Here is a 60,171-nt window from a genome sequence, read left to right as displayed (position 1 = left end):
CTGTTTTGAAACAAGATTTGAGGAGGGGATAATGATTTGTCAGGTGTGATGTACACTCAGTGAACAGTAGGATCAAGTTACCTCTGAATAATGCTTTGGAATGTTTCTCCCTTGATGGGCCTTTTTTTACTATTATTTTTTAGGGGCTAGATTCGTTTTAATATTGCAGATATATTGTAGCTTTCATCAATGTAATTGTCTGCATCACTTCCAATCCCCCATATATTCTTTGGCAAATTTATATATATATATATATATATATATACACTGTACATACTGTATACAAACAGTTGAAGTCGGAAGTTTACGTACACATAGGTTGGAGTCATTAAAAATCATTTTTCAACCACTCCACAAATTTCTTGTTAACAAACTATAGTTTTGGCAAGTCGGTTAGGACATTTACTTTGTGCATGTCACAAGTAATTTTTCCAACAATTGTTAACAGACAGATTATTTCTGTCACGTCCTGACCATAGTTCTTATGTGTTTTGCTTGTTTAGTGTTGGTCAGGACGTGAGCTGGGTGGGAATTCTATTTTGTGTGTCTAGTTTGTCTGTTTCTGTGTCCAGCCTAATATGGTTCTCAATCAGAGACAGCTGTCAATCGTTGTCCCTGATTGAGAATCATATATAGGTGGCTTGTTTTGTGTTAGGGATTGTGGTTTCCTGTCTCTGTGTTTGTGTTCTGCACCAGATAGGACTGTTTCGGTTTGCCACATTTTGTTATTTTGTTCATTGTAAGTGTTCACTGTTTTTGTTTAATTAAACATGTTGAGCACTGGCTACGCTGCGTGTTGGTCCGATCCCTGTTTCACCCTCTCTTATAGTGAAGAGAGGGAAGGCTGCCGTGACAATTTCACTTATCATTCACTGTATCACAAGTCCAGTGGGTCAGAAGTTTACATACACTAACTTGACTGTGCCTTTAAACAGCTTGGAAAATTCCAGAAAATGATGTCATGGCTTTAGAAGCTTCTGATAGGCTAATTGACATAAATTGAGTCAATTGGAGGTGTCCCTGTGGATGTATTTCAAGGCCTACCTTCAAACCCAGTGCCTCTTTGCTTGACATCATGGGAAAATCAAAAGAAATCAACCAAGACCTCTGAAAAAAAATTGTAGACCTCCACAAGTCTGGTTCATCCTTGGGAGCAATTTCCAAATGCCTGAAGGTACCACGTTCATCTGTACAAACAATAGTACACAAGTATAAACACCATGGGACCACACAGCAGTCATACTGCTCAAGAAGGAACGTACTTTGGTGCGAAAAGTGCAAATCAATCCCAAAACAACAGCAAAGGACCTTGTGAAGATGCCGGAGGGAACAGGTACAAAAGTATCTATATCCACAGTAAAACGAGTCCTATATCGACATAACCTGAAAGGCCTCTCAGCAAGAAAGAAGCCACTGCTCCAAAACCGCCATAAAAAAGCCAGACTACGGTTTGCAACTGCACATGGAGACGAAGATCGTACTTTTTGGAGAATTGTCCTCTGGTCTGATGAAACAAAATAGAACTGTTTGGCCATAATGACCATCGTTATAATTGGAAGAAAAAGGGGGACACTTGCAAGCCGAAGAACACCATCCCAAACATGAAGCACGGGGGTGGCAGCATCATGTTTTGGGGGTGCTCTGCTGCAGGAGGGGCTGGTGCACTTCACAAAATAGATGGTATCATGAGAAAGGACAATTATGTGGATATATTGAAGCAACATCTCAAGACATCAGTCAGGAAAGCTTGGTCTCAAATGGGTCTTCCAAATGGACAATGACCCCAAGCATACTTCCAAAGTTGTGGCAAAAGGGCTTAAGGACAACAAAGTCAAGGTATTGGAATGTCCATCACAAAGCCCTGACCTCAATCCCATAGAAAATGTGTGGGCAGAACTGAAAAAGCGTGTGCGAGCAACGAGGCCTACAAACCTGACTCAGTTACACCAGCTCTGTCAGGAGGAATGGGACAAAATTCACTCAACTTATTGTGGGAAGCTTGTGGAAGGCTACCCGAAACGTTTGACCCAAGTTAAACAATTTAAAGGCAATGCTACCAAATACTAATTGAGTGTATGTACACTTCTGACCCACTGGGAATGTGATGAAATAAATAAATAATTCTCTCTACCATTATTCTGACATTTCACATTCTTAAAATAAAGTGGTGATCCTAACTGACCTAAGACAGGGAATTTTTACTAGGATTAAATGTCAGTAATTGTGAAAAACTGAGTTTAAATGTATTTGGCTAAGGTGTATGTAAACTTCCGACTTCAACTGTACATACACGTACATACATACAGTGCCTTGCAAAAGTATTCATCCACCTTGGCGTTTTTCCTATTTTGTTCCATTACAACCTGTAACTTAAATGGATTTTTATTCGGATTTCATGTAATGGACATACACAAAATAGTCCAAATTGGTGAAGTGAAATGAAAAAAATAACTTGTTCCATTAAATTCAACAAAAAAAACACGGGAAAAGTGGTGCGTGCATATGCATTCACCCCCTTTGCTATGAAGACCCCAAATAAGAATCTGGTGCAACCAATTACCTTCAGAAGTCACATAATTAGTTAAATAAAATCCACCTATGTGCAATCTAAGTGGCACATGATCTCAGTATATTAACACCTGTTCTGAAAGGCCCCAGAGTCTGCAACACCACTAAGCACGGGGCACCACCAATCAAGCGGCACCGTGAAGACCAAGGAGCTCTCCAAACAGGTCAGGGTCAAAGTTGTGGAGAAGTACAGATCCGGGTTGGGTTATAAAAAAATATCATAAACTTTGAACATCCCACAGAGCACCATTGAATTCATTATTTAAAAAATGGAAAGAATATGGCACCACAACAAACCTGTCAAGAGAGGGCCGCCCACCAAAACTCACGGACCAGGCAAGTGGGAATTTATCAGCGAGGCAACAAAGAGACCAAAGATCTACAACTACTGTGATTATTATTATTTGACCATGCTGGTCATTTATGAACATTTGAACATCTTGGCCATGTTCTGTTATAATCTCCACCCGGCACAGCCAGAAGAGGACTGGCCACCCCTCATAGCCTGGATCCTCTCTAGGTTTCTTCCTAGGTTTAGGCCTTTCTATGGAGTTTTTCCTAGCCACCGTGCTTCTACACCTGCATTGCTTGCTGTTTGGGGTTTTAGGCTGGGTTTCTGTACAGCACTTTGAGATATCAGCTGATGTAAGAAGGGCTATATAAATACATTTGATTTGATAACCCTGTAGGAGCTGCAAAGCTCCACAGTGGAGATTGGAGTATCTGTCCATAGGACCACTTTAAGCCGTACACACCACAGAGCTGGGCTTTACAGAAGAGTGGCCAGAAAAAAAGCCATTGCTTCAAGAAAAAAATAAGCAAACACGTTTGGTGTTCACCAAAAGGCATGTGGGAGACTCCCCAAACATATGGTAGAAATTACTCTGGTCAGATGAGACTAAAATGGAGCTTTTTGGCCATCAAGGAAAACGCTATGTCTGGCACAAACCCAACACCTCGCATCACCCCGAGAACACCATCCCCACAGTGAAGCATGGTGGTGGCAGCATCATGCTGTGGGGATGTTTTTCATTGGCAGGGACTAGGAAACTGGTCAGAATTGAAGGAATGATGGATGGCTCTAAATACAGGGAAATTCTGGAGGGAAACTTGTTTTGTCTTCCAGAGATTTGAGACATTGTCCTTCCAGCAGGACAATAACCCTAAGTATACTGCTAAAGCAACACTTGAGTGGTTTAAGGGGAAACATTTAAATGTCTTGGAATGGCCTAATAAAGGCCCAGACCCCAATCCAATTGAGAATCTGTGGTATGACTTAAAGATTGCTGTACACCAGCAGAACCCATCCAACTTGAAGGAGCTGGAGCAGTTTTACCTTGAAGAATGGGCAAAAATCCCAGTGGCTAGATGTGACAACCTTATAGAGACATAACCCAAGAGACTTGCAGCTGTAATTGCTGCAAAAGGTGGCTCTACAAAGTATTGACTTCGGGGCGGTGAATAGTTATGCATGCTAAAGTTCATTTTTTTTGGTCTTATTTCTTGTTTGTTTCACAATAAAAAATATTTTGCAAATTCAAAGTGGTAGGCATGTTGTGCAAATCAAATGATACAAACCCCCAAAAATCTATTTTAATTACAGGTTGTAAGGCAACAAAATAGGAAAAATGCCACGGGGGTGAATACTTTCGCAGGCAAATGTACCTACATACAGTGGGGAGAACAAGTATTTGATACACTGCCGATTTTGCAGGTTTTCCTACTTACAAAGCATGTAAAGGTCTGTAATTTTTATCATAGGTACACTTCAACTGTGAGAGACGGAATCTAAAACAAAAATACAGAAAATCACATTGTATGATTTTTAAGTAATTAATTTGCATTTTATTGCATGACATAAGTATTTGATACATTAGAAAAGCAGAACTTAATATTTGGTACAGAAACCTTTGTTTGCAATTACAGAGATCACACGTTTCCTGTAGTTCTTGACCAGGTTTGCACACACTGCAGCAGGGATTTTGGCCCACTCCTCCATACAGACCTTCTCCAGATCCTTCAGGTTTCGTGGCTGTCGCTGGGCAATACGGACTTTCAGCTCCCTCCAAAGATTTTCTATTGGGTTCAGGTCTGGAGACTGGCTAGGCCACTCCAGGACCTTGAGATGCTTCTTACGGAGCCACTTCTTAGTTGCCCTGGCTGTGTGTTTCGGGTCATTGTCATGCTGGAAGACCCAGCCACGAACCATCTTCAATGTTCTTACTGAGGGAAGGAGGTTGTTGGCCAAGATCTCACGATACATGGCCCCATCCATCCTCCCCTCAATACGGTGCAGTCATCCTGTCCCCTTTGCAGAAAAGCATCCCCGAAGAATGATGTTTCCACCTCTGTGCTTCACGGTTGGGATGGTATTCTTGGGGTTGTACTCATCCTTCCTCTTCCTCCAAACACAGCGAGTGGAGTTTAGACCAAAAAGCTCTATTTTTGTCTCATCAGACCACATGACCTTCTCCCATTCCTCCTCTGGATCATCCAGATGGTCATTGGCAAACTTCAGACGGGCCTGGACATGCGCTGGCTTGAGCAGGGGGACCTTGCGTGCGCTGCAGGATTTTAAACCATGACGGCGTAGTGTGTTACTAATGGTTTACTTTGAGACTGTGGTCCCAGCTCTCTTCAGGTCCTTTTTTTTTTTTTTTTTTTTTTTATCCCATTTTCTCCCCAATTTTCGTGGTATCCAATCGCTAGTAATTACTACCTTGTCTCATCGCTACAACTCCCGTACGGGCTCGGGAGAGACGAAGGTCGAAAGCCATGCGTCCTCCGAAGCACAACCCAACCAGCCGTACTGCCTCTTAACACAGCGCGCCTCCAACCCGGAAGCCAGCCGCACCAATGTGTCGGAGGAAACACCGTGTACCTGGCCCCCTTGTTTGGCGCGCACTGCGCCCAGCCCGCCACAGGAGTCGCTGGAGCGCGATGAGACAAGGATATCCCTACCGGCCAAACCCTCCCTACCCCGGACGACGCTATGCCAATTGTGCGTCGCCCCACGGACCTCCCGGTCGCGGCCGGCTGCGACAGAGCCTGGGCGCGAACCCAGAGACTCTGGTAGCGCAGTTAGCACTGCGATGCAGTGCCCTAGACCACTGCGCCACCCGGGAGGCCTCTTCAGGTCATTGACCAGGTCCTGCCGTGTAGTTCTGGGCTGATCCCTCACCTTCCTCATGATCATTGATGCCCCACGAGGTGAGATCTTGCATGGAGCCCCAGACCGAGGGTGATTGACCGTCATCTTGAACTTCTTCCATTTTCTAATAATTGTGCCAACAGTTGTTGCCTTCTCACCAAGACGCTTGCAAATTGTCCTGTAACCCATCCCAGCCTTGTGCAGGTCTACAATTTTATCCCTGATGTCCTTACACAGCTCTTTGGTCTTGGCCATTGTGGAGAGGTTGGAGTCTGTTTGATTGAGTGTGTGGACAGGTGTCTTTTATACAGGTAACGAGTCCAAACAAGTGTAGTTAATACAGGTAATGAGTGGAGAACAGGAGGGCTTCTTAAAGAAAAACTAACAGGTCTGTGAGAGCCGGAATTCTTACTGGTTGGTAGGTGATCTTATGTCATGCAATAAAATGCAAATTAATTACTTTAAAACCATACAATGTGTTTTTCTGGATTATTATTTTTTTTGATTCCGTCTCTCACAGTTTAACTGTACCTATGATAAAAATTACAGACCTCTACATGCTTTGTAAGTAGGAAAACCTGCAAAATCGGCAGTGTTTCAAATACTTGTTCTCCCCACTGTATATATCTTTAAAAATATATATATTTTCCTTTATTACTTTCTAACCCTACCACCCCTAATTGAAGTAAACTAGTGAACAACAACGCTTAGGCCTTTACTTCCAGCTTATACATACTGTATACATTTTATGGTACAGTCTATTTTACAATAGTTCTATTTTGTTTGTTTTTACCTCTGTCCCTCTACCCTCAACCTCTCCCATCTATTTCTGATGTCCATCTGGTTTGGTTTCTATTTGCCATATCTTTCAAACTGTGTTCTTTCACAAAAGTTCTTAACCTATATTTAGTTTTAAATTTAACCTTTATTTAACTAGGCAAGTCAGTTAAGAACAAATTCTTATTTACAATGACGGCCTACCCCGGACGACGCTGGGACAATTGTGCGCCACCCTATTTTTACATTTTTTATTTAACCTTTATTTAAGTAGGCAAGTTAGTTAAGAACAAATTCTTATTTACAATGACAGCCTAGGAAAAGGGACTCCCAATCAAGGCCAGTTATGATACAGCCTGGAATCGAACCAGGGTCTGTAGTGACTCCTCTAGCACTGAGATGCAGTGCCATAGACCACTGCGCCACTTCATCACCTCTAGCGTACCTACACCGTGGAAATACAATGGTGCATTGTGCCTGTTCCCAGTGGAAACAGAACCCCTCAATGGTTTTTTAAAAAGGCTCAGCACAGGCTATTATTTTTAAGGAAGCTCCTTTGATGTCTGCTCAAAAATTGTCAAAATGTTTTTTAATAGTGTTGTGGCTAGTGTCCTGTTTTATAGTGTAATCTGCTGGGGGGGGGTAACCACTAGGGAGGATGCAAACAGGCTAAACAAAATCATCAAGAAGGCTGGATCTACCATCGGGACCAACCAGGACAAACTAGAGCCCATGCTGGAGAAGCAGATCCTCAAAAAGCTTAGAAGTATTGAGGCCAACACTAGCCACCTCCTCCACAGTAACTGGCTGGAACATTGCAGTGCGATGGCAGGCAGATTTATTTTACCCAAGGCCAAAACAGAGCATTTCTACATATCCTTATTACCATATGCCATGAGGCTTTTTAACACACTTAGTTTTTTTTTTTATATCTATTGAGGACGTTGTGCTTTTAATGTCTGTGTGACCTTGTGTTTTTATGGTCTATTTACTGGTAATGTATGTATTGGCTGGTACAATTAAATTTCCCCTCTGGGGGATTAATAAAGTACTATCTTATCAGCTGCTAAAGCCCTATTGTGTTCATCAAAGTGACTTCCACTGTAATGGACCTTCTCATGATATGTTGTACTATCGTAATCCCACACTCTACAACCGGAAATGCTAGACAGAGAGCATGAGGGACACATGGCCATGGAAAAAGGTAGCGGCATATGTTTTATTGGAAAAATGACTTATCTGCTAGTTGTAGGTTACTATTCAAGATACATTGAAATAGCAAAGACACCCATAACCACATCAGATGGAGTTATCAATGGATTACAGTACATTTTTGCAAGTGGGCGCTGAGGTCCTGGTTAAAGATAACGCTCCCCAGTTCTCCGCAAGCTCCATTTGCCGCAGAATATGACTTCACACGTGACCAGTAGCTAATATCACACACAAAGCAACAGTGAAGCCGAGAGGGCTGTGAAAACAGTCAAGGGACTGTTGAAAAAGAACAAGGATCCATACAGGGCTGCTAGCTTACAGGGTCACAGCACTGCATCATGGGACGTTGCCTGCCGAGCTCCCCATTGCCTGTCTCGCCAGCTCAGCTCAAACCCCAACGGACTAACTGGAAGGCCTTCGCTAAGAGGGACAAACAACTGAAACCAGCACAAACTGTAGACTTTAATCGGAGACTCCAGGCTGCGAGAAGGTCAACAGGCGTGGATTAAAACCTCAAAGACACGAGCAACAGTGCTGCGGAAAGCAGATGCACCACGCTTCCATGTGGTGGACACAGGCTCAGAGGAGGAACTAGACACACCTCTGAGCTCTTCCAGACGCAGCCACAGCCAACACACAGAGGGGGAAGGAGAGAATGCTCAGAGCCACATGATTAGAATATAGTGACCTATCCCCAGCAAAAAGAAAGACTATACAAGAGTTCTAACTGTAATGTCATGCTTTCATACAGTTTCTGGATGTGAAGTAACATTGTTAAAGAACACTTGGTTCTCAAATTGCATTGAAGTTATATTTCAATGTTATGAATGTTGACTTCTTGTTCATCAGAGGGGGGGAGATGTAGTAGGATATCCCTTTCGGGCATCCATAGTTATGTATAACATGCACAGACTAAACTAAGAAAAGATGCCAAAGCTAGAACCTTGTGGTGACATTTTTTTATACACAGGGAGCATCAATGTACAAGTTCATGTTCAGCAATGCTAATGTAAGGTATACTCGGGAGTGAAAGTAAGGTGGTATGGTCCGGTGTCCCGGCGAAATAAATAGTGGGGGTACACCGTACCAGTAAAATATAAGCCTATCAAACTAATTAAAACAAAATGTTGAGAACACTATAGTCAATTACGCCATTGTTAACATTACCGCATGTCAGCTGCATGAAAATTGATTTCAAAACGTGCGGTATACTCTCCCAATTGCATCGTGGTTCGACGAGAACACTGAAGTGTTACCAAGGCAGAGATATGGAGACATGTGGCCCAGACAGAGAAGCAGGCATACATCAATGGACACATCAATTCAGGCTGTAAGTGTAGTGTGCCTAATGACAACTCGCTGAATGTCATTGCACGGTAATGTTTTTCTAACAGATGCCGATTTCCATTCATCAAATTGCGGGTGTACAGAGCACTGTTTGGATGCTGGAATTATTTAGTGAGTGGACAAAGGTACACGGGTAGCCAACAGGAGAGTCTTTTGAAGTGATCCACTTTCACCCCTGGGTATACATAATGTATGTTATTCATTTATAGTTAACAAACAAATATTTTAGACAATCAAAGACATCGTCAATGACCATGAGCTATTATTCATTATTTTATTCAAGTCGAAGCTCCTTTATTGAAGAAACAAGGACAACCTAGGCAAGTACACTTTTTTTCTCAGGGTTCACAATTTCCTAGAGGAACATCAACAATATCCACATGAATGCTCATGCTTAACATGTTAATTGTATTCCTTTTGAAAATCTCTAATCAGAATAGCCTAATATTCACCTTTGATATCAATTTCATAAATGCTTACAGTTATACACGTTGCTATTGAATGGACAGAAAAACAAAAAGTTATAAAAATCATATCTTGAATCGAGAGAAACATTAAGATAGAAGATAGGATACAAACTTTAAAGTATGAATTGTGCCAAACTCTTTCAAGGATGTCTTCCTCTCTCCAGTCGCTGTTAATCAGTACTGGGAATACTCCTTTGTCTGGAGTTTGGCAACAATTCGCTCCAACTGCCTCTTGGCTTCACACTGTGGGAAGTTGCCCATTTCGTAGTACTGAGGAGCAACCTTCACCAGCCTGGGGAGACGAGATCAATTAAATCAAAGTCGCATAATACAATCAAAATATCCAATAAAAGCATTACTTAAAAGCCTATGTTTAAGTGTACATTTACATTACATTTAAGTCATTTAGCAGACGCTCTTATCCAGAGCGACTTACAAATGTACTTATTTTTTTTTATATATATATATTTAACTAGGCAAGTCAGTTAAGAACAAATTCTTATTTTTCAATGACGGCCTAGGAACAGTGGGTTAACTGCCTGTTCAGGGGCAGAACGACAGATTTGTACCTTGTCAGCTCGGGGATTTGAACTTGCAACCTTTCGGTTACTAGTCCAACGCTCTAACCACTAGGCTACCCTGCCGCCCCACGAGTAAGTCATAAGACATGAGTATTGAAACGTTGACGCTTATCAAAAACCCTTGTTATTCGCTAATCGTTTTATTTGTGTGGACATTTCTGAGTTGAGACTTCGTGACCACAAAAACGTACCATTCCGGTTTGATATCCGAGCAGGTGCGAATGTAGTTCTTGGTGGTGAGGACAAACTCATTGTAGAGCACCCACTCTGGCTTGTGGTCCAGGACAGTAGACGGGTGTAGCTGGACCACTTGGTTGTCCTTGACTGTGAGGTAATGGCCCGTGCGCTCCAAATGAGCCACCTAAGCAAACAAGAAAACATTATAACAACATTTCAGAAAACACCCACGCAACGCGAGATAAATCGTATTTGTTCACTTAACGATGAATATCAGGGTTAGGCTCAATTCCATTTCAATTCAGAGAGTTAATTGAAATGGAACCTGCCCTGCGCAGACTAACCTGCATGAAAAAGCCTGTGACGAGCGCTCGGCGGATGTTGATGTAGTAGTCTCTGCTGGTGAATTCGGTGCTGCGCCGGGGCAGGTTGAAGCGGTCCATGATCCGGGACAGCTGCGAGCGCACGTTGTCGGCCGACATCAGCGAACGGTAGTTCACAAAGTTGTCGTAGCACCACTGTGTAGACTCGTGGTCTGAGAAACGACAACACAGATCAACCAAAGTTACAGGCAAAGGCAAGTCAAATAAGCCTCATGTTTCACAGTGGCTTAAAGGGACATTGCACTTAAAAATCAGACTTCAAAAGGTGAGTCTTCTGTTGAGATAAGTCTGTGGCCATATCCGATTACCCATACTTGCGCCATGTTATTTCCAGATTTGCGGTGCTTATCTTTAGTCTTTTATTCATTAGGGTTGGTCCACACAACCCATGGCGTAGGACGTGGACTCGCGTTTGAGGTCTGAAACATCTGACAAATCTTGATTTTGAAGTCTAATCTGTCCCCTTAATGATTTTTTTTACCCTATCAAAATAAAATGTTTGTGGCGCCCATGCTTACTTTGTTTGAAGGCGTGGTAGACGTTGAGGAGCGTCAGGTGGTCTCCGTCGATGTGGGCGAACCGCATCTTGGACTCGTCCGCCGCCTTCTTAGCCTCGGTGGGGCGGACGAAACACTGCGGGACTAGACAAGGTTGGTATGGGCCCCAACACAGACGCCCATAGGGATAAGTCAAGCATTCACAGAACAGAGGAACAAGGCCTATTGTAGCTAGAAAACTTCACAGAGAGCATAGGGGGGCAGGACCAAGTGGTGTGTTTATGAGGGGGGGGGGGGGCTCTTCCGACTGCATGATGACTGGCTACTAGCTTGTCAAGGGGGTCAACACCTAACCACATCTGCAAAACAAAAGAGGTTTCACACACCTGCAGAGCGTTAAAAGAGCATTGAACTTGAGAACAGTGTACTGTATATATAACATTCAAGAGAATCCAAGTCCATTTCACATTCAAGTCAACGGCAACATAAAACAGCCGTGACATTATAAAAGGGAAATAGATGTCCTTATATGATGTCACTACTGACACACAGATTTGTGTGGAAGAAGAACATCAATACGTCCAAATTGGGAGTTTTTGCAACACCACCGGATCATTAATCATACATGTTTAAATGTGTATTTGACATTCAAGGTAGTCATTTTACATTCACAGACCAAATTCAACATGAATTTCAGGAAACGTTACAAGAATCAAAAAAGGTATGGCCTTTGTATTGAACTGGGATTTCTATGAATCTCCTAAATTGATATTGAATTGACCACAACCAAATCACAAATGTGTATGAGTAAAGCATGAGGGGAATGACAATTTGAAATACTGTGAAAAGTCCAAACACTGAACATTCTACATGATAAAAACAGAAATCTATCTTGCCATATTGAACGCAAATAGTTTCCCCCCCAGTAGTAAAACCAAAACCAACATTGGCCAAGAAAGCTTAAATATAGCCTAATGAACCACCCACATGCAGATAACAAATAATCCTGTAAAATTTGTAAACCTCACTTAAAAATAACGTTCAGGCCTTGATGAAAAATAATTTTGACGAGTAAGAGCATGACAACATCTTGACGATAAAAAAATAACATTGCATCTTGTACTGCCGGTGCAATCGGGCCAATAATACATCAAAAAGACACCATTAAAGCAGCCATAGACAAACCACTAAACAAATGCAAAGAGGCAATGTTTACGACCCATCTGAGAACACTACATTGAGGTGCCTGCCCTGCACAATTGCACCAAGGATAAACACTCCCAGATTTCAAGCAGTTGGAAGAAACCTGGTCAACTTTTCAATTTGATACGGAATACAATTGGTTCTCAGTTTACTTTTCCATCAACCATTAAATTGCTAATGGTCATTATCAATCAAGGATCTAACCAGTAAGCCATTCAAATCCTTTGTGTAGACCAAAGAAAATGTGTATTTTTCCCTGGGGCCTGCTAAGGCGGAATTCCTCACCATTGGCTTTTTGTCATCTGAAATTTTGATTTGAGAAATACTTACCAAATATTGTGACTCGTTAACTCGATCCCTCCATATAAATCGAATACTTTCTAGCATCTTTGTTAACTAGACCTGCAAGCCCCCTTAACTGGGGGCCACATCTTTACTTTTCAAAAAGAAGAATTAACTCTTCTACCATTAGGAATTAACAAATATCATTAACAAAGCACTGAGGAGACGATCAATCTAGAGATCTCCATCTTGCATTAAATTGGAACCCACAGTGTTAAGAGGGTGTCAACTGGTGCCAAGGGTGGGCACTGGGCGACTTTGGATGCCAGCCATCCCGGCCCTGGGCCATTACCTGACAGCATGGCGGTGATGGAGAGGATCTCGTTGGAGCAGTTGAACTCGCAGCTGGCGATCACCATCTTGGCCAGCTGGGGGTCCAACGGGAACTCTGCCATCATGGAGCCCAGCTCTGTCAGGTCGCCGTCGTCGTTGAGCGCCGCCAAGTAGTTGAGCAGCTCCAGCGCCCGCATCAGGGTCTCCGGGGCTTGAGAGCACAAGAGAGGAAGCAAGAGGAGCAAGTGATCAGTACCGCATTTGTCACTTACTTTTCAGGCTGTCAAACAATCAACAAATTATATTTTATGATAACCTGGTTGGTAAAGAGGTAAATCAAGAAAGAAGGCTGCCAAGTCAGTTTCAATTGAAACACTTTCAAACTAAAGTAGAACTTCCAACAGGCAAGTATTCCAGCAAACCCGTGGCTCCCCACCTGGTGGGTCCATGAAGTCAAAGTGCACCAGGTCATCGATACCCAGCTTCTTCAACTGCAACACGACAGAACCCAAGTTGGACCGGAGAATCTCAGGATACGTGTTGTCCTGTAGTGGAATGGAAAATAGTCAGATCTGTAGAACATTAAGCCATTCTACTGGTATCATATCATCCGTTGTGTAACAAGGTCGGCTTATTCTGCCAAATTATGTGTTTAGCTGAGCGTATTGGCCAAAACAGGCTTCTGTAAAATGCCCAGCACCACACGAGATACGTTAGACTATAAACATTTCCTTAATAAATCCATTGTCCTCAACATTACCCATAAGATAACAATTTATTCAATAGTCCATTCGACCATGTACTTTGCCCCAACATTTCTACAATCCAGGACAGTTCACCTGCATCTCAGTCTTGTAGGCTTTCTCAGTGTAGAGGCGGAAAGTCTTCCCTGGCCGTGTCCTGCCAGCGCGGCCCGCCCTTTGCTGCGCCGAGGCTTTGCTGATCGCCGTGACCAGGAGAGACTCCACCCTGATACGAGGGTTGTACACCTGTGGGTTACAGAGTAGAAAACATTCTCACTCGTCTTATTTTATTAAAATTGGTGGATACTCAAAATGACAACTAGGTTCCAGTTCAACAACGTTTACTTCACCGTATGACCACAGTACATAGTCGCCATCACACTGAAGCCAGGTCCATCTCCAGTGAGACTACTGCGCAGGCGTACTCAATGATAGGACCGAAATAACAGAAATATAGTGACACTTAAAACATGAGATTAACAATCTCCCACCTTTTCTTTAGAAAAATAAAACAAATAATTAAAAATAAATAATACTTAGGACATTTTTTATTATTTTAATTAGTTCCCCAATTACAAATGGATTGTTTGACAAAGTTTTTATTTTTATTATGCAAGCTGCCACTTTCCTTTACTGAGTGCCTTTAGGAGCACAAGATCGGATGCTCCCTTTTTAGTTAGACAGTCAGCAAGCTGTTCATTTGTGGCCGACCGGGAAAGCAGCTTTGAGGTGTGGAATCACAGTTCGCTCTTAGCTTCAGGCGAAGGTCAGATGTGAATGTCCCTTGACAGCTCTGTTTCCCTGCAAAAATGCAGATCTGATGTCTATGGAATGAAGTTTCCATTTTTTCTGGCAGATCACTGTCAGCAGCAATCTGAGTGACTCTGAGGCACATGTCGTGATTCTTTTGGGAGTTCTTTAGCAGCCAGCTCCTCAAAACCTCTAGACGTGCTTTAGGCACTATTCCAGTTAAGGATTCTTTAAGGGTACACACCCACCTTGTTGAGACACATTTTTGGCCAATGTCTTTGACTACCTCAAACACTCCATTTTTCCTCAAATTACTGAGCTCATCTAGTTTAGCTGTCAAATAACACGTCCTTTGTTTCAAGTACATCATAATTGAAAGTCATTCTGTTTTTCTCAATTTTCTATTGGTTCAATTCTGAGATTATCTACAAGTGACAGGTTAGCTGACTCTGTTGTACCAGAAAGTGCAGCGGGTTCAGAGTACTCCAATTTGTACCAGTTCTGGTGCTTTCTGTTGGCTTTTCCTGCTCGTCTAATGACTGTTGCTGTGTGTGGAATACCACTTTCTCTGTCCATGTATTTAAAAGTTTCCCCAGTTTAAGATTGGAACAACCATGTTGTCTTAACACGTGGCTGATGAATGTTCTCCTCATTTGAACACATTATTACCTGTGTCATGGTTGAAGGTCTCTGCTCCATTTCCTGTGTCAGTTTTCATATCATTGGATGTGACATCTGGTAGGTTTGTGTCTGTTAATGTGTCCTTTTTGACATTTACAGTAGGAGGCTGATTCTCAGCAACAGCCCCTCTATCTTGTTGATCATTTACTTTCCGCAATCTTGAGTGATGCACCCTGAGAATGATGCCTCCGTGTCTCACAAATACCACCACACCATCTTGGCCAATGACTACTCCCGGTCCTTTCTACTCTTGACAGGCAACTCGTTTGTGGTACACTGTTTCCAGTCTCGTATTTCTCATCTGTGGGCCGAAGCTGTTTACACAGAGCCCTACAAATTCTATCTGAACTCTGCTTCAGTGAATGCTTTTCTCTCTGCATGTGGTGCTGAAAGGTGCCATCCCACCCATGCACTCAAACTGGTCCTGTCTAGTGCTGGTGGCTTGTCAACCTGTACAGAGGGAAGATTAGAGTTTTGCCCCAACACTAGTTGTCATGGGCTGTAGCCATGAACATTGTGCATTGAGTTTTTTTGCCATCAAACGCCCAATCTAGGGCTGTTTTCCAGGCACATCCATTGTCTTGCTTCACTTTTCAGCATAATCTCTGTGAGTGTCTGATTATGTCTCTCCAGAAGTCCATTTCTCCATGGACTGTACGCAGCAGTTGTCTTTCACTTCCATGTTGAATTTCTCTGCCATTTCATTATTATTGAATTCTCCCCCATTGTCACTGTACAATTTCTGGGGCGGGACATGCACACTTATCCAGGAATGAATGAAGAGCTTGACGATTTCACTGGGTTTCTTTGTATTCACAATGCTTCCAGCACTGACGCGTGTGAAGTGGTCGATTATGTGAAGGCACCACACACACTTGGTCCTAGCTCAAGTAGATCTACAGCCACTGTTTCATTGTACTTGGAAGCCAGTGACAAACCAACAGCTGGTCTGGGCTTAGATTTGCAGCATGTCTCACAACTGTTAACTATCTAACATAGATAGGAAATACTCTCATCAACATTATTCCCAGAAATGCTGAGTCATTTTTGAAGGCTGTCAACTGTAGCATGTCCAAACTATTTGTGAAGCTTTAACAATACTTTGTGTTTTTCCTCTGTGGTCATGTTCTCTGTGTCCTTCAGAATCTAATTTTTACATGGACTCTGTGTGATGTCTTTGTCTAAAATGTTTACACAATAGTGGCGTGAGGTAGTAAGTTCAAGGGTCACTGGTTGTTTAAACATCACTGCCTGGTCATTTTTTTATGTCTAGTACAGCCCCTGCCTTCTTGAGGGAAGCTTTGCTTAATACTAAGGGGATATCTGCAGGGACCACCTCTGTTTCAATGTGACACTTAGTCTGACCAATGTTTGCTGGTATCTTGACTCTTGGTAGAATGGACGACTCTTCCCATCTCCAAATTTGAAAGCTCTGTTGCTTGGTGTGTCAATCATATGTTGTACTTCTTTCATATTTAGTTCACTGACATAGCGATTCAAGCCATTTTGCGCCACAAACGGTGCGTGTACATGCAGTATCAAATCCCAGCAGCTCCTAAGGATTCAACCTATAAAGACCTCAGAAGCAGATCCATTTGAAAACAGTGTAATGTTACACTGCTCTATCTCTGTGTTTACATTTTCCTCTGTTAGTTTAAGTTGTTCATTTTTATGAGGACAGTCTTTAACCCAATGGTAAGTGCTTTGACAAATAGCACATTTTGATCTCCTTCCATAGTTGTATAGTGGATTTGTGCCGGGCTATGGCGCCTTCGTCTGGTTGTCTTGAGAACGTTACTTGTTGGCGCCTTTTCTCTGCTGCTCAGTGTAATATGCCGCATCACTCACTTGCATTCCATCTGTTATTGGCCTGACAGACTTTAGTGCTGACTTCATTGACGCAAAAGTCAGCACCGTAGGAGCAGTAAAGCCAAATGTTTCTCCCTACCAGGAGTGGCAGGCAGTATCTAGCAACTTGAAAGCTAACACTGCATCTGGGAGAAGCATATCGTACTTGCGCATCCTATTGTACCTCTGTCTCTGATAACACTTTCAAAGTTTGAATATGCCTCGTTGCCACGGTCTTTTTCTTCGTTGAGAAACACAGAAGCCAGTGCTCTGATCAAAGTTATCATACCGTCATCCTTGTTCAAATCCTCAACGGATATTTCCAGTGCTGTATCTCTCGCTCTTCCCTCGAGAGATAATACCACTGCAAGTGCTTGCTTTTTCTCATCCAGATTAGTAACTAGTGTCCAGATTCCAAATTCATTGCTCCAACTTTCATATGACCTCTTCTCACCGAAGCGAGGTGGCACATTGCAACGTTAGTTATTAGCCATCCTCTGCTACCAATGTTAACAAAAGGTTTCAGTTTAACAACGTTTACTGATCAATCGCTTTCAATTTGAGGAACGATATTTCTTTAGCATTAATTGTCTTCAAAATACTTAAGTGCGATTTTTTTTCCTGAAAGGGTCGTAAGGGAGATAAAAGAACAGAAAACGTAAACAGACTATTGTGGTTGATATGTACTTTTAAAACAGTATTACCATTTCTAAATTTTTTAAAAACTGAAAGATTGTGCTTTCGTGATCCGTATATAGTTTAAATTGCACTCAGTAGTCTGAGCAGCGCTATCAATAGACAGACTAGGGAGAGCAGAGTGCCGACCACCCTACTGAAGTCAAGGTTAGCAGAGTAAAGGTTTGAGGAAAACGCTTGCCAGTCTTCCCTGCTACCACTTCAGACATGGTGATCTGCCTCTGCTGTGGGAACTGTTCTGACATTCTCATATGCTTTGCTGATTCGAAGTGACTGTTGATTGTCGATTTTCTCGTGTTCCAGCACAACGTTGCATGGAGTGAAAAACAATTTCCCTCCACTTTCATGTAAAACATTTGGAAATTGTTTCACATAGTCTTTAGCTGTTGTTTTTGTTGGCAAATGAGATTGATCTATGTTCATTGTACTGCCTGCCTGTCAGTCAACAACCAGCCATCATCTTCGCACGTGAAAATACTGACAGGCCAGAAAAAAAAAAAGAAAGAAAAAAAACGTTGGCTTGTAGTTGGATTGAACCATTTTCCACAGTAACAGTGCAGTAATTGGTCAAAATTACGAACCCGCTTTTGATTGGACCATTTTATGTGCTAAAACTGCGGGGATTGGTCCAAATTGCGAGTTCTCGCATAATATGCGCCAATTGCAAAATCAACCAATCGCAGAATCCTGGAGGGAATGGATAATACAGAAAACTTCCCCAATATGGTTTGGGCTATGATCTACAAACAGTTCGCTGATAAATTGGACAGGTAGGTTATATGCTAAAGCCAGAATTTTTATTTGATAATTGGCAGCCAAGCAAACCGGTCATCATGTCACCAGCATCATTCAAATGATAGCCTACCCTTGATATTTAGTGGAAATTTGCATAAGTTAAATTAATCATAACTTCATAATGCGCTCCAATTCATCCAAAAGGTGTTTGATGGGGTTGAGGTCAGGGCTCTGTGCAGGCCAGTCAAGTTCTTCCACACCGATCTCGACATACCATTTCTGTATGGACCTCGCTTTGTGCACGGGGGCATTGTCATGCTGAAACAGGAAAGGGCCATCCCCAAACTGTTTCCACAAACATGAAAGAACAGAATCGTCTAGAACGTCATTGTATGTTGTAGCGTTTATATTTCCCTTCACTGGAACTAAGGGGCCTAGCTCCTTAAAAATAGCCTCCAGCCGACCCTTCGCATTGCGCATGGTGATCTTAGGCTTGTGTGCGTGCGGCTGCTCAGCCACGGTAACCCATTTAATGAAGCTCCCGACAAACAGTTCTTGACAAACAGTTCTCATGCTGACGTTGCTTCCAGAGGCAGTTTGGAACATGATCGTAAGTGTTGCAACCGAGTGTAACAGTATTGGTTCTGTCCCTCTCCTTTACCCATCGCTCCACAAAAGGTCTCAGAGCGTCTGACGTCACCAATTGAAACGCTATTAGCGCTACAGCACTCGGCAGTCCCGTTGTTGTTCCTAGACTTTTCCACTTCATAATGTTTCCCTTGCTCTGCAAGGGCTGCGGCTTTTGTGGAGCGATGGGTAAAGGAGAGGGACGGAACCAATACTGTTACACTCGGTTGCAACACTTACGATCATGTTCCAAACTGCCTCTGGAAGCAACGTCAGCATGAGAACTGTTTGTCAAGAACTGTTTGTCGGGAGCTTCATTAAATGGGTTACCGTGGCCAAAAGCATGATGTTTTTAAATCAATATTTGCACATAAAAGTATTTCCACTGCAATTGTTGTGAAATCTATTTCAGACAAAAAAAAGATCCCACCTTGTCTTGCGTATTTTGTTTTGTTGACATTGGGAAACTTTACTGATAACATTCTGTTTCTAGGAGGTCTGTCATGAGTTGTTTAAAGCGTCAGGTAATTAATCCGCATGAAATGGGTGGATGGAAACTTGGTTACTACTATCATTTTTCTATCTGCATTGTGCTTAGATTGTGGACTACAGAAAGTTCAAGTGCCACTGTTATTGAAAAAAGTTAAAGTTTGTAGTAGTGGTGCCAGGTATTCCCTCTGGGTTTGAAATGACGAGGTAAGGTCAAACAATTATAGAGGGAGAGGAGTAGCAGCCTACCTTTTGCTTGGCAAAACCGGGATCGATCACAAACACCACTCCGTCGATGGTAAGGGATGTCTCAGCAATGTTTGTGGAAACCACAACCTAGGGAACAGGCATTGGGGTTAGCACAAGCAGACAACTGAAATACTTTCTATACAAACTAACATCATAAGCCATTGGAAATCTTTGGTGATAAACAAGCACCAATGTATGAAATCTGGGTTGTATTCAGTAGGGCACCCCATAGCAAAACATTTTGAAATTAAAAACTAAAATCTGTGTTCTGATTGAACAAGTTCAGGAAGTACCTTCCCATTTCACTCAGTTTCAAAACTTTTTCTTCCTACTGAACACAGCCCTGTTTTTATAGTCCGGGCATGTTCTGCTGGTCAGTACCTTTCTTCCTATTGCACCGCTGGGCTTCCTGGGGGGTGCGGCCTCAAAGATTCTTTGTTGCTGCTGGGGAGGCAGTGTGGAATATAGTGGAATGACTTTGATGTCTCCGACTTCAGGTCCCAAGTCGTCAATCTCCCGTTTGATCCGTTTACAGGCCTCGTCAATTTCCTGATAGTTCAGAGTCAAACAATATTCATGTTGAGCAGCAGACAGGTACCCTGAAAGTTAAACCTCCCCCAACCATTCAACTTATATTCAGGTGACAACCTTGGTGTTGTCAGCATCACGCTTCAAAACTGAACTGAACCGCCTTGACTGCATATGAGAAGGGCTGGAGGTATACCTCGAACAGTGAACCAACTCAAACCATCTTGACTGCATATGAGAAGGGCTGGAGGTATACCTCGAACAGCGAACCAACTCAAACCATCTTGACTGCATATGAGAAGGGGTGGAAGTATACCTCTTGTCCGGTGAGGAACAGCAGACAGTCCCCCTCCTCTTCCTCACACATGTGGATCTGCACGACCGTGCGGATGGCGGCTTCCAGGTAGTCCCGCTCCGGCTCGGGGGTGTAGAAGATCTCCACGGGGTGTGTGCGTCCGGGAATGGTCAGCAGTGGACAGCTGTCAAAGTACACTTGGAACTTCCCGGCATCTAACGTAGCACTCATCACAATCACCTGGCAAAAAACATATTCCTGTTAATGCTTTGTGGTTGTTATGATTTGTTGCAATGCCACTGTGTGTACAATAGTGAAACCGTGACTATGGGACCCAAAGAGGGACACATCTACATTTGAATAGGGATCTAAGATGGACGAGCAAATAACTAGGCTAAATGACATTGGGACTAACTAAGGTAAGTGAAAAGCAATCCAAAAACATAACCCTTAAAGAGCGAATGCCTTTTAAAAGCAAATAAAAAAACAGCCTGTGACATCGATATGAGTCAGAAACAGTTATTCTAGTGTTGTCTAAAACAGCTTGGATACTCCGTGCCTCACAATAGGTAAACGAAGGTTGGGTTTTGATTTGACAATGTCAATTTGCCCACTAACATGGGGTGAATAGCTGTGGTGATTGCTCTCTATCCAATAGTATAGACAGTGAGACAGACATACCCAGCAGCTCTGATGTTGTTTACATAAAACACGCTGTATATTTTTTTGTTGACAAATACAGCACAAACACCTTAGTTAGATGTAAATTTGCGCAACTAAAGTATCCTCTGCAAAAAAGACTAAATGAATGAACAGATTTCTTGAGTTACGGTATCTTAGAGTCAATCTAGGCTTCAGTGTCTCATGGGCGACAAACATTAGCCAAACGCAGAATCTGTCAGGAAACACACCAAGACAGAAATCTAATTTCTTCTAATGAGCAACAGAAAAACACACGTGCCAATCCTCATATTCAGTGGCTCTTTAAGGCCTTTTGTACAGGAATGAGCTACACCAGGGGTTATTTTTGGACTTGGAAATAGTTAGCAGTAAAGCAACATTTACAATTCATATGTGGTATTTTTCACTCCATGTAACTCATTCAGTTATGGTCAATACCATTTTAACTGCATCCAAAAACAAGCAAATTCAAATTTAACTAATGAATCAAATTAATCTCCAGAATTGACTAAATGCAAATGATAAAGATATCAACCTTGGTATATGCCCTGGCTCTCATGTCTTTCCTTGATTCCCCACCCTTTTCTCAAAACACAGAGAAGATTCAAATCAAGGACATGAGGACTCGAGGAAAGACTTGAGATGCCCCCCCCTGGAATCAGAGGCTGTACCTTGAGGTCTGACCTCTGTCGGACCACCTCCTTCAGGACTCCCATTAGGATGTCCGTGGCCAGCGTTCTCTCGTGGGCCTCATCCAGGATGATCACGCCATACCGCTCCAGCAGGGGGTCGTTCATGGCTTCCCGAAGCAACATACCGTCTGTCATATACCTTAAAAGGGGAAAGGACACACATGGTTTGAAACATAGCAGATGCTGACCTAGTGATGGCTTGAATTCTAAAATGTGTGTTTATTGATCTTATACCTCTTCAAAATGAATACATAAGTAAACAACCTTTGCTCCCTTTTAGTGGGCAGCTGTAACACTATACCAAATACTTGTTCACCACAGTAGTCTAAAATAACTTCATTCATATTAAAGCATGTCCAAAGAAATTTGACTGAAGCCGTGTGTGTTGAATTGAATGAACTGGCTATAACCCAAATGCTTGGATCATGTATTCTGGGGGTATTTCATTACAGTTCTGAAGGGCCAAAATGTTGCATTTTTGTTTTGTTATACCCATGTTGTGTTCAGTAGGCACAAAGCAGGAGAAAACTCTTAAACTGAGTAAAACGGCGATTGGTACCATCTGAAGTTATCCAATAACAAATGCTCATTTTCTAATTCCATTGAATAACGTCTTGTAGCGCTATGCTACAGCTGTGCCCTAATAATGATGATCCTGGTAGTAGGCGAGAATGAAAACCGGAAGTGTTTAGGCCTGGAATTGAATAACCCTGATGTAGCCTCTACTATCCAGACAAGAAGTTGCTTACTTCAGTATGGTCTTGGCGGAGCTGCAGTCCTCGAATCGTATGGAGTAGCCCACCTCTTGGCCCAGCATGACGTCCATCTCGTCGGCCACCCTCTGGGCCACGCTCATGGCTGCCACCCTCCTGGGCTGGGTACAGGCCACTGCCTTCTTGGGGCCGCCCAAGCTCTTCACCATGTCCACACACCATTGGGGGATCTGAGGAGGAGCAAGGGAGGGCATTTTATGGATGTGTCTGTCTGCTGAAACAACATAAACATATTCCAAGATGCATTGGTTTGGAGGGGGAGAATTGACTGGAATGCTAAAATACAAATCGCCCCTATACGCTACCTCTTCTGTGTTTGCAGATCTGAGGGAACAAAGTAGGTGTAAACACAGTGATGTAACCACTTGGCCTTCAATGGCATGTGGAGGGAGGAGGGGTATTGCTTACTGTACACCTATCTGATTCCATCAGAAAACAAACAGAGGGTACAGGAGATCAAACTAAAAGTCAACCCAAACTGCTTCTTCCGTTTCAAGCGTGAAGATTTGCCAATGGAAAAATGCAAACGAAGCACTTTTGCAAAGTAGAAACACAGAAGAATTTAAGGCAGGAGTTGACATTAAGGGTTTCCCCATTTCCCAGGACAAGTGACCTGAGCAGTCGCGCAAGCTGCCCCAATGGGCAGAAGATCGTTTGTTTAACCGATAACCAAAATGCAAAGAATTCTAGTAGTTGAGTTTCTGATTCCTCCCATTTGTAGGTGAAAATAACTTCACATTTTCAGGGGCAAATGATTGTAATCTTTCAGCCAACCAAAAAAATGCTCCTGACTTGCCCAATGGGCAAGAGCCTCTTAGCCCTTAATGTCAAACCCTGTTTAAGGACCTTCAAACAGAACTGCACCTGTGTGGTTTTCCCGGAGCCCGTCTCTCCGACGAGCACGAAGCTCTGGTGGCGTGCCAGAATGTCGTTGAAGCGCTCCTTGTACTCCCACACAGGCAGCTGCAGCCTCTTCTTCAGGATCTCATAGTAGCGCGGCGTGTGGGGCAGGTTTGTGAACGGGTTGATCTGCTGCTGCATGGCTGTCTGCTTGAGAGGCAGCATGCCTCCACCGGCCATCATGGTGTTGGGAGGCACGACAGAGGGCTTCACATCCCTATCTCGGTCCCGGTCGCGATCTCTGTCGCGGTCCCTGTCTTTAGAGCGCTCGTCACGGTCCCTGTCGCGATCTCTGTCTTTCCTATAAAAAATAAATAAGAATATACATAAGTCAACCCACGATAGTATATTACTTGAAACAGAGTACACTTTAATGTAGTGGCACATTTACAAAATGTGCATAATAGCAATAACAAATTCAGTTATATATTTTGGGTTATGTCAATAAGAATTATTACACAAGAATCAGTATTTATATTATTCATTGACCATTCTACAGCAGTACCTTTTACAGATTACCATTTAATGGAATCCAAATATGCAAGAGTTTCTCCCGGTCCCCAAAATACAATTGTATGTAGATTAAGTGCTAATGCAAGTTGGATGCAATATTAAAAAACGCAAGTGTTGGTTATTAGGCTATCTTGCAGCTGAGAGGCTAGTTCCTGAACTTGAGAAATAGGCTGGCCAATTAATTGGCAAATAAAACCCAACTTCATGATTAAAGGATTACATTTCTTATTGTCAGTTGCCCACAAGGCCCAACCGAAACTCAACCCCTCTGAATCAGAGAAGTGCAGGGGGCTGCCACATTGGGCACCTGTTGTTGTGGGTGATTAATTGCCTTGCTCAAGGGCAGGACGGCAGATTTTCACCTTGTCGGCTCGGGGATTCGAACTGGCAACCTTTCGGTTACCTGCCACCCAGCTCGTGTTCATAAACGGAGTTGAGCGGCGACGTGGGCGGACTGGAGCTCCAATATCACATAAAATGACAATATGTGGCATTTTTCTATTTAAGTAGGCAAGTCAGTTAAGAACAAATTCTTACTTACAATGACGACCTACTCAAGCCAAACCCTTACCCGGACGACGCTGGGCCATTTGTGCGCCGCCCTATAGGACCCCCAATCCCAGCCGGTTGTGATACAGACTGGAATCGAACCAGTGTCTGTAGTGGCGCCTCTACATTGAAATGGGGTGCCTTAGACCGCTGCGCCACTTGGGAGACCAATTAACGTTTATTTTTAGGGTGCCATAGTTTCTTAAAAAAACTGGATTTTATATAAGGTCGGAGCTCCAGTCCGCCAACTCCGTTGACGTAAAGACATCGTCGAATCGAGTTAACATTACTTGGCTAGCCAGTTTACTCTGTATAACGTCAGCGCTAGGCCGCAGAACAACAACACGTGTCTTATCAACATGACTGCACGAGCGTCACAAGCTGATTAACATAGGATGCTCGCGGATATGTAGCTAATCGTAAATCATCTCCACAAAGTAGCCAGTTAATAAATGATAACTAGCAAGAAGAAACATTAGCCGGTTGATAGCTAGCTAAACAAAACAAGCTAGCCGTTCCCTAGCAGCAACTTGCTACCCGAAAGAGAGTAGATTCATTAAACGAGAAGCTTACCCATCAGATCTCTTTTTATTTGAGTAGTCATCGCCTAAATCTAAACGGTGTCTTTTAGACATGATGAATAAACATAGATAAAAAAAATAAGTGTATATTTAGCTACTTTCCTTACAACCGGCTAGCTACGGTGATCTGCGCGAGGAAGCAAATTCGGGTAACCCGGAAGCAGTTTATTTTAGCTCGCTGGTTATGGTTCTGCTGAGGGTAAAACCACAGATAGATGAGACAAATATTTCGCTGGATGTATAAATGTGAGACATCCGGTAGGCGTTTCCTCTCACTACCTTATTTGGTAGTGAAAGGAAACCCAATGGCCGGCAGTGGGAGAAGGTTGACTGACATTCTGCTAATTTTCTCATAAATTAAGCATTTGATCTCCATACAGTTGTCTGTTTCCAAAACTATAATCTATAACAATCAGAGTTAGCTAATCTCATACAAATGTTACTTTAATAAGAGAATACAGCTCCTTGAAAAGAAGCTGTCAAAATTACAAGAAAAAAACAGGCAAATGCAAAGTAGGCATGCTGCAAGACTAAAAGCCACCAATACCAAGTACGTCATCATCTTATAGATTGGAATAACAAAAATGGAGGACATAATTGACAAAAACCTTAACAGTCTCTGGCAAAAACTGGCATTGCGTAAGGACTAAGAGTCCTCTTACTTAGATCTAGTGCCTTTGATTGCATCCTGGAAGGCAATGTCGAGCGTGCCTACAGCCGCTTATAAAAAATTATAAAGAAATGCACCATGTGTAGAATGCGTGCACAGCTTAGAAAAATGATCAAGTTAATTTAACAAACCAAAAACCATAGCACAACGAAAACAGAAGGGTTTCACTGGATAGTACTTTCCTTTTGGTGCCTGGAACCCCCCACGTCCCTTTTGTAGGACCCTGTCTTTCAAAGATAATTTGTAAAAATCCAAATAACTTCACGGATCTTCATTGTAAAGGTTTAAACATTGTTTCCCATGCTTGTTCAATGAACCTTAAACAATTAATGAACACGCACCTGTGGAACGGCCGTTAAGACACTAACAGCTTACAGACTGTAGGCAATTAAGGTCACAGTTATGAAAACTTAGGACACTAAAGAGGCCTTTCTACTGACTCTGAAAAACACCAAAAGAAATATGCCCAGGGTCCCTGCTCATCTGCGTGAACGTGCCTTAGCCATGCTGCAAGGAGACATGAGGACTGCAGATGTGGCCAGGGCAATAAATTGAAATGTCCGTACTGTGAGATGCCTAAGACCGTACTGTGTCCCTGTAGCGCTGACAGCTGATCGTCCTCGCAGTGGCAGACCACGTGTAACAACACCTGCGCAGGATCGGTACATCCGAAAAATCACATCTGCGGGACAGGTACAAGATGGCAACAACAACTGCCCGAGTTACACCAGGAATGCACAATCCCTCCATCAATGCTCAGACTGTCCGCAATAGGCTGAGAGAAGCTGGACTGAGGGCTTGTAGGCCTGTTGAAAGGCAGGTCCTCACCAGACATCACCGGCAACAACGTCGCCTATGGGAACAAACCCACCGTTGCTGGATCAGACAGGACTGGCAAAAAGTGTTTGTCACTGACAAGTCGCGGTTTTGTCTCACCAGGGGTGATTGTCGGATTCCCGTTTATCGTCGAAGGAATGAGCATTACATCGAGGCCTGTACTCTGGAGCGGGATCGATTTGGAGGTGGAGGGTCCATCATGGTCTGGGGCGGTGTGTCACAGCATCATCGGACTGAGCTTGTTGTCATTGCAGGCAATCTCAACGCTGTGCGTTACAGGGAAGACATCCTCCTCCCTCATGTGGTACCCTTCCTGCAGGCTCATCCTGACATGACCCTCCAGCATGTCAATGCCACCAGCCATACTGCTCATTCTTTGCGTGATTTCCTGCAGACAGGAATGTCAGTGTTCTGCCATGGCCAGCGAAGAGCCCGGATCTCAATCCCATTGAGCACGTCTGGGACCTGTTGGATCGGAGGGTGAGGGCTAGGGCTATTCCCCCCAGAAATATCCGGGAACTTGCAGGTGCCTTGGTGGAAGAGTGGGGTAACATCTCACAGCAAGAACTGGCAAATCTGGTGCAGTCCATGAGGAGGAGATGCACTACACAGTACTTAATGCAGCTGGTGGCCACACCAGATACTGACTGTTACTTTTGATTCCCCCTTTTTTCAGGGACACATTATTCCATTTCTGTTAGTCACATGGCTGTGGAACTTGTTCAGTTTATGTCTCAGTTGTTGAATCTTATGTTCATACAAATATTTACTCATGTTAAGTTTTCCTAAAATAAATGCAGCTGACAGTGAGAGGACATTTCTTTTTTATATACACTACCATTCAAAACTTTGGGGTCACTTAGAAATGTCCTTGTTTTTTAAAGAAAAATAAAATTTGTCCATTAAAATAACATAAAATTGATCAGAAATACAGTGTAGACATTGTTAATGTTGAAAAGAACTAATGTAGCTGAAAATGGCAGATGTTTTATGGAATATCTACATAGGCGTACAGAGGCCCATTATCAGCAACCATCACTCCTGTGTTCCAATAGCACGTTGTGTTAGCTAATCCAAGTTTATCATTTTAAAAGGCTAATTGATAATTTGAAAACCCTTTTGCAAATATTTTAGCACAGCTGAAAACCGTTGTCCTGATTAAAAAAGCAGTAAAGCTGGCCTTCTTTAGACTAGTTGAGTATCTGGAGCATCAGCATTTGTGGGTTCGATTACAGGCTCAAAATGGCCAGAAACAAAGCACTTTCTTCTTAAACTGGCCAGTCTATTCTTGTTCTGAGAAATTAAGGCTATTCCATGCAAGAAATTGCCAAACAAATGAAGATTTCGTACAACGCTGTGTACTACTCCCTTCACAGAACAGCTCAAACCAGAATAGAAAGAGGAATGGGAGGCCCCTGTGCATAACTGAGCAAGAGGACAAGTACATTAGAGTGTCTAGTTTGAGAAACAGACGCCGCACAAGTCCTCAACTGGCAGTACCATTAAATCGTACCCCCATTTCCACAAACTTCAAAGTGTTACCTTTCAAATGGTACCAAGAATATGCATATCCTTGCTTCGGGGCCTGAGCTACAGGCATAGATTTGGATATGTCATTTTAGGCGAAAATTGAAAAAAAGGATCCGTCCCTTTTTTTTAATTTGTGGAATTTGTTTTCAATTTGTGGAAATGTGAAAGGAATGCAGGAGAATATAACACAATAGATCTGGTAAAAGATAATACAAAGAAAGAAAAACCCATAATTTTTTTTTTTTTTGTATCATCATCTTTGAAATGCAAGAGAAAGGCCATAATGTATTATTCCAGCCCAGGTGCAATTTAGATTTTTGCCACTAGATGGCAAGTTAATGGATAGAGGGCAGGTCGGGGAGAAATGACCAATTTCTCCACAATAGGAGCAGAGGCCCAGATTCCTCCTTCTCCTACGCCTTGGGCAAACGTGCAGAGACCACCTCTATCGGCTCTGGCCATGGAGCAGGTGTAGCCTTGGGCTCCGGATTCCACGCAGGTCTTCGTCAGGACCGCAGGAGGTTGTTCAAACAAATCACCATGCTGATGAGCTGGAGGCTCATCGAGGGGCAGGTTGTCATCACGGCAGGCTTTCTCCATCTGTACCTCCTCCCGCAGTCTGCTGGGGAACACGGTCACCAGAGCTGACTCGTTTCATCCAGTGGAGGCCGTGATCTTCCGGAACTCCAAAGCGAACTCTGAGGCGGTCCTTGATCCCTGGTGTAGTCAGAGTAGGTGCTCACCCTCTCGGCCCTCCACAGGATGATTAAACACCGAGCGGAAGAGGAGGGTGAAGCGCTCGTAGGACTCGACCTCGGGTCCACCTGTTTCCCAGACCGCGGCACCCTAGTCCAGGGCCCGTCCGGTCAGTGCGGAGATGGCAACCCTGTCTCTAGCTAGCGAGGTACAGGTCTCAGTGCAGAAAGAATCCCTTGCATCTCACTGGTGCACCGTTAAAGGGACAGGGGTATTCCGCGCATCGGCTCAGATGGGACGGAGGCAGGTAGTGGTGTGGGGGCTGGTGCCGGAACCGGTGCTGGAGACTGGAGGGACTGCACATTCCCTTCCAAACGCAGAATGGTTGCCAGCACACTGTCCATGGCATTGTCGAGTCTGGAGAGACAGTCCTCTTGATGCTGGACTGTCTCTACGATGGTCGACAGCTCAGTCTTTCCTGCTGTCTCCATTTAGTAGGTTGGTTATTCTGTCACGCTGTAAAATGATAGGAGACAAGCGCAGGAATACGTAATAAGGGTTTTTATTTTCTCCACCCAAACAAAAGAGCAAGATGTAAACCTCTCAATAATACACGGTACGAGAACCGTAAAACAAGTGCACAATAACACGTAGCATGGAAGCCGATACAACAGCACAGGTGCTCACAAGACCAACAGACATGGTAACAATAACCGACAAGGACAATGGGGAACAGAGGGCACATATATACACATACTAATCGGGGGGAATGGGAATCAGGTGTACGTAATGAGACAAGACAGTCCGGGGTTGGTGATGCTGAATCCAGTTCAGTGACGCCTAGAAGGCCGGTGACGTAGACCTCCGGAGCTGGTGAACGGAATGAGCAGCAGTACTAGGGGGATCCGTGACAACACCATAGAGACAAATGCAGTCAAACCCCTATACCTCTCCCTCATGTTATCAAAGCTAGACGGAAAGGGGGCGGGTGTCAAGATGTTATGAGTAACAGGAGCTGTTAACTGGAGCTCCTCCCACATGCAGAATTTGGCCGTGTTCGAGAGCATCAAAACCGTGATGTATCATGGGTAAATTGTGACTGACTGACCTACAAATAATAATGAGTTGTTAGTTGTGATGCAAGGTGATTTGTAGATCAGTCAGTCGGCAGTTGCATGCACTGTCGGCTGCCTTCCTTTTGCTTTCCCCCTTCACAGAACTGACCAGACAGTATAGGTGAAACCAAAGCAATATGGCGGAAACTAGGTGGAGCTATTGCATAACATCCCCCTAGCTGTATCAAGGTTGTGATGACAAGTGAACGAGAGCAAAGGGGAGTGGGCATAGTTTTGGAATGGAATGAGGCCTGCTTCTACCCCCATGCCCCTCAGTTTGATGTCAAGTTAGGTGCCAGGGGGACAGTCGTTCCTTGTTACGAGGCTGTGCCTGATCTGCATATCCTGTTTACTTTCATTTATTGTGGTGTCATGACGTACCCTGGGGGGAGGATCATAGCCCCCTCCCCCTCTCTCGCCACAGTTTTATGACTTTACGACAGGTCATAAATACCTGGTAGAAACTGCCATGCAGTATTTAGGGAGAGCGAGAACAAAGACCTTATTTTGTTCAAAACTCCTATATCCCCAAAATGGGAGAACTAAACAATATTTCTACTTTTGAGAATGTGGGAATGGTCCGTGGACACTTAAGGGACAGTTATGACAAGTGTGTTTCATTTGGTGATCTCATGAAGGACAGGAAACACACGTAACTGTATCACTTAAAGTGTACATTTCCCAGCTGTCAGGTTTACATCTAAATATTGTGAAATGTATGTGATTAAACATGAAAAGATGTAATGTGATGTTAACCTTCTAAATGAGAGTATGGGTTTTCATATAAAGTTAACCAAATCAATGGCCACGCCCACATGAGCATAGACATTACATCGGCGTCATGGAACCGCCCTTTTCTACTCCAGAGTATAAGACCACCTGTGACCAAATTTACATTTCATGCCAAAGAGACCCAACGGTAAGCCGGATGTCTCGATTGGTTAAGAAGTCAGATAAAGCTGGGACATCGTCCCCACGTTGGAATGGCTACAATTCTATAGGCCACGGAGACCATACAGCTGTAGTTTTGGCTACACGGCTGAAAATGGTTAAACTCTGAGACTATTGATCAATACAGAATAAAAGCAAGGAGTCTGCAGCTAGAAATGACGTCAATCTAGAGTGAGAAAACAGACAACCGCTGAAGCATCTATTCTATGAGAACATTTCCGAATGGTACTCTGAAGTATCCCATTCTAACCACTAGGGTTCGTGCAGATATCCAAGGGTTTGCGACGTTCAGTAATGAGAATTGAGGTAATCATAATAATTCATTCATAGAACCCTAATTGATCAGATATTAAACAATTATAACGTTGTAATCTCAACATTTTCCGTGGTGCCCCGAATTCCTAATTAATTCATGTTTATATGATTAGTTTAATCACGTAATAATTAAACCTAGAGAACTGATTTGATATAAATAAGTCTTCACATTTAATGATAGTCACAGACACGACAGTGGTTTCGGAAAAATAAGAGGTGTGTGTGTGTGTGTGTGTGTGTGTGTGTGTGTGTGTGTGTGTGTGTGTGTGTGTGTGTGTGTGTGTGTGTGTGTGTGTGTGTGTGTGTGTGTGTGTGTGTGTGTGTGTGTGTGTGTGTGTGTGTGTGTGTGTGTGTGTGTGTGTGTCTGTGTGTGTGTGTCTGTGGTCACAAAGGCTTAACAGGGCATTCTTAGCATCTTTATAAGCACTACATAAATGCCTCAGAAATCTTGTTTTGGATAACAGCTGAGGGATGGGGCTGTAGAAATGCAGCCACTCTCAATTTCATAGACAGAGCTATGGATGCAATGGTCGACCATCCTGAGATCCAAATTATAGTTTCATCCTTTTTTTGAAGTTATACATTGCTTGATTACAATTAGGCCTACATTGTTTACAAACAATGGTGTAAAAAAAGCTTACGTAATAGGGTAAGACAGTTCAACTAAGGTCATGAGACATTTATAAGCTGTATTCTTCAAGAATCAATTGCTATATAACAAAGCATCATTAATGTCTTATTTCTCCATTAGGCCTACTGATTCATTACTGACCTCTGGGCACCAGTCAATGATTTAAAAGTCAGAGGAAGACAGATTAACAAAAGAGCTCAAACAGTATAGCATCCATTCAGAAATCGTGCCAGTGAACATCAATGCTTTATATTTGAATAATGGTTATTCTGCAGAAATTTGTGTTTGATGTCCACTGTCCCCGAAATGTTTTTGGGTATTTTCGGGTGAAGACGTTTGAATACCACTGTTGTACAAATTGTGAATTTTTTGAATCAAGTTTGTCACCAAGTTAATATACAGTCAGGTCAATCACAAAGTCCATACATACTGCATAAGATGAGAAAAACATATACCATTGTTGATGCATTGGATTTGGGTGAGTTTCAGTCCTCGCAGTGAGTTCCACGATAGAACCTATCAGACAACCTTCCTGGTTCTCTCTATTAAGAGTTTGCAGCTGTTGAAAATCGTGGGTGGAGCATTGATAACATTCAGCTGTCAAAAAATATTTTAAGTCCAATGTATTTGCAGCTACCACATAAGGCCGGTTTGGTTTGGGGCCAACTGATCTATTTCATGCTCCTTTCCAATCAATCATAATGTCTGAAAATAAGAGCAGAAAGATATTGACCTATTCGGGAGTGGTATTTTTCAAGCAGCATATAGCTGTTTCGGCTTCTAATATCAAAGTAGCCTAGCAATTTTGTTAATTTGTTAGAGACATTGATGCTATGCATTCTGATTTAAATCAGCTACCTTGCCCATGACTTAACAAATGCACATCTTCCCTTTCTTTAGAAAATCTTTCCTTCCGAAATGTATTTATTTATTTAGAAGGTATTTATTTAGAAAGTATAAAACGAAAGAAGGAAAGATCTGGATAGAAGTTTTCGCTGTTTTCTAGGAAAATTAGCTGTTGTTCTAGGAAAGGTGACGCACATTCCATGTCCTTAACTGCACTTTGGGCATACAGTAGCTGATGCGACAATTCTCTTGAAAATACGAGGCAGCTAGGGTTGAACCACTTTAACATACTTCTAAAATACTTTTTAATTAGGAGTTAAATTAGAACCTAATACTTTTCAAAAAGAGTACTATGCAGTCAACGAGTGTCTGTGCTGTGCGGCCCTGAGGTTTAGTCCCATGCACGGCTGATATAAATAGCGGGTCTTCCATTCCGTTATCTTTTATTGCCTATTTGTCACATGTGCAAGTGTTTAAGGCAACACTATAGAGTTTGATGTTTACGTTTTAGTATCTAATAGACTGCATGGGCGCATCAAATATTTACTAGAAAATACAGTAACACCTTGTGCGTAAGTAAGTCGCTGTGCGTAATGTATTGTAATTTGGCACAGGGGAGATCATGTTCACGCGCATTCCATGAGGGTCGTTAAATCCACAGTCATTCGTCTCTCTCTCTCTCTCTCTCTCAACCGCGCAATTGATTGTGCACCGCTACGTTATCAAAGAGAGTAGCATCAAGTAGATTATGTAGATTCGCACTCTGTGACGGAGGTATGACCCCAGCCTCTGCCAATGTAGCTGACATGTCATCCGAAATGTTACTCGGGCGTTATACAGACAACTGTCGTCGAGAGAAGTGGTGAAGAGCAACATCTCCATGCGCTGATTACGGACGGCGGAATATACAACAGAGAGTGCACTGGGGATTCCGTGGGCGACTAGACTGACCCCCTCTCACTCCCTCATTCCAGTCTCTCCCTCGCGCAGAGTTTTCCGTCCTGTGTCAGGATAACATCGCTAACAAAGAGCATTTCTGGCGGTAAGAAACCGCACAAATGGAAGCAGTTGAGAAAACTCTCACTTACCGAGATGACACCGGACCTTATAGAAAGCTGCTCCCTGGAAATGACGACAAAAACCAGTGCAACCCTAAGGCAAAAAGTGACGAATCCAATTATGTTGATTTGGATGACTTACTTGATATGAATTCAGAGGGCACAAAAACTGTTAAAGTGACTTTCACCGGTGACGGTAACCAGCTTGCAGTTTTCAAATGCAACAGTGATACGTCCGGAGAGAAGAGCTCCGGGGTTCGCGAGATTGATGAAAATGTGGATCAAATCTATGAGGAAACATCGAAGGACAGGTGGGCAGATAGGCCTGTCTCGGAAGAACCCCCCATGGACACGTATTTGACAGAATTGAACAGCAATGTGGACTTGGAGAATGACAATACGACAGAACCCCAGAGCGAAATTGTGCCTCGTGATTATAATGTCCCCGGCGAGTGTGAGGAGTTAAAATACACAGACATGTATTTGAACAGTAAAACCGAATCGGACGACGGTGAGAGCGTAGTATTTTCAGACCATTGTACGCCTGATACGGTGATAGACGAATCGCACTACATTACAACGCACGAAATCCAACTGACAGAGCTTGACCATGATGTCGATTATGATTTTGGACGGGGAACCTGTTGGGATATTGAGGACGATAATCTGGTTTATTCATTTGTGGATTATGCCTCTTTTGAAAGCGATGAAACAACGGAGGAAACGTTGATAGGCCTAGTGGATGGTAGGAGCCAGGCGAAAGTAAAAAGCAGCAAGGCGCAATGTAATGTGCACCAACGTGTATCTGGTTGTACAGTTGTCAGCACTGAAAGTGAGTTTTGTGACTCTGACAAATGCCCCAGCTCAGATGAAAGCATTTGTAAAAACCAAAACAGTAGTGGGAATTCGGCGGGGCAAATTCACCTGTCAATCAAGACGTCATCAAGAGCAATAAACGACTCTAACAATATCATTGAGAATGAAAACATTTGTTATAATACCAAGCACATGGGAGACAGGAGTCACTTCTTTTTTACAAGCACTGACGCCAGAGCGGAAGCCTTGTGCGATAGATCCCAATATTTTATCCCAGCCCCGGGACGTCAACACTTTGCAACTAAATTAAGAGGGAAAGATGTTAACGAATATTCCAGCGGTGCGTCAAGTTCGATAAGTGAACTGGACGACGCCGATAAAGAAGTGCGTAATTTAACCGCCAAATCATTTAGGAGTTTAGCATGTCCCTATTTCGATGCTATAAATTTGAGCACTTCAAGTGAGTCTTCAATGTCAGAAAATGGGCTTGGCTTAAACAAGTGGTCAGCTTTCGTTGACCTTAAATATGGTAATATGTCACATGGCAGAGAGCAAAATCTAATCGCCCATAAGAGTGCAACTGCAACTTTTGAAATTAGCAAGAACGCAGACTATAAGAGTATACATGGTATTGCCATAAGCAATAAGAAAGGACCCCAAACCAAGATGTGTTCTTTGAATACAAAAATATCTAGTCCACAACATGCATCTTCCTCTACCCAAAACGTAGAGCTTACAGGCCCATTTGAACCAGGCAGTGAGGTTGTCACTTTGACAAAGACATTGAATTTTCGCTGTAATGTTGAAGCGGGGTCACCTGAACCCGGGAAGTCTCCCAAACATTCAGAAAATGCGTCAGGAGCACGTTCCATGGATGAAGTTACCGGCACCTTGCCAGCCAAGCCAGGATATGAAGTGAGCTACCAACACAGTGACGCGGGTGATAGCATGGAAGGCACACATAAGAAGGCAAGTTTCGCATCAAGTCTCTTAAAAAATGTAATTTCCAAAAAAATGCAATTTGAACAGGAGCGCAAGATGGAGAGGGGGGAGATATGGGACACGCATCCCACGCATTCCCCATGCTTTCAATGCAAGGATCAATATGGGATAATAGAGAGGGATACAGAGAGAGGCGTGCATAGTCAATCCTCAGAATCGGGTTCGGGATACACAAGCAATTCTTCTGATGAACAAGGGGCTGTGGACAGTATACCTAATTCGTGTGACCCCAAGGAAGAGCGTACAAGAACATTAGCAAGCTTTCAGCCCATAAATGAGGCACGACTAGATTCTCAAAAGGATGCATGCGAGCCCACAAGAGGATCCCTGGGCCATAGCCAAAACAGCGCATTCAAATCATGGAGGGATGGTGAGCCAGAGCCCCAAGATGAACATGAAATTCGTACCGTTTTAGATGGGACACACTCCACAACAGATAACACGGGGGAAAGGGAGTTAGACACCAGAGCTGTAAGTAGCAAGCTAACTAAATTGTCACACTTGTTTGTTCCAAGTTCCCAGCGTCTCCCTAAAGATACGGAATTGAAAATACAAGTGTCCGACAGTACTTTCCTCGGTGCGCAAAAAGAGCAACAGTGGGACCGGGAGAGAAAGTTTAGACCTGACAACAATGCAGGAATCGTGAAAGGGTCAAAGGCACCCGAGATAAAAATACGCCTGAGGAGCGTAAAAGAAAACAAATGCAATCCGCTAAATATTGACAACTTGTTAACCCCTAATATAAGTTATCCAATAAAGTCAGCAGGTGACTCCACATGTCAGGTGCTGCCAGCGTCAGACAGAGTGCCACACTTTATGGTTAGGGATATAAGAGACAATAAGTGCAAGTTTCAGACGCCAATTCATCATGTAAGAGACGTGCGTAAATTGGTCAAGAGTTCATATCGTTTAGTCTCAGTGGATAACAGCGAGAGTAAAGGCGCAGTCGCCCCTGCAACTGCCTCATTACGCGAAGATAATAAAGCTTCTAAGAAACAACCCGGTAAAAAATCGCCTCCCTCTTCAATTGTAATAAAATGTCAGTCTGTAAATACAAATAGCAGAACTAAACAGGGTGTGCTTGTAACCGAGGCTCCAAAGCAGAGACAAATTGAGAACGATAGGTCATCCCCGAAACCATCTCCAGACTGTGCCAAAAATGAACCCACGTCGCTGCACAGGGCGACGGGCAGACCTCCAATTGGCTTCGCTAAACACCCCAACACAGATCAGTCCGAGGCTAAACAGAAGCAGGAAAAAATGGTCGAGGCAGGTGAACGCAAACCGGAGTCGAAAATACCAAAACAGGTGGCGTTAGAGAAACTAAAGGCGGCCGTTAAAACAATGGAACAGCTTTATGTTTTCGACAGAAATGAATGGAAGCGCAAGAGCCAGGCTCCCTGGCCTATTACAGACAGTCATGTTCTGTCACTCATTGCTAAAGAGGAGCATGGTGGCCCGGAGGAGCTAGGTTCAGCAGGTGGCAGAGAGAGGCTTATTACAGAGACAAACACAGACAAGTTGCCAGAAACATGCAACAATCAAGAAGAGAAAGGTTGTCTAAGAATAATCCATGTCCCATTCATAAAGGACACATTTAAAACCCAGTCACAACAAAGTAAAATGTTTAGTAACAAAAGTGTGTTTCATTTGGGGAACAGCATTAAGACAGCTGTCAGTAGCAGCAGCTCTGCTAGTAGGAATGGGCCACAACCCTGTTCTCCATCACATGCAACCTCTATGGTGAAAAGCATTAGCACTAAGACCCCGAAAGCTCCACTGTCATTGGAAATATGCCCCCCAAAACGAGCCCTGGTGGACAGGGGACGGTTCAAAAGCAGCCCCACCACAGAAACACCACCACAGCCCATCAAATCTGGCAACCCAGATTCTGAAAACTACTTAACAATACCTGTAGAAGGCAGGTGTGTCGGTCAAGTGAAACTGTCCATTCAAGAGCAGGTATTCCCAAGCAGCCCTGCTGCCAGTCAACCTGGCATCACCGACACCAAGAGATCCGAGCATACTTCTATCCAGTCCCTCAAACGGTCCCCTGTTGTCATGGAGACGCAGCCCACGGATACCCCCACCACCCCCACTACCACCACCATCTACCACCGCTCTCTACCAGTGGTCAAGCAAGGAGCCCCCCAGCCGCAGGTGTTCTGCTTCTCCCCGTCCATTGCCCCCCTGCCCACAACCCCTTCGGGGGGAGACCCCTTCCAGTCTACCCAGAGGAAGATGCTCTTTGATCCCACCACCGGACAGTACTACCTGGTGGACACTCCGAGTGAGCCAGTCACCCGGCGTCTCTTCGACCCTGAGATGGGCCAGTATGTGGACGTGCCCATGCCTATGCCACAGCTGCAGCCAGTGACCCCCATGTCTGTGTCCCCCCTGGCGCTGAACACGGGAGGGGTGTACGCACCCACCTACATGATCTACCCGGGGTTCCTCTCACCCATGCTTCCTGCACAGACGGTGATAACACCCCAAGTCGCATCCTACGTGGCATCCCAATTGGAGGACGACAGCGCGGATACGGCTCACGGGAAATACACCCTGGTGCGTGGGGGGGGACAGGAGGGTAACATGACGGGGGCAGAGAGCCCCTACTACAGTGCTACTGGAGGGTCAGTGCCAGCGTCAGTGCCCATCACCTTGGGCCACCACGTCACTACCCGGGGGAGTGCGGCCTTGTCAGAAGGGAAACCACCGGTCATCAGCATCACGTCGCAGCAACGCCCGAGAATCATTGCACCACCCTCCTTCGATGGGACGACCATGAGCTTTGTGGTGGAGCATCGGTAACCACTAAGGGAATATACACAGTGAGTCACCTTGAGTGTTTCCTTCTCACTCATGCTTGTACCACTTCTAAGCTGTACAGTCTGTGGCTGGAATACAACCTTAAATTACTTGTATAAATATATTATATTGACAACATGCAAAGACCCCAATCTGTATTGGAATACCACCAAGCATTCCATTAAAATGTTTACATAGTGTCTTTGTTTACAATCTACCATCCCTTTAAAATACACTTTTTGACAGCATATACAGCAGGTGAGTATTCTCTCTATATGGCCCTGATTCCGACTTAGGAAATTAAGCCTTTCTTACGCATGCCTTTCCTACGTACTTCTCAGTAGTTGGTATTCAGACTTACCTTATCGTAATGCGCTTTGCAGGTGTGGTTCCCTTGCACATGCTGAATAAATGTAATTCAACTGCTGAAAACCCTCCCACTTGCTGGCCAACAGATTTTCTTGTGGAGTTTTCATTCAATAGGGTTTTCAGGTCATTTATCTTAAACCGTCCCTTTAAATACGGTGTTCCTTTTAGTTCGAATTTTGTCGACACTCAATAGAATATCTAGAGATTACGGGTTCAGAATATTAAGGATCAATGAAAGAATACCATCTAAATAGGCTATATGTATTTAGTCTCAGTTTCAGCACTAATTGGTAGATACAATTTAAAAAAGACTGATCTTTAGATTATTTAGATTTAGGAAAGTATTTATGAATCATAAAAAACAAGCTTGGAGATTCTTTACTCACGAAATAAAGAAAACGAGGGTTTGATTAAAGATGCAATGCCATTTCCCAACTTCTCAGAGCATTTCTCAGAGCATTTCGCATTATTCTGTATGTAAATCCGAGACACTCCATTTGGTATGATATGTTACGTTTGGTATTGTTGCGTAATATAGATGGTTAGTTTAGGCAAAAACTAAAGTAGGGTTGTTGGTCGGGGTGGATGGGTGGGCGTTTAACTCGTATGTTTAGCAACCCAAAGGACAACTTTAGAATTTTAGCTAAATAGCATATTTTCAACTACTTACTACTTTTTAGCTACTTTGCAACTACTTAGCATGTTAGCTAACACTTCCCCTAACCTTAACCCTTTTATCTAACCCTTCACCTAACCCCTAACAGTAACCCTTTTAGCTAACTCTTCCCCTAACCCCAAACTTAACCCTATCATTCGTTGTGCAAATTCGTAACATATTGTACGTTTTGCAATTTGTAACATATAATACTAATTGTAATTTGCAACATATCATATGGAATGTGTGATGGACATCCACAAATTAATACACACCATACGAAACATTACATATCATACATATCATATGAAATGCTCTGAGACCAAGTTGCATTTCCTGGTTGTAAAATTCTAATAGTTCGGCTAATTTAAGTTTATGTGACATAGTGTAGAGAATCATTGTACCATCTAAACCACTGTAAAATATATTTTCCATAACAAAAAATATTGTATTTTCAGCTCTTTGAAACCGGTGTACAAAACCGAAAGTAAAAGACGCAAAAACAAAACTTATGAACTGGAAGCATAAGAAATAGCACACATAGAACATATGTACCACTTCTTAAACTTGCTTTCAATGAGAATGACAGATCAATAACACACATTTTTATGTGAATTTGGTCAAGTTGCCCAAAAAGTTACATATTGCAGCTTTAATTAAAAAAATTGCCAAATTCAGTTTTTCAACTCATGATAGTGTTGGAATATTAGTGTACATATAATTATAATAGGGAGAATAGTGTACAATATAGTAGGCTATTGCCTCCACTAACCATGGAACTGTGTAATGACACGGCCAAGTTGTAACGAGTGCGCTGAGAGTCAGAAGCAACTTCAGGGAGTGAGTGTTTTAATAAAATTAACGGAAAATAATACAAAACAAGAAACACTAACAGCACACAGACATGAAACAGAAACAATGACGCCTGGGGAAGGAACCAAAGGGAGTGACATATATAGGGAATGTAATCAGGGAAGTGATGGAGTCGAGGTAAGTCTGATGACGCGGAGGTTTGCGTAACGATGGTGACAGGTGTGCGCAATAACGAGCAGCCTGGTGACCAGAGGCCGGAGAGGGAGCACACGTAACACAAGTATTGCGCAATGCGTCGTGTTCAAACTGTGTTCAAACTGTTACGCTTCGAACACACCGACTGTGTCATTGCGTTTCGATACACCAGAAGTACATTCATTTCCAATGGAACGCTGCATTTGCCTTGCAGCATTGCGTTGCAGAGGCAGTTGCAGTGCGTTCTGTGTGGTGCATACGTTCGATAAATCGAACGTATGCATCAAATTGTATGAGTGGACTTGACAGAAAGTAGCAAAATATGAATGTAGATCTTTTTTTTGCACACATTCAGTAAACATTTGGGATTACATAAAAACAGTTTGATTGCATAATTTCTTTACATTTTTTATTTATTTATTTGCCAAGTATATTATTTATTCGATGACATCCTCAAATTAATTGTGAGAGCCTATAATATAATTTCCCCCCAATATGCAGTTTTGGAGCGAAATGCAATAATAAATAGTCAAGATAGGCAGAGTAGGCTCTTTCAACAATGAGACCAACGTGGAAGGTGGTATGACTATTTCTTTCACACACACCTCATTGGCTAGGTTAGCAAGCTAGGTTAGCTAGCTAGCTAACGCTAACTAGCCACATCTAGCACAAGCTCACTACTAAACTGACCTGGCAATCCTACTATCGTGGACACTTGTCTCCAAGCAGCATTTTTTGCGTTTATGTCCCTGTAGCTGTCAGCAGTTGTGTCAAAAAGACACGGTTTTGAGGATACTGCGAAAATGATTCTCTCCTCCATGTGTCCAACCGCATGCGACCATTTGCAAAAGGTACCTGCATCAGTATAGTTGCCTAGCTGCGCAAAATGTTATGCAGCAGTGATGCAATGACGCAGTCGGTGTGTTCGAAGCGTTAAGCGTTACCACCTTCCGGAGACACCTGAAACCCCACCTCTTTAAGGAATACCTAGGATAGGATAAAGCAATCCTTCTGCCCCCCCCCCCCCTTAAAAGATCTTGATGTACTATTGTAAAGTGGCTGTTCCACTGGATGTCATAAGGTGAATGCACCAATTTGTAAGTCGCTCTGGATAAGAGCGTCTGCTAAATGACTTAAATGTAAATGTAAATGTAAATGGAACTAACAGTAAATTGGCAGTTGAATATGTGTGGTTATTAGGCCTACTGATGGTTGATACTGACAGTGGCTAAATATTTAACATGATAGAAATAGGAAAGAGGGGAAGTCAAGGTAGCATATAATTTAGACATTCAAGAGTGCCCATCCCTGAAAGTTAAAAGGCTGTAAAATTTCAAATCTGCATAATGGCCCAGCATTTCATAAACTTTTCTGTGAGAAAGTTGATATGTTGATATGCTTCAGTTTGCTGCCATATGACTGGTGTCACATTTGTCTCCAGCGATTATAAGTTAAAATAGATCTAAAACAAGTGTAATTTATATTTACAATTCCTTTATTCAAAAGGATTACTCATTTACCAAGCTATATCAAGTTGTAAATTAAAGTGCATGGAGAATGCTGTTATTTCTATTGGGAAAAAATCTAGTAGAGGCTTTTTCCACCTGGAATCATCAGGTTCGCTCAACCTTATTCATGGTTTCCGTGCGCGTAAAGGTGGTGGAATTATGAGAGAATTAAGTCAAGGTGAAAATACGATGTATCTGTAGACACACCTCCGCCACACCTTCATTTCTTTGATCTCCACCCCCAATATATAGCGGGTGAATAGCATTCTCTTCTCATGCTTAAGTTCAAGGTCAGAATATGCATAGAGAGAAAAGTGCATAAAAACGGAATTACGGTACATTTATGCACACTTAACTCGGGTCGGAATCAGGCCCTATGAGATTTGTCCTTTTTTTATCCACCACCTGAGAAATAATGGTTATGATTTGGTTTGAGATTTGTGTTGTGAAATGAAGAAAATTCATAAGCATTTAATATGAGCCAATTTACAATTACCACCAAGCGGGTTAAAGAGATTGAGCAAAATCTTAAGCACTTACAAATTTGTAACATATTGTACGAATTGGAATTCGTAACATATACCATTTGCTGGCGACAATTTTCATAAATCCTTTCATAAAGAATTGAATAATGCTCCATTATTGCATTAGTATTAAAAGTGCCACGTCCCCCCTCACCACCTCCCATCTACTTGGAACTTTAAAATGAATGAGGAATCTTAGATTATGAATTAGTATATGAATGATGAGACCAGATTGACTTGGCACAAGGAGCATCCTGTTCCCTTGTGATGAATGACGATGTTATTAACCTTTTTTACACTTTTCTTATGATATAAGTCCCCTGAATATTATTTTTATTTTACGTTGCTGTCTCCAATCAGGCTGTCTCCAATCGAGTTTGTTTATTGAAATAAGACACAGACAGGTGAGGAAATGTCCATTGTTTTGTTTTTGTTTTATATTTTACCTTAAGATTGCTGGAGGCAAATGTGAAACCAGTCATATGGCAGCTAACTGAAGCATATCAACATTTCAACTTTTCTACAGTGAAGTTTATGAAATGCTGGGCTTATTACTTGCAATGATGACATTTGGTAAGATCATCAATGTCTGATGGCCTTGAGATAGAAGCTGTTTTTCAGTCTCTATGTCCCAGCTTTGATGCACCTGTACTGACCTTACCTTCTGGATGATAGCGGGGTGAACAGGCAGTGGCTCGGGTGGTTGTTGTCCTTGATGATCTTTTTGGCCTTCCTGTGACATCGGATGCTGTATGTGTCCTGGAGGGCAGGTAGTTTGCCCCCGGTGATGCGTTGTGCAGACCTCACTACCCTCTGGAGAGCCTTGCGATTGAGGGCGGTGCAGTTGCCGTGCCAGGCTGTGAGACAGCCTGACAGGATGCTTTCAATTGTGCATCTGTAAAAGTTTGTCAGGGTTTTGGGTGACAAGACAAATTTCTTCAGCCTCCTGAGGTTGAAGAGGCGCTGTTGCGCCTTCTTCACCACACTGTCTGTGTGGGTGGACCATTTCAGTACATCTGTGATGTGTATGCCCAGGAACTTAAAACTTTCCACCTTCTCCACTACTGTCCCTTCGATGTGAATAGGGGAGTGCTCCCTCTGCTGTTTCCTGAAGTCCACGATTAGGCTGTCTCGTCGTTGTTGGTGATCAAGCCCACTACTGTTGTGTCGTCTGCAAACTTGATGATTGAGTTGGAGGCGTGCATGGCCATGCAGTTGTGGGTGAACAGGGAGTACAGGAGAGGGCTGAGCACACACTCTTGTGGGGCCCCAATGTTGAGGGTCAGCGAAGTGGAAATGTTATTTTCTACCTGGGGCCGGCCCGTCAGAAAGTCAGGACCCAGTTGCACAGGGCGGGGTTGAGACCCAGGGCCTCCAGCTTGATGATGAGCTTGGATGGTACTATGGTGTTGAATGCTGAGCTGTAGTCAATTAACACCATTACACAGGTATTATTTTTGTCCAGATGGGATAGGGCAGTGTGCAGTGTGATGGCGATTGCGTCATCTGTGGACCTGTTGGGGCGGTATGCAAACTGAAGTGGGTCTAGGGTGGCGGTGATATGATCCTTGACTAGTGCCTTAGACTGCTGTATCACTCGGGATCCCTAATATTCTGAACCATTTCTCCATATATTGTAGTATAGTCTGTGGAGAAAATTCAAATTAAAGGCACACCAAATATAAAGGGATAGCTTTAGATAAATGTACTGAAAACCCTATAGGTTCAACAATTTGGTTGAAAATAACTTGCACTTACGAGCTTAGATGGTTCTCGAACTAATCAGGTCTCTGCATATAAATACTTAGGGATATGGTTGGATGATAAACTGTCTTTTAAAATGCATATTGATGAACTTTGTAAACGGCTAAAAATCAAGCTAGGCTTCCTCTATAGAAACAGGACATGTTTGTCCTCTACAAATAGAAGACAAATTGTGCAAGCTACTTTTATGTCTGTTATAGATTATGGGGATATTATTTACATGCATGCTACGGCATCAACACTTAAAATCGCTGGATGCTACTTATCATTGTGCACTTAGGTTTATTGCGGGTGCTAGCTACAGAACTCACAACTGTGTTTTATATCAAAATGTGGGTTGGACTTCGCTGTCCGTGAGACGAGAACAACATGCTCTCGTGTTTGTCTATAAAGCACTTCTGAGTAAGCTACCTTCTTATTTATCATCATTCATCAATATTAGAATTATAATTCCAAAAACCAGGTCTCAAGCATGGATTACACTTGAGGCCCATGCAATTTCCAAAGAGTTGGGTATGGCTGCCTTTTCCTGTTACGCTCCTTGCCTATGGAATAGCTTGCAGACTAAACTTAAACTTAAGACTCTTGTCCCACTTGCCCATTTTAAATATTTATTGGAGGATTTTTATTTTTGCATTGCTTGTAACTGTTTCGGGTAAATCAAGTTCTTGTGCTGTTAGGTTATTCCCCTATGTGTAAATGTAATCTGCTGCTGTCTTTTTTTGTGTGATCTGTGATCGTTTTGTTTGTCTTGTTTAGTTTAGTTTCTTAATCACTGTACCTAAACTGTATGTGTAAACATGTATACACAGGGCCCAGCTGTAAAAGAGACCTTGGTCTCAGTCTGTGTTCCTTGTTGAAATAAAGGTATAATAATAATACTGAATGAATACTCCACGAGAAAATCTGGTGGCCAGCAAGTGGGAGGGTTTTCAGCGGTTGAATTACATTTGTTCAGCAAGCGCAGGAGAACCACGCATGCAAAGCCTGTTACGCACATACATAGGGTAAGTCTGAATACCAACTACTAAGAAGTGCGTAGGAATGGTGTGCGTAGGGAAGGTGTACATTTCCTACAGCAAGTCTGATTCGGGCCCCAAATTAGTTATCTGGTATTATAGTTTATCAGTGCTTCTAATTAATCAGTCACAGACTGTACTTTACGGTAGTATTTCCAGTAGTTTCCTAGTGTTTACTAGAAGATTATGTGGTAACAATACTTTCTGGTACTTTAAATAATTATACACAATTGGTAGGCCTACTTGATGTTGCTTGTTTTAGTGAATTCTAAAGAAAGAAAAATTGTAATTCTGTGTGATGTTTTCAGTTTGCCCTATACTTTCAAAGTAAAGTATTCAGAAAGCATCTCAGAGTAGGAGTGCTGATGTACAATCAGTTTCTAATTTAGATCATAATGTTTAAAAATTAAATTGACTGGGAGGACCTGATCCTAGATCAGCACTCCTACTCTGAGACACATTGTGAATAAAGGCCAATGTCTGTACCGTTAGATACAGTGCCTTAGTTCCCGACTCGTTGATGGTAATGAGTGATAACAGAGATTCCTAAAGGAATAGTTCACCCAAATTACAAAATGACATATTGGTTTCCTTACCTTGTAAGCAGTCTATGGACAAGGTATGACCACCATTCTTTGGTTTTGTTTACCTGATCACTGTTTCAAATGCCAAATTTTTGGCATTTATGGCCCAAATTCAATGCAAGTCAATAATATCATATTAGCATTTTCGCTCTTCATGTCCAATCAAGTACAAAAAAATGTATTGTGTAACTCAATTAAGTTACATATAGTTTCAACTGTTTCAACAGAAACTGAACTGATAAATAATCATACAGGATAGCACATTGTATGTCCAGTGGTGGCCCGAAATTATTGACACCATTAATAAATATGAGCAAAATTGACTGTATAAAATCATTTAAATATTGTATACTCCAAATAATGTTACAATTATATTATTTTATACTAATACAATTTCTCAGAGAACAAGATTTTGTTTAACAAGTAATACTTTTTATCTCAAAAAGGTAGGGGTAAAAATGATTGACGCCCCTGTTTTCAATACCTTTCAATACCTCACCTTGCGAGGTTAATTACACTGAGCCTTTTTCTATTGGGATGTATCAAACTGTCGCATGCAACATATACCCATGTTTTCATTAATAAATCAGAGCCATATTACATTTTGCGGGAATACTAGGCGCACGCAAGGTCCAAGCACAACCAAGACAGTCGTGAAGAGGGCACGACAAAACCTATTACCCCTCAGGAGACTGAAAAGATTTGGCATGGGTCTTCAGATCCTCAAAAGATTCTACAGCTGCACCATCGAGAGCATCCTGACTGGTTGCATCACTGCCTGGTATGGCAACTGCTCGGCCTCCGACCGCAAGGCACTACAGAGGGTAGTGTGTACGGCCCAGTACATCACTAGGGCCAAGCTTCCTGCCATCCAGGACTTCTATACCAGGCGGTGTCAGAGGAAGGCCCTAAAAATTGTCAAAGACTCCAGCCACCCTAGTCATAGACTGTTCTCTCTGCTACCGCACGGCAAGCGGTATCGGAGCGCCAAGTCTAGGTCCAAGAGGCTTCTAAACAGCTTCTACCCCCAAGCCATAAGACTCCTGAACATCTAATCAAATGGCTACCCCAGACCATTTGCATTGCCCCACCCCCTCTTTTACGCTGCTGCTACTCTCTGTTATTATCTATGCATAGTCACTTTAATAACTCTACCTACATGTACATATTTCCTCAATTACCTCGACTAACCGGTGCCCCCGCACATTGACTCTGTACCGGTACCCCCTGTATATAGTCTCGCTATTGTTATTTTACTGCTGCTTTTTAATTACTTGTTCCTTTTATTTCTTATTCTTATTTGTATTTTTTAAACTGCATTGTTGGTTATGGGCTTGTAAGTAAGAATTTCACTGTAAGGTCTACTTCACCTGTTGTATTCAGCGCATGTGACTAATACAATTTGATACAATTCGATTTGATTTAGAGTATTTTTTGTGAGTACGGACCTTTGCTAAATGAGGCCCCATTTGTTGGATGACATGGAAATAAATATCTTTGGCCAGTGATGGTTGTGGCATCAAAATGCATGAGCAGAAAATAACCCATACCTACTGTAAAATATGGTGGTGGAACTTTGATGTTATGGGGCTATTTTGCTTCCACTAGTTCTGGGGCACTTGTTAAGGTCAATGGCATCATGCATTTTACCCAGCACCAAAACATTTTAGCCAAAACCTGGTTTCCTCTGCCAGGAGGCTGAAACTTGGCCGTAAGTGGATCTTCCAGCAATACAATAACCCTAAGCCACAGGAAGTACAGTAGGGGTGCTGAGGGTGATGCAGCACCCCCTAATTAAAAAAAAAAAGTGATGTATTTTTTTTTCTTTCTCACAGTAGTCCTGTATATAGCCGTCTGTAGCTCTGGCAAAAACACCTTTTCAGTGCGGTTATCCTGAAAAGGTATTGAAAACAGGGGTGTCAATCATTTTGACCCCTACCTTTTTGAGAAAAAAATTACTTGTTTAGCAAATCTCTTTCTCTGAGCAATTGTATTCGTATAAAATAATATAATTTCCCAAATATTTTCAGCATACATTATAGCTCAGTATCTGAATACCATTTATTTAATAGTAAGTATATGAATAGCCAGATGGCTAAATAGTCAATGAATGTTACCCGAACTATCTCCACTGACTCTATCTTGCACTGACCCTATGCACACTCACTAATTTGACACTCCCACACAATTCCCACACACATTCATATACACTACGCACACACACATAACACAACACAAACACACATACATACACATTACACACGCACTTTTACACTCATCATTTGCTGCTGCTAATCTGTTCTTTATTTTACTCTTATTATTATCTATCCTGAGGCCTCGTCGCTTTATCCTGCCTTCATGTACATATCTACCTCAAATACCTTATACCTCTGCACATTGATCTGGTACTGGTACTCCTTGTATATAGCTCCATTCTTAAGTATTTTACTGTATTCCTCGTGTTAGTATTTTAATTCAATTTGTATAATTCCTTTTAAACTGCGCATCATTGAGAAGGGCTCGTAAGAAAGCATATTTTTTTTTAACCTTTATTTAACTAGGCAAGTCAGTTAAGAACAAATTCTTATTTTCAATGACGGCCTAGGAACAGTGGGTTAACTGCCTTGGTCAGGGGCAGAACGACAGATTTGTACCTTTTCAGCTCGGGGATTCGATCTTGCAACTTGAAATTGAAATCTTGAAATTGCGATCTTGCAATTTAACGGTAAAGTCTACACCAGTTGTATTTGGCGCAAATAACATTTAATTCGAATTCTTTCTTTTTTAAAGTCATCTTTATCCATTGCGTCAATCATTTTGGAAAACACTGTATGTCCACATACAATCCGCTAATGAAAGTCACAGTTCACTCGAATGTTAATAAGCATTAGCAATAAGCTTATAGCTAAATAGCTAGCTAATGCTAAAAAGATGCTATGTTTTCATTAGAACGACACCTTTGGGTTGTTTTTCAACAACGGTGACCCAAGAGGAGGCTATGCATGCAGAATTGACAGGGGGCCAGCTTTTTCATTGCTTAGGGGGTACTTCTGAAGTAAGAAGTGGGCTGTACTCTGTGGGGAGCTCATCACAGAGTCCCAGTAAAGAAAAGCTGCAAAAGGCTGAGACGCCCTGCCACCATCTCCGGTCCCCACCTCCGCTGACTATGAGCTTCCAGATCATCAGATCCTCTCATGACTGCGGCTGTCCATCTTCTGAAGGCTTCAAGAAGCACTCAAACAGACTTGATCTAGCTACTGTTGTAGCCTATATTTATTTTTAAATTACTTGTTTATTTTGCTTAGCAAGCGTTTTGAGATTCTGTCTGTAATGAAAAGAGTGAGATTATTTTAATTTGTCAAACAGCAGCCAAGCATCAATCATCATGTCACCAGAATTGTATTTATTTTATTTCACCTTTATTTAACCAGGTAGGCCAGTTGAGAACAAGTTCTCATTTACAACTGCGACCTGGACAAGATAAAGCAAAGCAGTGCAACAAAAACAACAACACAGAGGTACACATAAACAAACGTTCAGTCAATAACACAATAGAAAAATCTATGTACAGTGTGTGCAAATGTAGAAGATTAGGGAGGTACGGCAATAAATAGGCCATAGAGGCGAAATAATTACAATTTAGCATTAACACTGGGGTGATAGATCTGTAGATGATGATGTGCAAGTAGAGATACTGGGGTGCAAAAGAGCAAGAAGATAAATAACAATACGGGGATGAGGTAGTTGGGTGTGCTATTTACAGATTGGCTGTGTACAGGTACAGAGATCGTTAAGCTGCTCTGACAGCAGATGCTTAAAGTTAGAGAGGGAGATATAAGTCTCCAGCTTCAGTGATTTTTGCAATTCGTTTCAGTCATTGGCAGCAGTGAATTGGTCAAATAAGTTTAAGTTTACTTCGATATGATGGTTATTATATCAATATTTGCACATAAGAGCGTTTTCACTGCCATTTATTGCATAATTAATTTTACAGACACAAAAAGATCCCACCTTGTCTAGCTTATTTTGTTTATGACAAATTTGATGTTTCCATCAGGCATGTCATATTTTTTTTTTATCCGGCATGTACTTTACGTGCATAAAAAGGTTGGTTGGAAACCTGGTTATTGTGACAAAATACAGCTTAAATGTTGAAAATGTATTTCTCACAATTTTATCACTTACATCTACATTTAACTTAATTACATTTTCGTGGGGGAAATATACTCAAAACTAAATTGATCATATATGTGAAGGGAGATTTCCATTGGCGCTGTCCTTTGTGTATTGACGTTTGTGGATATATTGAAACTCAAAATCAATTAATTGTTCTTCAACTCTACGCACCCTCCCCTACCCCTTCTGTCCTCATCCTCTCTTTCTCACACACACACACACACACACACACACACACACACACACACACACACACACACACACACACACACACACACACACACACACACACACACACACACACAAACGTGTCGGTGTATTGAGACAATTGCATGAGGGATACATGTCAGCCGGGTCAATGGCTAGGGAGTCGGATGGGGTTGAGTGGTAGCATTGGGCACGGCTGGGATAGCGACGGGAGAGAAAAGGTCAGGCAATGTAAAGTATTTGTTGTGCTGATGCAGGAGGACAGCTGCTGGGAGAGATCAGATGCTGGAGGGGGGGGGGGGGGTCGATTGGTGAGCGAGGCTGCAGCAGGTTAAACTTTTTATAGGTCGCCCCTCTCTCCTAAAAGTGGAGGAGGAGGTGGAGCGGTGCTGACCTCCAGCTCTTACGTAAAGGGGTTACATACTTTTACTACGTTTCACTGTATCTTTTAAGGGTCCCACATTACATTAAGCTGCTCTTATTCCTGTATAATAACACCACACTGAACCTCACACCCAATATTTTGACCATGTCCACTTTCTCAATGATGGTGCTGTGAATTAAAGGGTAACACTTCATTTGAAATGTTAGACCTATTTAATAATGATGTAATTACTCAAGTAATAACGTTGTGTTATCTTATAAGTTAATGTAGTAGTTGCTTTGTAATTGCATAGTCATGAAGTTAAATGGCTATTGATAATGAATGACAAAAGTTGCTGAACTTGCTATCAGAAGGCAACTACTAAATAACTTTCATACAACGGGTGGGTCTAATCCTGAATGCAGATTGGTTAAAACCACATTCCAGCCATTCCACAAATTACCACCAGCTAAATCTATGACGTTAAAATGCCTCTTCCATCTTTTATTTTTTATTTAACCTTTATTTAACTAGGCAAGTCAGTTAAGAACAAATTTGTAAAAAACTTGCTGTCTGTCTCTCTGACATTTGCAACATTATTTCAAAATTCAAATTCGATCTCCAGCTGTCCCATAGTAAAGAACGTGTCGGGAGTCGTGATGAGAGAGACAGACAGGCAGCTTTTCTCAGCCAGTCGAAATCATGAATCAGCATCATTATTATGGATATGTACAAAGAACAGTCAATAGAAAACAGGTAAAACGAAATAAAGTGTAGCTAGTTTGCAGTCTTTTCGTCTTTTCAGCGAATCGAAGTGATTGTGCTTGCTGTGTTGTTGGCTAGCTCCTCTGAACATTGTCCTGACGAGAGAGCACATTTTTTCATGCCAGGTGAAATCGTGCATTATTAGCTCATTGTTATGGATGTATCCAAATAAATGCTAGCAAGCAAGGAATAAGAACGTTGCCAGCCAGTATGGCAATAGAACGTTTAGAACGAATGATTGGGTCGCGTCTATAGTTACAGAACAAAAATACTTAATGACTGGGTTGTGTCTCTGGCAACCGAACTGATAGTACAAACGACCAGCCCGCTTGGGAAGCAACCCTAGATATGTGTCGGCACAGTATCTTGTGGAAGGATGAAATAGTATGAATTAAATTAATCAAAATAACTTTTTCAATTAAAATATGTAAATCATTATTTGAATATGTTGGTAACCCGTTGTTTAAAAGTGATAATTCCCATAAAGACTTTGTCTTGGGCCTAACAACACCCGTGCCAATATATCCTCCAAATACTGGCTTCGAGGGCATTATCACTTCAATAACAGCATGCTAGTACGATGTTATTGCTGTGGCATGATGTACTACAGCATTGGATCCCAAACTTTTTCGGTTACTGTACCACCAACTTCATTTTGCTCTGCCTGGAGTACCCTAGAAGTACCCCCTCTTGTGCATTTTACCAGTAGGCCTATGGTCTCCTGAGTCTTCTCAAGTACCCCCTGTGGATAGGCCAAATACCCCCAGGTCCTAGTACCCCTGGTTGGGAACCACTGTACTACAGCACGCACAATGCTCTGTGTTACATTCCCGGTTTTATCTTCATAAAGGGCGTCCCTAAAGCTAACATAGTGGTGTCCTGTCTCTTTATCAATACAATTAAATAATGAACCTTGTCCAAGCCAGAAAAGCCCATAGGACAGGAGCCTATCTCCTGTTTCTGTAGCGTGAGGTAGCTTGGTGTACACCTGGACAGGATGCCAGTATATCCCTGGGCCTCACCCCCAATCCAAATCTCCTTAATGCCGAGTGCCAAGCATCGGGGCCCATTTTTAGAGTCTTTGATATGACTCACCAGGATTGAACCCCCAACCTTCCAATGTCAGGGAAGACACTATAATCACAAGGCCACTGAATTAGCCTCTGAACACAATTTATTGAGTAATTAGTATCACACTGGTATAATAGTTCATGTGAGTGTTTAATTTACTGCGCCGTTGTTGCAAAAGTGGATGTGGTCAAAATGTTGGGTGTGAGGTTCGCCAAGAAAACAAAAACAAAAATTCAAGCCTTTTCAAATGAACCCTTATCATGATTAAGTTGTATTGCATGTGATTTGACCACCATCCTTTGTTGTTTTTCTACACAGGAGTGCTTCTTGAGGAGCCTGTCCTGTGATAAGTAGATGTTTCATGGTAATCTTCTCACACCCTTCTTCGCACCCAGTCCACCAAATTCCACCTGAACCCACAATGTTTCCAAGCCCAACCACCTGCCACCATCACCGCCCCATCCAACTCTATCCTGCCGGTGGTCTTTGCAGCACGTCTGTATCTGTAAAGCTATGCTTCATGCCTACAGCTTGTTTGTAAGGTAGCTAATTGCTTTGTAAAACTGCTTTCATATCTGTATTTAGATTACAGACTATTCCTTTTGTTCAAAAGCAATTGGTTTCAGGCACTGCAATATTGTGATTCAAAAGGAAATAATGTAGACTGTTGTCCAATTAAGATTCAACATTTCAGATACTTTATTGGGTCCACAAACATTGAATTCAGCACGTTTCCCATCCTGCGAAGCAAACGTCTGTTTTTGAATTCAGAACAAGTTGTGTTTGTTTCTCAGGTATTGTTGAAAAAATGATATTGCAGCATAACAGTATCACTCATCATACAATAGCATTCAATGTACAAGCTGCTATGATTCATGGGAGAATAAGTAAACATTTCAATTTAAGTGGAAGTTAGGATTCACTCGAGTCCAGTAAACCTGTAGTTCAGAATAGCAGAATAGAAGGCCCATAAAAGTCACACACGTGTAAAAGGACAATGATACGGTGCCTGTGTGTGTATGTACTGTATGTGTTTAGTAATTGTGAGGTATTATGCATTATGTGAACAGACAACAGGCTTGCGTGTTACAGAAGAACTCAGATAAATTGCATCAGTCGATCATTCATTCATACATATGTTTTTTTAAATTTAAGATTTCACAATGTTTTGGGTGGTTGCCTACTTGTAAACAGGAACGGGAAAGGAATTGTCTTTCCCTTTGATCCTTTTCTTAAATGGCAATTATTTAAAAAATAGTGGATACTGCTAATTAATGCCCATTCTGAATACTTTCAGAATAATTCTGAATGCCAATTGTAAAAAATGCTTATATTCATATTCAATCAGGACGAGGGTTGGGGTGAATTCAAATTTCAATTCAGTAATTTCAGGTCATGATTTGAAAATTCCTTGAAAATTGCTCATTATTAAAACAAATTGGGATGTGGACTTTTACATTTATTAATACAATTTCAACTCACACCCAGGGATGAATGAGCTAACATGAAATTGACTCCAAACTTAAAAAATATACTAATCTCTTTCTTTCCTTTTGAACCATTTTGCAGTGCAACAATAGACACTCACGCTTAGAGCAATGGTGCTTTCTTCAGTTTTTTTTCTTCCATGTTTGAATGTGCATACTGTAGGTTGCTGTTTTTCTTGTTTTACACATTAGAAAATGCATTAAAGGTATTTTCAGCTGCTGGTCAGTCTATGAACCTGAAAAAGATATTTGAGTGTTCTGTCTGTGATATATATACTGTATAAAAAAGTACCCTGTGAGTTGATTCCACTGTGGAAGAAAGTCTAGTCACATTACAACCCACTGGGCCACGGATCTATAACATTTTGAAAAATATTCACCTGTTACAAAAGGGTGGATTAAATTGACTAACGCTATTTCACCTTTATCATGCGAGCATTTGGATTCAAACGGTCAAACATGATACCTTTCAAAATGTCAAACCAGAGAAGACAATTTACTTGTATTTTTATTTCACATATCATTTCTTGTGTTGTTGGTTTTTATGAAATGGTTCATATACTGTGGAATGTAAACTGAATTTCCTTCTTAAGGGTGTGTAATTGCTGTTGGGCACATTAGTGCACTTGGCAGGCTAGATAAATGATTTTATTCGCCAACCAATAGCAGTGTATACTATAACAGGTGAACATTGGTCGATGATGTTTGTTGTCCTTCAAAAGGAAATTTGTTAACTATTATCCTGATGAATTGTTGAATACTAGAATGAAGTCTAATTGAATCCTGACACAAAGTAGCACATTCTATTGAACAGGACATTCACACTACTTACAGAGCCTTCAGAAAGTTTGGACTTTTCCAAAATGTTTATTGTGTTACAGCCTGCATTTAAAATGGATTCATTTGAGGTTTTGTGTCACGCACAATACCCCATAATGTCAGTGGAATTATATTTTTAGAAATTGTATTTTTTACATTTATTATTGTCATTTACATGACTCACTCTGTGTGCAATAATAGTGTTCAACATGATTTTTTGAATGACTACATCCTCTGTACCCCACACATACAATGATCTCAGTCGAGCAGTGAATTTCAAACACAGACCATGGAGTTTTTTCAATGCCTCTCAAAGAAGGGCACCTAAAAAAAAGCAGATTGAATATCCCTTTGAGCATGGTGAAGTTAGTAATTACACTTTGGATGGTGTATCAATACACTAAGTCACTACAAAGATACAGGCGTCCTTCCTTCCTAACTCTGTTGCGTCTAAGGAAGGAAACTGCTCAGGGATTTCACCATGAGGCCAATGGTGACTTTAAAACAGTTACAAAGTTGAATGGCTGTGATAGGAGAAAACTGAGGATAGATAAACAACATTGTAGTTACTCCACAATACTAACCTAATTGACAGAGTGAAAAGAGGGAAGCCAGTACAAAATACAAACATTCCAACAAGGCACTAAAGTAATACTGCAGACAATGTGGCAAAGCAATGCACTTTTTTGTCCTGAATACAAAGTGTTATGTTTGGGACAAATCCAATACAACACATTACTAAGTACCACTTTCCATATTTTCAAGCATAGTGGTGGCTGCATCATGTTATGGGTATGCTTGTAATTGTTAAGGACTGGGGAGTTTTTCAGGATAAAAAAGAAACGGAACTGAGCTAAACACAGGCAAAATCCTAGAGGTTCAATCTGCTTTCCACCAGACACTGGCAGATGAATTCACCTTTCAGCAGGACAATAACCTAAAACATAAAGCCAAATCTACACTGGAGTTGCTTACCAAGAAGACAGTGAATGTTGCTGAGTGGCCAAGTTACGTTTTGACTTAAATTGACTTGAAAATCTATGGCAAAGACCTCAAAATGGTTGTCTAGCAATGCTTAACAACCAATTTGACAGAGCTTGAATCATTTTTGTAAGAATAATGGGAAAATGTTGCAAAATCCAGATGTGGAAAGCTCTTAGACCCTTAAATAGAAAGACTCACAGCTGTAATCACTACCAAAGTGACTTCTACAAAGTATTTACTCAGGGGTGTGAATACTTATGTGAATGAGACATTTCTGTATTTAATTTTCAATAACTTAGCAAACATTTCGAAAAACATGTTTTCACTTTGTCATTATGTGGTATCGTGTGTAGATGGGTGAGATTTTTTTTAATACATTTTTTAATACATTTTGAATTCTGGCTGTACAAAGGGTGGAATAAGTCAAGGGTTATAAATACTTTATGAAGGCACTGTGTACATATGTGTAATTCATTTTGAAATGTTAGATGTTCTTGTCTAGCTGACTACAACAGAAATATGTGTAACACTGTCATTAACATGTCATTACCTTTAAGTCTGTTCATTGTATGTTCATTTCTGAAAAATGACATTACACTGTCGGTAGCTCAACTTAGCGGGTGTTAGTAAGTCGCTCTGGATAAGAGCGTCTGCTAAATGACTTAAATGTAAATGTTAGAATTTCAGAACTTACTGAGTTATAATTTGTCACTAACATGAACAGTCATGATTTGACATTATATATGTTAAGTGTATGATATCATTATGTGGACTAATAAAGCTTAGTCAAAGTGATAACATCATTTAGTAAAGAGCTACCCAGACACACTGTAGCATAAATTATGAGTCATTGAATAAGAAATCTCAGTTTACAACTTCACCTAAGCACAACATCCCTCCCCAAACCCACAAATCTACTGGCTTTCGGGTTCCCTGATGCCCAATGAAAGAAACATTCAGTGTATATGCTTGCTTTTTGAAAGATGTTGAAAGACGGATGGGGAAGTAATGTTGAGATGGGACAAATGTACGTGAACGAACGCATGAGAAAGAATGGCGCTATTAAGATTGATCGGCTACATTAGCCTTGGAGTCTGCAAGACAGTCATACAAAAGAGACATTATGTATATGTTGTGTAAGTTTTGTGCTTTATGGACTTAAGATGGCGGCCTAAGAAGGAGCACGAGACCGGGAGGTCAATGCAGAGTTTGTTTGTTAGATGAAGCAGTGCCGTGTTTGCACTTGCAATGTGACAGTGATGAAATATGACAAGTCGACTGAGGTGAAAAGAATGCACTGTAGGCACAAAAGCCTACAAGTGTTTGGAATAAATCAAATTGCAAGCTAATTAACATTGTCCGTTGCGTATGTTGCTCATCATGGTTGTCTTGCTTGTGCCCATTTTCTTTGCTAAGGTCCTTCCATAACATTTTGACAGTAATCAAACCATTGGGAATCACAGCCATCTTTAAACACACAAAGTGGTGTCCCAACCAGTGTTTTACTGGTCAATTTGTATCGTTTCTGTTGCTGGTAATATGATTTCCCCCCAATCCTTTCCAGCAACTTTCTGCTCCACTGAATGAGCAGCATGAGCTTTCTGCTCCTAAAAAAAATGTATCCTGAGCAAAACAAGAAGAGCAAATTGATTTTCTTCAGAGAGACACAAAAATGTTTGTTGTCTGCTGAAGGGTGCAAGGTTAGCTTTCTGATGGCCCTGAAACCTCACCCGGCCCGGGCTTAAGTTCAACCTGACAGTTTGCTGGTATGTTTACATTGTTGCCATGGAGGCAGTGAGACTGGCAGACAGCCCCTTGCTCCCAGCTGCTCTCTGCACTTCCTAAAGAATCTCCATTAAGCCCCAGTTGTTGTGCTTGGATGCCAACCGGGGGCTCTGATGTCACAACTGCGACACAAGGCCAGACACGATTTATTGCCTCACCCGGGGCAGCAAACGGGTACACTATTCACTCAGTGCTCCTTCACACACACACTCACACACTCACTCACATGTCATGCTGAATTCCAAATCAACCCCTGGCCCTTAATCCCTAGCCACTCCGTAGATCTGAGAGGATTGGATAGGTGGAGGCGATATGGTGACATTTCCACCCAGCCAATCATAAGGCAAGATGAAGCGATTTCCATGAAGCTGATATCTCAGATCAACAGGACCGCCTGCAGTGTAGGGGTTAGGGGTCAATTTGGGATTCAGAATCAATGCTCTCCCCTGGTTGACATACTTTGCTTACGCTACATACCATCAACACACAGTGTCAAAAACATAACAGGGCTTGGTTTCCCGCATTTGATGGGTTATTTGTATACTGTAAATCATTACTAAAGTGCAACGTTAATATGCTTGTGAATATATTTGTAACCATATCCTGGAAATATACATTGCTTTCAGAAAGTATTCATGCCCCTTTAACTTATTCCACATTTTGTTGTGTTAAAGCCTGAATTTCTCCCATTCTTCCTTGCAGACTTCTCAAGTTGTGTTAGAAGGGGAGCGAAGGTGAACAGCAATTTTAAAATCTTTCCAAAGATTTTCAATGGGAATCAAGTCTGGGCATTGGCTGGGCCACTCAAGGACTTTCACATTCTTGTTCTGAAGCCATTCCAGCGTTGCTTTTTCTATATGCTTGAGGTCATTGTCCTGTTGGAATGTAAATCTTCCTTTGCACTCTGAAGCAGGTTCTCAGCAAGGATTTGCCTGTATTTGGCTCCATGAATTGTTCCCTCTATCCTTACCAATCTCGGCCACTGAAAAGCATCCCCATAGCATGAAGCTGCCACCACCATGCTTCACGTTAGGGATGGTGTTAGATGGGTGATGAGCTGTGCCTGGTTTTCTCCAGACATAGTGCTCTGCATTCAGGCTACAGAGTAAAATTTGTCTCATCGGACCACAGAATCTTTTGCCTTATGCTCGGGGTCTTTCACTTGCCTTTTTGTAAACTCCAGGTGTGTTGTCATATTCCCTTTTCACAGGAGTGGCTTCCGTCTGGCCAGTCTCCCATAAAGTCCAGATTGGTGAAGTGCTGTAGAGACTGTTGTCCTTCTGGCAGGTTCTCCCATCTCAGCCAAGGAACTCCGTAGTTCTGTCAGAGTGGTCATTGGGTTCTTGGTCACCTCCCTGACTAAGGTCCTTCTTGCCCGGTTGCTCAGTTTGGTCGGATGGCCAGCTCAAGGCAGAGTCTGGGTAGCTCCATACCTTTTTCAATTTCCCAATGATGGAGACCACTGTGCTTTTGGAAACTCTAGAAATGGTTTTCTACCCCAGCTATATGCCTCATCACAATTCTATAATCTTGCAGATCTACAGACAGTTCCTTGGACTTCATGATATGGTTTCTGCTCTGACATACACTATCAATTGTTATAGACAGGTGTGTTTCTTTCTAAATCATGTCCAAACTAGAGGTCGACCGATTATGATTTTTCAACACCGAAACCGATTATTGGAGGACCAAAAAAAGCCGATACCGATTAATCGGCCGATTTTTTAAAATGTATTTGTAATAATGATAATTACAACAATACTGAATGAACACTTATTTTATCTTAATATAATACATCAATAAAATCAATTTAGCCTCAAATAAATAATGAAACATGTTCAATTTGGTTTAAATAATGCAAAAACAAAGTGTTGGAGAAGAAAGTAAAAGTGCAATATGTGCCATGTAAAAAAGCTAACGTTGAAGTTCCTTGCTCAGAACATGAGAACATATGAAAGCTGGTGGTTCCTTTTAACATAAGTCTTCAACATTCCCAGGTAAGAAGTTTTAGGGTGTAGTTATTATAGGAATTATAGGACTATTTCTCTCTATACCATTTGTATTTCATATACCTTTGACTATTGGATGTTCTTATAGGCACTTTAGTATTGCCAGTGTAACAGTATAGCTTCCGTCCCTCTCCTCGCCTCTACCTGGGCTCGAACCAGGAACACATCGACAACAGCCACCCTCGAAGCATCGTTACCCATCGCTCCACAAAAGCCGCGGCCCTTGCAGAGGGGAACAACAAGGGGAACAACTACTCCAAGTCTCAGAGTGAGTGACGTCACCGATTGGAACGCTATTAGCGCGCACCCCGCTAACTAGCTAGCCATTTCACATCGGTTACACCAGCCTAATCTCGGGAGTTGATAGGCTTGAAGTCATAAACAGCTCAATGCTTGAAGCATTGCGAAGAGCTGCTGGCAAACGCACGAAAGTGCTGTTTGAATGAATGCTTACGAGCCTGCTCAGTCAGACTGCTCAGATCAAATATCA

At 42.1% G+C, this 60,171-nt stretch overlaps 2 protein-coding genes across 3 annotated transcripts; one reads left to right on the top strand and one right to left on the bottom strand.

Moving 5' to 3' along the window:
- Positions 1-9,315: 9,315 nt before the first annotated feature.
- LOC129840921 (ATP-dependent RNA helicase DHX15) lies at positions 9,316-25,493 on the bottom strand. Of its 2 annotated transcripts, none has more exons than XM_055908959.1 (14): positions 25,301-25,493; positions 23,630-23,966; positions 22,742-22,935; positions 21,972-22,131; positions 20,641-20,859; positions 20,178-20,345; positions 19,797-19,883; positions 13,818-13,967; positions 13,415-13,523; positions 12,998-13,189; positions 11,182-11,304; positions 10,625-10,815; positions 10,295-10,464; positions 9,316-9,814 (listed from the first exon to the last, which is right to left on the bottom strand). In XM_055908959.1, the coding sequence occupies exons 1-14, from the start codon at positions 25,360-25,362 to the stop codon at positions 9,697-9,699; spliced, it is 2,280 nt and encodes a 759-aa protein (XP_055764934.1). In that variant the 5' UTR covers positions 25,363-25,493; the 3' UTR covers positions 9,316-9,696. The 2 variants fall into 2 exon arrangements, with proteins under 2 accessions (XP_055764934.1, XP_055764935.1); XM_055908960.1 differs by lacking the exon at positions 25,301-25,493 and adding an exon at positions 24,171-24,385.
- Positions 25,494-33,598: 8,105 nt separating this feature from the next.
- Positions 33,599-57,236, top strand: LOC129841138 (uncharacterized protein C4orf54-like). The gene is made up of 2 exons (XM_055909264.1): positions 33,599-38,606; positions 52,916-57,236. Exon 1 carries the CDS (start codon positions 33,958-33,960, stop codon positions 38,584-38,586), a length of 4,629 nt encoding a protein of 1,542 aa, XP_055765239.1. The 5' UTR covers positions 33,599-33,957; the 3' UTR covers positions 38,587-38,606; positions 52,916-57,236.
- The last annotated feature ends 2,935 nt before the right edge of the window (positions 57,237-60,171 follow it).

This window comes from Salvelinus fontinalis, chromosome 42 (assembly GCF_029448725.1).
Source record: "Salvelinus fontinalis isolate EN_2023a chromosome 42, ASM2944872v1, whole genome shotgun sequence".
Taxonomy (NCBI): Eukaryota; Metazoa; Chordata; class Actinopteri; order Salmoniformes; family Salmonidae; genus Salvelinus; species Salvelinus fontinalis.
The sequence above is the reverse complement of the archived record's forward strand: the minus strand, read 5'-3'. Positions and strand labels throughout refer to the sequence as shown.

Coding starts and splice junctions, on each gene's coding strand:
- LOC129841138 (XM_055909264.1), top strand. CDS start 33,958: ATGGAAGCAGTTGAGAAAACTCTCACTTACCGAGATGACACCGGACCT.
- LOC129840921 (XM_055908959.1), bottom strand. CDS start 25,362: ATGTCTAAAAGACACCGTTTAGATTTAGGCGATGACTACTCAAATAAA. Junction 20,346..20,640: donor TGTTCCTCACCGGACAAGAG/GTATACTTCCAC, acceptor CTGAACTATCAG/GAAATTGACGAGGCCTGTAA. Junction 10,465..10,624: donor TCACAGGCTTTTTCATGCAG/GTTAGTCTGCGC, acceptor TTGTTTGCTTAG/GTGGCTCATTTGGAGCGCAC.